We start from the raw sequence: 54,074 nt of genomic DNA, 5'->3' as shown, positions 1-54,074 counted from the left end.
ATCGTCACAGAGGAAGAGTTTCGGGTTTAAAGGAGAACGAGGTCATCAGTTATTAAAAAAAAACAAAAAAACATAAAACTACACTGTAAAAAAATGCAGCATTTCAGTTTATCGTATAGAATATGTTAACGAGGCTCTGATCAGCTGATCAGCTGACCTGTGATCAGCTGACCTGTGATCAGGTGACCAGTGATCAGCTGATCAGTGATCAGTGATCAGCTGATCACTGATCAGGTGATCAGGTTATCAGGTGACCAGTGATCAGGTGATCTGTGATCAGCTGACTAGTGATCAGCTGACCAGTGATCAGGTGACCAGTGATCAGTGATCAGGTGACCTGTGATCAGCTGACCAGTGATCAGGTGACCAGGTGATCAACCTGCTCACCTGGTCGACTGACATGCAGCAAATTAAAGGATCATACCTGTTTTTATTTTTTAACTACGGCTCATTAAACATTCTTCAGGTTTTTATTATTTTTAAGGAATATTTGAAAGACCAACGATCAATAACTAACCTGCTGTAATGAGCTCTGCAGCCTGTAGGAGGCGCTCCACACCTTCTTCTGTTTAATACGAGCAGGATTTACTCAGACTGATTCAGGGTGCTGACACATCATCTTCATCATCATTATTATTATTATTACTGTTATCATTGTGATGCCTTGACCCTGTTTCCAGCTGAGTGTGGATGACATGCAGCAGCAGCATCATGCAGGAACATCTGTTCTTAACGTGCGAGTGATTCAAGAGAAACTGCATTCATCACTTTTCTCTGAAGTACGAACAAAATTAAATCATCATCATCATCATCATCATCATCATCATCATGCTGCAGCTGTAATATTCTGTATATTTATCTGTAAGTAAAAAGACTTTTAGCTGAAGGAAACAAACAGCAGCAGGTTTTAAACGTGTTCATGAAGTTTATGTTTGACGTGTTTTTAATGTAGTAAAAGTTAAATTCAACTAAACTGCAGAAAATATGAATGAAGTTATGATGGTGAAGCTTTGATACTCTTCTGTCTTTAAGTATGAAGTCAGTGATTCAGTCTCTACATTCAGACTGTGCTGGTCAGTTTGTTCATTATTGCTCCATTCATCAGATGTGCAGCCGTACAGACTGATGTGTGACGGCTGATTTAACGCCGTCTGCAGTGACTGAAGCTCAACGTCTCATTCGTCTCATCAGGTTCGTTCACTTCAAAAGTTTCATCAGTAAAATAAAAGTTTCCATCTGAACTGTGACAGGAAGCTGCTGTCAGTCACATTAAAGCTTTTTATTAAAGTGGACTCATTGTTTCAGCTCCTTTTAATACAACTAATAGGGCTGTCAAGCGATTATTTTTTAAAATCGTGATTAATGGCGTTTTGAATTGCATGTTTAAAATCCTGTTATTTTCCATTTGAAGGCAGTTTTAAGCCCATAATGTAAAGCATTTCTTACCAGAGTGTCTTAACTGGGAATCAATCACGGCTCTGCTGCGACTCCCACACTCCAAAATGGTCCTTTGGTGGAGCTGAGGCTGACTTGGCTGCACCTGGGTGTTTAGCGTGGAGGTGCTAACTCAAACTCCACGTACTCCGGTGGTAGTTAAACTCCGTTTGACACAGGTTGCATTTTACTTTTGACTTGTCAACTGAAGCGTCTGGAAGTGTTTTAAAGTTAAACAAGCCGTTCAAAAGTCCAGTAGCTCTCTTACTTTCCATCAGCGCGGTAGGTTTACTGCAGGAGGCCACTTCAAAGCATAGCGCTACAGCTAGAGGAGCCGTCTACGGGGGAGTAGAAGGGACAAAAAGGCTTGCAACATTAAAATGCCATTAAAAAAAATTAACGCGTTATGGATTGCATTAATCTAATCACGATTAAAATGTTAACGCTGACAGCCCTAACAACTAATAATAATAATAAAGAATAAATGTGATTTGGGAGCTTTCCTGTGACTGAAGCTCAGAGCGAAGGCGTTGATGATGCTGATGATGAGCTGTAATCATTTACCTGTTAATGTGATTCAGGTGTTTAACTGGAAGATTCATCAATAACTGACTGAGATTATATGAAGTTGCATAGTGAATTAATTTGATGGATTATGATAAATTAAATTAACAGGTTTTGATGCATTATGTCAACCATTTAATAGGTTTTTAATTTAATTATTTAAGTCTTACAAAATCCTTAAACTACAGTGTTATTGTTATTTTTTAACAGGATTTTATCTAATGAATAATTCAATGATCTGTAATATTTAAAGGCATTTTCTAGAGTTTAAAGGGTTTTTTGTGGTGTAAAAAATCCCTTAAAAGTTGAAAATATTAAATAATATAATTAACCTTCACTACAGTTGTGACTTAATGGTTTATTTAAAAATTATAATAGATTAAGTGATTTTTAATTAAATATATGTTGTGAGTAAGTTATAATTTCTGGGCTTCTTCACGACTGTTTGATTCATTTTATGTTTTTCTCTTCAGGGACTACATTACCCATGAGCCTCTGCACCTGCTGAGCTGTGACATCAGATTCTAGAATGTTCTAATAATAACTGCCTGGCTCCAGTCTGCCCGGTGACAGAGAATGAAGCCCTCTGATTGGTCGATTTATTTTACAGGTCGCTTCATTTTATATTAATTTCCACAGAAAGTTTCGGAGTAACTTTTCACTTGTTTAACTTTTTTAATTATTTGACAGAGTTTCAGGACATATAAGAAACAACCTCACATGTTAATATGAGTTAAGTATTTTCTGTCAAAGAGCAAATTATCAACTCAGTCTGCACTTTAACACTTTATTCTGTTTTTTATTATTATTATTATTGCTGATCAGCCCTCGTGTAAATACCTGCAGTACACACAACACTTCCAGGAAATTCATATAAAATTAAAGGACCTGTAAAGTGGAGCCGATGTTTCTGACAGCAATGCCTTCTGGGAAATGTAGTTGACTTTTCTGCTAAATTTGAGCGATATTTGTTCCCTCGCAGCTCTTATATAGCTAATGTGATACGACCGGAATACAAACTGGATGTTATTTTAGTACTATTAATGATCTAAATGTGGATACGGTTCCAATATATTTTCATATAACTAACATACAGCTGTGTGTCCATTAACTAAACTAACTATTTCAACTTTTCACTTATTTTTGAACTATTTTGTGACGTATTCTCAGTTACAACCTGTTGATGTGAAGTCACAGTTTGTGTATTTTAGTTGTTAGCTGGTCTGTAACTGGTTTCTGAAGGCAGAACTGGGAGATTGTGACAGTCGCACCAGTTTAAATCATCAGACACTGTGGCAGTAAATCTGTTTCACAGCATTTTGACTCGTTAGGTCCCTTTAAACCATGACAGCGTGTGCTTTACCAGGACCGCGTAGCAGCTGACAACGTAATAAGGGCCGATAACGTAATAATTTTGCACGTTTTTAATGTAATAAGTTTCACACTTCCATCTTATTATGTTATCGGCTTATTACATTAAAAATGTCAAAATTATTACATTATCTGCCATTATTACGCTATCTGTCGTTATTACGTCATCGGTCGTTATTACGTGATCAGCTGCTACAGACCTGAAATTTTAACATCGTATTATTCTGTCAACACGTCTTATGTTTGTCTGGATGATGATTGGTCGATGGAGGTCTGAGCTGTCAGGTGTTTTTTGCAGCAGGTGTTCGTCGTCCTGTTGAACGCGGAGTTAGCGTCACTGAGCGACGGCTGTAACCATGACGACAGGTGAAGCTGACGTCACGGCGACAGGTTCAAACAGGTGGACAGGCGTCCGGCTCGTCGCTGGTGATGTGAAGGCGGCAGAATCAGCCGGTCGGACCAATCAGAGCCACAGACAGTTCAGCCAATCAGGCGCTCAGGTGGCTCCGGTGGTCCCGCCCCCGTCATTATGACGTGGCGGCCTGTTTGTTTCGGAAGGTCTCGAAGAACGCCATCATGCCCTTCCTCACGTTGCCGTTGCTTTTGGCGCTCCTGGACATCATGGAGGTGCTGCCGCTGCCAGGGAGACGGGAGGTGAGGGGGGGGAAGGTGGCGCCGTCCATCGAGTTGGCTCGCTTGACCTTCGTCGGGGTCGCGTGCCACGACTTGGTCCTCGGAGGAGGAGTCTGAGCCACTAAACACTTCTGATACTGAACCTGAGGACGGAAAAGATTAGAGAGAAAATCTGACTCACTGATGTATCTGCTCAACTTCAGAGGATTCATCAGTTAATTAGTAATGAATCAATTCATTCTGACTGTAAGATTTACTGGAGGATATTTATATATTTAACGGTTTATTTCAGTTTATTTTCTGATCCATGTTTAATATCCACTCAGTTTTCATTGCATTCTGTTTTATTATTATTTAATACTGACTTTTATATATTCCATTATAATAAATTATTTTATCCATTAATGACCTAAATATGAGTTAAAGTCCTGAGTAATGTATTTGTTGTGTTCTGAGTGAGCTCACCATACACGCAGCCTGGACCGCCTCAGACAGGTTTCCAGCGTCGGGTTCACACCAGAACACGTGACACTCGAAGCGCTGCGTACCGCCGTCTACGATCACAGCGAAGGTGTGATTGTCATGGCCGACGCCCAGAAAGGTGAGGAAACGCACCTGGCACTCCCAAAATGGCTCCTCGCCCTCCTGTCAGCGAGAGGTAGAACCGATGGAACAGGTAGAACAAGTAGAACAGGACAGGTGGAACAGGACAGGTGGAACCAATGAAACAGGTACAACAGGACAGGTAGAACCAATGAAACAGGTAGAACCAATGAAACAGGTAGAACATGTAGAACGGGACAGGTAGAACCAATGAAACAGGTAGAACAGGACAAGTGGAACCAATGAAACAGTTAGAACAGGACAGGTGGAACCAATGAAACAGGTACAACAGGACAGGTAGAACCAATGAAACAGGTAGAACCAATGAAACAGGTAGAACAGGACAAGTGGAACCAATGAAACAGGTAGAACAAGACAGGTGGAACCAATGAAACAGGTACAACAGGACAGGTAGAACCAATGAAACAGGTAGAACATGTAGAACGGGACAGGTAGAACCAATGAAACAGGTAGAACATGTAGAACGGGACAGGTAGAACCAATGAAACAGGTAGTACAGGACAGGTGGAACCAATGAAACAGGTACAACAGGACAGGTAGAACCAATGAAACAGGTAGAACATGTAGAACGGGACAGGTAGAACCAATGAAACAGGTAGAACATGTAGAACAGGACAGGTAGAACCAATGAAACAGGTGGAACAGGACAGGTAGAACCAATGGAACAGGTGGAACAGGACAGGTAGAACAGAACAGATAGAACAGGTATCAGTCTCACCTGTCCTTTCCACAGAGACAGGATGTTATCAGTCACGTGGATGACGATCGGCTCCCAGTCGTCTCTGTCTGTGGAGTTCATGATGCTCTCTATCGCTCTGTTCAACACCTCCATACCTGCTCTCACATACACACACACACACACACACACACGGTTTCTATGGCAACACTTACAATACAATTATTTTCATCATCATCTAACCTGATGATCATTTTTCTAATTAGCCAATTAATTGATAAAATAAAAGTTAGTTTCCAGATGCCCGTTCCAACTAATATAACAATAATAACATATTTATTAATAAGTATTGCTGATCAGCTGACACAGGTGTGTGTGTGTGTGTGTGTGTGTGTGTGTGTGTGTGTCCTACCCATGGCTCTGGACACTGGCAGGTTACCGATGTACTGGACCTCGAACTTCTGGACCTCCTTCCTCACCGCCTCCAGAAACTCCACTGAAACACAACGGAGAACCAATCAGAGAGCAGTGAGGGCTGAGTAGAGAACCAATCAGAGAGCAGAGAGGGGTGAGTAGAGAACCAAACAGAGAGCAGAGCAGGCGGGTCACCTTGTCTGGGCAGATCCTCAGGTGAGATACTCTCCATGGTCAGAGAGCGAGACGGCCTCACCAGCTTCTTCTCTGACATTATCTGCACACACAGATCAAAGTGTTTGGCTCAGAGTCTGTAAGATGAGCGTTCACACCATTATTCACACAAAGTAACACTCAACTTTATTTCTGACTTTATTTATTATCATCATTAGTCTGTTTCTAAATACGTTACCAATAAATAAAATACTGTGTCTGCACCTCTCAGCTCTGAGCACATTCGTTCCTACTGTAAACCTCATACAGACTAGGGTTGCACATCTCTCTGTGATAAACGATTCGATATGCATCTAGATTCACAAACGATATCTTTTTATTACAGTTCGATTCGATACAGTGTAAGAACGATACGATTCGATTCTACAGTTAATATTTGTTGTAGATATTTTATAAAGTAAAGAAGCCAATTCTATGAAAGTGACAGTACAATATTTTATTTTGCAAATATTGTAGAGGCAGTTACTGCATGTGTGTGTATCAGAAGAGGGAATGAGGAAAATACCAGTAGAGGCGAAAGGTCAGGTCAGTAGATTTCTCAACAGGCCTTACCATGTTTATTCCATCAAATCCTTGTAAGGAGTTGTTTTTCACCATGCCTAACATTCCCAGGGAGATCTGGTCACCATCACTTATGAATATAATTCCAGGAACTGAATATGAGCCTCAACATGCCAGGTCGGGCTGACATGCCAGGTCAACTTGACCTGGCACACGCACACAATGACGCACGACACCACACGCAATCAATGGTATAAAGGGTCTGTAAGGGCCTCGGGGGCCTCGGGGCTGTTTGCCGTTCGTTGGCCTATTCTTTGCAGTTTGTATTGATGCTGAATATCTGCAATAAAGATCCCAGTTGGCTGTTCGACAACTTCTGTTCTCCGTCTCATACTTTAAGATTACCGAAGTTAGGTGATCGGGCAAAGTTTCTATAATATGTAAAAGACCACATATCCCCCCAAGCACTGTGGCTTAATGGCAAAAAAAAAAAAACAACAGAACAACAAAATCACACAATGTAATTATTTTTAGACATGGACCAAAAAAAAGTCTGGCTGAAGTGTTGGACGGGAACTCCAGAGGTAAAAGTAGCAGAGAACATCGTGTTATATGATCAGCTCCATCACTCAGGCTGACGCTGTCGCTCTTCACCTCCTCCGTTTTCCGTGTTGACACTTGTTTATCACTCATGCTAATACCAGCGAGGCAGCTACGGAGCTACCGAGTAGCTTCAGCTCTCACGTTGTTTTAGAGACGCTGGCGCGTGTTTGATACCGCCAACCGACTCCAAGTCTCGCAATACCCGATCCCTGACTCCACAACCGATCCCCGACTCCACAACCGATCCCTGACTCTACAACCGTTCCATGACTCCACAACCGATCCCTGACTCTACAACCGATCCACGACTCTACAACCGATCCCTGACTCTACAACCGATCCATGACTCCACAACCGATCCACGACTCTACAACCGATCCACGACTCTACAACCGATCCCCGACTCTACAACCGATCCACGACTCTACAACCGATCCCCGACTCTACAACCGATCCCCGACTCTACAACCGATCCACGACTCTACAACCGATCCCCGACTCTACAACCGATCCCTGACTCTACAACCGATCCACGACTCTACAACCGATCCCTGACTCTACAACCGATCCACGACTCTACAACCGATTCATCCAGGAATTCGTGGCTAATTGGTATCGATTGAGGAGGCTGCTACCGATGCAGCCATATCTCTCACTTATTGAACCGAATATCCAGTCGCATCGGTTTATCATTCACAACCCTAATACAGACCATAATACTGTTAAACATTTTAATCTTTTGTCTGATCTTGCTCACATACACATATTGAATGTGAACAATTAAATCCTGAGAAAATATTATAAATCAATAACAGCGCCTCCTGCAGTTGGATGAGCAGCTCTACAGCACAAACTCATCAGTGTATAATAACAAATGTGTCAAATATAGTCATTTATATTCCTGAATGAAGAACATGAAACACAGACTGTTTTAATCAGAGCAGAGCAGGATGTGAAGGACATCTCCAAAAATAATATCAGAGTGAAATTTGAAGGTGTTATGTAATAAAATAACGTTCTGACCTTGGAGCACATCTCATGCAGCGCCGAGGCGATGGCCTTCGCTGGAGCGTCACAGCGAAACACGTGACACTTCAACATACAGCTGTCCTTATCTCCAGCCACGAAGGCAAAGTCCCTGAACGCACCACACACACACACACACACACACACAGACACACACAGTGGTTAGGATGGGCAGGTGATCATGTGACGAGCAGGTGGATGGAGAGCGCATGCAGGAGGATGTGAGGAGGTAACGGTAGAGGTTTACCTGTCCCTGGTGGAGGGGGGGTGAGCCATTAAAGAAACAGAGAGAGTGACTGTTAATGCAGAACAAACACAAAGGTGACAAACATTCAAACTGTGAGCGAGTGATGGAAAGTAACTGAGTACATTCACTACAGTACTAAAGTACAGTTTGAGGTACTGCTCTGTTGTTCAGATGAAACCTTTCACTGTGTGGTTAGCTCAGCTCCATCAGGTGTATAAATCAAACACACCTGTGTGTTGTTACTGAGCAGGTGTGAACAGAGCGTCATGCCTCATGCAGACTGTCCTATTAGAGAAAAGAAGCCTGATGACATCACAGAGTTGCACTGTGACATCACACAGCTATAAAGCTTCCTGATTGGCTCACCTGCCGTTGTTGCAGCCCACCCCCCACACACGGATGTTGATGATTGGCTGACAGTGGAGGGGGCTGTTGTCTAAAGGGTCCAATAAGGACAACGTGTCTTTCTTCAGAACCAGCATCATCTCCCGACCCTGCAGAGAGAGAGACAGGTAAACATAAACAGACCACCAACAATCATCACCTCATCATGTCCCTGGGACCCTGGAGCTGTGTTGTCAGGGGCAACAGGCCCAGGGAGGGTCTCCTAAGGCACACTGGTCCCAGATGGAGCAGCATGAAAGGGAGGTGAGAACCTCGCCCAGGAGAGGAAGACCAGGGACTCTCCTGGAGCCAGACCTGGTAGGGGAGCTCACCGGTTAGTGCCTGGTGGCCGGACCTTGATCCATGAGGCACAGCCCCAAAACACAAAGTGGAGTCGCCCTGTAGACCCCCCACCTGCAGGGATAGTCTGGGGTCGAGTGTGGATCAGGTGTGGGCCTAGACATGCTGATCCCCAACATCTTATATCAGCTCTAACGATGTGGAGCGTCACCTAGCTGGAATGGGAGGTGGAGCGGTACCAACTAGATATATTCGGGCTGACCTCTCTGGCCGATTGTTAAACCTCTAATTCAGGAGGAGCGATGTGGATTCTGTCTACTAGTCCTGAAGGTGAAGCTCTCAGTTCAGCAGTCAGTCTATGTCCCAACCCTCACCTCTGCTCACCAGCTTTGAGTAGTGACCCAAACAATGAGATGCTGGATCCAAGTACAGAGTGTCTGGGCTCAGCCTGAGAGATAGAGAGATGTCTTACCTCCCCCCAGGCCCCCATCCTGTCTCTCTGCTCGGGGCTGTTGCTGTGAGACAGCTGCTGGATGCAGTTACTGACAGCGAGACTGCTGCGGCCTGGAGACAGGTCCTCCTCTTCTACCTGCAGCCAGCCGAGAGAACGCACTGCAAAGCACTGAGAGACAGACAGACAGACAGACAGACAGACAGACAGACAGACAGACAGACAGACAGACAGACAGAGAGACAGGCAGACAGGCAGACAGACACACAGACAGACAGACAGACAGACAGACAGACAGAGAGACAGGCAGACAGGCAGACAGACACACAGACAGACAGACAGACAGACAGATAGACACACAGAGAGACAGACAGACAGACAGACAGACAGACAGGCAGACAGACAGACAGACAGAGAGACACACAGATAGATAGACAGACAGACAGACAGTCAGTGAGTCTCTGGGTGACAAACAGAAATCAGGACACAGAGAGTCGACTGAATCAGATTAAATGAGATTAAATGAGATTAAAGAGCAGCAGATGACTGTTTGTACTGAACATGTTAAACGGTGACATCACAGCTCATACTTTCATATTCTGGGACGGACTCTCAACAGTTCTGTCTCAACAATATTTTAGGGAGTTTCATCGAGAGGGGGCGACGTTACTCAACATGTAGAAGAATGAATCGGTGTAGTCATAAAATATGATTATAATATATAATATATAATATATCCACATGATGCAGCTCTGTGACCTCCAACCTCACACTGATATATAAATATATAAATATATAAATGTATCTGGGTCAGTGAGGTTTTATTGTGTCCATGTGATTTAGGTTAAAGGGGTTAAAACCTTTGAATCTGTTACTATGGAAACCTGACTGCTGTTTAACACACTGAACTTTAACACCTTGTGATAACTGAGCTGTGAATGTTCAGTAACAGCTCATCTTACCTTGGAGTCACGGTCGTGGTTGGTCAGATAATCTTCATGCCAGGAAGATCTGAGAGAGAAAACCACACTCATATATCTGTACTGACACGTGTGTGTGTGTGTGTGTGTGTGTGTGTGTGTGTGTGTGTGTGTGTGTGTGTGTGTGTGTGTGTGTGTGTGTGTGTGTGTCTTACCTGGCCTCAGGTGCTTCATCAGTCTGTCTGCTGGAGGTCTGTGGTCCAGCTTCCTCCTGCTAGAATAAAACACCACAGATGAAGACGAACTGAAGCTCAGCTGACCATGACTTCCTGTTCTACCTGCTGTGTTGGTTCTAAGCTGTTCTCTGGGTTCTACCTGTGTGTCCAGTATCTGTGGCGTCTTGCTGAGTGCAGGGTGCTGCCACTGGGTGGTGCCGGTGGGAACGTGCCAGTAGTAGGTTCCTGTGGAGTCTTTGATGGTTCTCCAGCCGGAGGGAAGGTCCGGGTCCAGCAGCAGGTTCTGGTCCGTCCAGATGTTGTCTGCAGAGACACAGGAAGTGTTAGCAGCTCCTGTTAGCGCCTCCTACAGGCTGTACAGCTCATTACAGCCTCAGCACAGCGCCTCCTACAGGCTGCACAGCTCATTACAGTCTCAGCGCCTCCTACAGGCTGCACAGCTCATTACAGCCTCAGCACAGCGCCTCCTACAGGCTGCACAGCTCATTACAGTCTCAGCGCCACCTACAGGCTGCACAGCTCATTACAGCCTCAGCGCCTCCTACAGGCTGCACAGCTCATTACAGTCTCAGCGCCACCTACAGGCTGCACAGCTCATTACAGTCTCAGCGCCACCTACAGGCTGCACAGCTCATTACAGCCTCAGCGCCTCCTACAGGCTGCACAGCTCATTACAGTCTCAGCGCCACCTACAGGCTGCACAGCTCATTACAGCCTCAGCGCCTCCTACAGGCTGCACAGCTCATTACAGTCTCAGCGCCACCTACAGGCTGCACAGCTCATTACAGTCTCAGCGCCACCTACAGGCTGCACAGCTCATTACAGTCTCAGCGCCACCTACAGGCTGCACAGCTCATTACAGCCTCAGCGCCTCCTACAGGCTGCACAGCTCATTACAGCCTCAGCACAGCGCCTCCTACAGGCTGCACAGCTCATTACAGCCTCAGCTCAGCGCCTCCTACAGGCTGCACAGCTCATTACAGACTCAGCGCCTCCTACAGGCTGCACAGCTCATTACAGACTCAGCGCCTCCTACAGGCTGCACAGCTCATTACAGCCTCAGCACAGCGCCTCCTACAGGCTGCACAGATCATTACAGCCTCAGCACAGCGCCTCCTACAGGCTGCACAGCTCATTACAGACTCAGCACAGCGCCTCCTACAGGTTGCACAGGTCATTACAGCCTCAGCTCAGCGCCTCCTACAGGCTGCACAGCTCATTACAGACTCAGCGCCTCCTACAGGCTGCACAGCTCATTACAGCCTCAGCTCAGCGCCTCCTACAGGCTGCACAGCTCATTACAGCCTCAGCACAGCGCCTCCTACAGGCTGCACAGCTAATTACAGCCTCAGCACAGCGCCTCCTACAGGCTGCACAGCTCATTACAGCCTCAGCACAGCGCCTCCTACAGGCTGCACAGCTCATTACAGCCTCAGCTCGTCCTACAGCTTCTCTTCCTGTCCTGATTCGTGTCACCTGGGTCTAATTATCACTTCCTTCCCTCGAGTATGTACTCTGCGTTCCTCTTTGTCTCTTCTCTGAGGTTCAGTCTTTTTCTGCTGAATCTGACCCACTTTAGTTTCTGACTCTGTGATACCTGACAGCCTGAACCTGCTGATCAGCTGATCATTAGACTGATCAGCTGATCATTAGACTGAGCGGACTGTTGTTAGAGTACGTAACTAACAGCAGATCAGCTGTTTACACTTTGACTCTTTTCTCTTGTTTACATTTCAGCTGTTTCCTGTTTGTTCGTCCTTCCTGTCTGCAGACAAACACAGTGACAGGTGAGCTGCTGTTCATCATCACCATCATCATCATCACCATCATCATCATCATCATCATCATCATCATCACTGTGACTCTGATTATTAAACATTTACACATTTAAACATCTGCTGAATAATTATTAAAAGGTTCTTAAACTTCTAAATATATATATCATATATCTAAATATATGAGAGTCAGACTGAAGCTAATAATAACTATAAACTATTGATCCATAAAACATGTCAGCTGTTCTGTTACTGCAGCACAAGGTGACTTTAACCTGCTCACACACACACACACACCATGAGGAACACACACACACCATGAGGAACACACACACACACACACACACACATACACCACGAGGAACACACACACACACACCACGAGGAACACACACACACACACACCATGAGGAACACACACACACACCATGAGGAACACACACACACACACACACCATGAGGAACACACACACACACCATGAGGAACACACACACACACCATGAGGAACACACACACACATACACACCATGAGGAACACACACACACATACACACCATGAGGAACACACACACACACCATGAGGAATACACACACACACACACACACCATGAGGAACACACACACATACACACACCACGAGGAACACACACACACACACACACACACACACACACACACACACACACACACACACACACACACACCATGAGGAACACACACACACACACACACTTCCTGTCCGAGGACCTGAACATGATGTTCTGATCGGAGGTCAAACTGAAACAAGACTCTGAATAATTAATGAAGCTTTAGAGACAAAACGCTGAATCAGCTGATCCAGAGACAACGATATGATGGGGGGGGGGGGTTAGGGTTGGCGGGGGGGGGGTTAGGGTTGGGGGGGGGGTGTAAACACAGTCAGCAGTAATCAAAACCTCTTATAATATGAAGCTTCAGAATGAGTCAAATCTTCATCTTCTATGTTTCAACGTTACAGTGTTTTTACTATCAAAGTCTTTTTGTTACTATACTTCCACCATAGAGACACAGGAAACACTAAGAGGAGATATGATAGGAAAGAAGGCAGAGAGAAAGGAAGGAAGGAAGGAAAGGAAGGAAGGAAAGGAAGGAAGGAAAGGAAGGAAGGAAGGAAGGAAGAAGGAAGGGAAACACTAAGAGGGAATCTGATGCTAAACAGACTGTAAATGTGTAGTTACTATGGTTACTATAATAACTCACACTGCTATAGTTACTATAGTTACTATGGTTACTATAGTTACTATGGTTACCATGGTTACTATAATAACTCACACTGATGAAGCTCAATAGAAGTCTGATTATTTTATGACTTTTCTAAAACGGACTCAGAATACACAGAAATATAAATATGATAACTTTAATATATTTTTATAAAGCTCAGACAGTGGATGACATCACAGTGTTTTAGGTGAGTGATGAACAAACATCAAACATCATAAAACCTAAAGAATAAACTCTGCTCTTCTTCTCTGCCTTTATCTTCTGCTGCTTCTATTTCTTCTTTTATTGATTCATCTTTTTTTAGCCTGGTCTTGTTTGTATTGTCTTTAAAGCACATAGAGTAGAGTTATATGAGTTATATGAGTTATATGAGTTATATGTTAAATATAATGATAGTAAAGCTTTCTATCCTCTGGAAGCTTCATTAAGCATCAACCAGCCCATTATGATTCCATTATAACCCATTATTAATGACTGCTGGTGTATTTATGAATGAATCATAGATCTGTGCTGCAGAGACTAATTATGAGTCAGAATATGAACCGAGTGTGAGAGTTACATGTTTAAATGACTGAAAGCACATATCCCAAAATACCCTTCATTCCTTCCTTCCTTCCTTCCTTCTTTCCTTCCTTCCTTCCTTCCTTCTTTCCTTCCTTCCTTCCTCCCTGCCTTCTTTCTTTCCTTCCTTCCTTCCTTCCTTCCTCCCTTTAACCCTTTATTGGGCAAATAATTATATTTGGTAACTTCTGTAAATATCCCAAAATATCCTTCCTTCCTTTCCTTCCTTTCCTTCCTTTCCTTCCTCCCTTCCTTCTTTCTTCCCTTCCTCTTTTCCTTTCTCCCTCCCTCGTTCCTTATTTCCTCCGTCCTTCTTTCCTTCCTTTCCTTCCTTCCATCTGTTCTTCCTCCCTCCCTCCTTCTCTCCTCCCTTTCTTCTTTCCTTCCTCCATCCCCCTTTCTTCTTCCTTTCCTTCCTTCCATCTGTCCTTCCTCTGTCCCTCCTTCTCTCCTCCCTTCCTTCTTTCCTTCCTCCATCCCCCTTTCTTCTTCCTTTCCTTCCTTCCATCTGTTCTTCCTCCCTCCCTCCCTCCTTCTCTCTTTCTTTCCTCCCCCCTACCTTCCTTCCTTCCTTGTTTCCTCCCCCCTACCTTCCTTCCTTCCTTCTTTCCTCCGTCCTTCCTTCCTTTCCTTCCTCCCATCGTTCCTCCCTTCCTTTCGATGAGTGTCCTATAAAGGGTTAATAGTAAACTCTGCTGCTTTGAACATGAAGCTAAATATAAAGCTTCACTTCTTAGTTTCAGTCTCTTTAAAACTTCCTCAGAGATTAAACTGCTGAATACAGGTCACATAAACTACATCTGTGTGTGTGTGTGTGTGTGTGTGTGTGTGTGTGTGTGTGTGTGTGTGTGTGTGTGTGTGTGTGTGTGTGTGTGTGTGTGTGTGTGTGTGTGTGTGTGTCTTACCATCATAGTTGACTATGATGATGGCCAACATGTAATCCTTGCCCATCATGGCTCCGCCCCACCGACGTGTGTGCTCCAATCAGCTGATCCCCCCCCCCCTCCAACACCAACACACACACACACACACACACACACACACACACACACACACACACACACACACACACACACACACAGGCCCAGATGACAGATTAAATCCTCCTCCTGCTCGTCTCTGTCTGTGTCTCTGTGTCTCTCGTCCTTCTCTCAGATGACACCATCAGTCTTCTTCTTCTTCTTCTTCTTCTCTTTTTTGTTGTTCTTCTTCTTCTGTATTTTCAGTCCGTCCGGCCGTCTCCTCTCCTTCGTCCCTCCTCTCTCTCTCTCTCTCTTTCTCTCTCTCTCTCGCTCTCTCTCCTCTGTGTGTGATGAAGGATGCTGCTTTCCTCCTCCTCTCTCTCTCTCTCTCTCAGTGATGGAGGCAGTACCACTCCCTCCTCCTGATGACATCATAACTCCCCTCCCTCCTCCCTCCCTCCTGATGACATCATCACTCCCCTCCCTCCTCCCTCCTCCTGGTGACATCATCACTCTCCTCCCTCTCCGTCTCCATAGCAACCACACACACACACACACACAGAAGCATCTTTAAACATCAACACAAATATTCTTCACATTCACAGCAGGAAGAAGTTTAAATGTGATGTCATCATTCATCAGTTTTAACAGATTTTATATTTTAATGTGATTTTTATTTATATTTATTTATCAATCAAATAAACATTTAACCCTTTATAGGTCACCCCAACACAGTGCTATTTAAACAATCATTCCTTTGCTTTTACTCTTTGTTGCCATGACAACATAAATCTACAGTCATCTACAGACTCATTCACACGACCTGTATCTGTAGCAACCATAACACAACCTGTATCTATAGCAACCATAGCACAACCTGTATCTATAGCAACCATTGCACAACCTGTATCTATAGCAACCATAACACAACCTGTATCTATAGTAACCATAGCACAACCTGTATCTATAGCAACCATAGCACAACCTGTATCTATAGCAACCATAGCACAACCTGTATCTATAGCAACCATAACACAACCTGTATCTATAGCAACCATAGAACAACCTGTATCTATAGCAACCATAACACAACCTGTATCTATAGCAACCATAGCACAACCTGATGGTCTGTCTGTGCGTTACATTCCTCATTCAAGTGATAAACCAAATGGTTAGAGGTACTAGTACTTGACTGTAGTATTTCCAGGAAACAGCCGATACTGAAGGCACCAGGAAGTCTTATTCTGACCAGGTTTTTAACACTCTGCTAAAAACAGGAACATCAGACCAAACCACAGCAGCCTGAACTGATGAAAACTTTCAGCAGCTTTAAAACAGTCAGTCAGTCAGTTAGTCATCATGATGACGGTCAGACGCTTCAACTCTCTGCTGCTGCTCGCTCTGCTCACAGGTATCTGCTCTTTATATTCACTTTACATCATCAACACTTTACACAGGAAATAATACAATAAGTCATAATGTTAATAAACTTTATTTAGACAGTTTTGCATGTTTCATTCACAAAGTGCAGCTCAGAATAATCAGCAAGTTAAAAAGAAAACAGACAATTGAAACAGTTCAAATATTAAGAGTCTCTTCAGGATGTGATGAAAACCAACATGATCTGTTCATCATCAGATCTTTAAGTGAAGACGCAGAATTTAGATTTGAGTTGCTGACTGGAAGGATCTGAAACACAAAGTTGAAGCTGTTTAAGTCATTAACAGACTCTGTTTGTCTTTCTGTCTTCAGTCAGTGGATCCAGCAGCACGAAGGTTGTTGGTCGAGCAGGTGAGGACGTCACTCTGCCCTGTAAATATGACATCACGAGTAACGGACCAACGGAAGTTTTTTGGAATCGAGTATCAGAATCACTTCTAGGCTTCAACCACCAGATCATCTACTCAGACGGATATAAAGTGATAGAAACAACCAGAGCTTCCAGCAGGTATCACTTACTGGGACGACTGGAGGATGGAGATGTTTCTCTGACGATCCTGAACACCACAGAGGAAGATGCTGGACGGTACGGATGCAGAGTGGAGACATCTGGTTGGTTGTTCAATGATGAAAAACATCTCATCGATCTGACCATTGAGAAAGGTAAGAAATGGTTTTATAGAATAATAAAGTTTGTGCAGGAAGTTACTTGAAGGATGAAGGTGAAGCTTCTTATTCTACTTATGTTCAGTGTTCAGAGGTTTGATGAAGTGAAGGTCCTGAACATCATAATATCCGTGTTATTTTTCAGTACCTTGAAGTAGCATCGTAGTTACATCATCAAATAAATACAGTAGGATTCATTTATTAGTATTTACACTGAACGTGTGAGATTCAAATAAATAATAAAATGAATTAAATAAAAATGATTTCTTATATCAAATAAAGAAATAAAGCTTTTGATTGTGCTTCTTAAATAAAGTGCTGAGTTAATTTTACTTTTAAACTTAAAGCATAAACTTAATTTCACATATAATAACTTCTCCGTGTCTCACTGACAGTCGGATTTGTTTGGCTGATTAGCGTCACGTGAGCAGATTGATGAACATTGGTCTGTGAGTTTCTGAGGGCCGTTCCTCTTTTACCGTAATAGTTGGAGAGGCTGCGACCGAATATTTCATCAGTTACAGGTCCGCCTATTAGTGACCTCTGATTTTCAGCATTATCAATTAATCTACCAATCAATAACTTGATTAATTGATTTTTAATCTGATTTGTTAAGCATATTTCAAAAGGTTCCTTGTGTTTTTTACCAACAGTCCAAACCTCAAAGATAATCACTTTATTATCATAGAAGATAAAAACTAGAAAAGATGGAATCAGTGAATTTATTCCATTTATGATTTAAACATTACTGAACTGATTATTTGACGACTATAATTTGAGCTTCTTATACCTAAAGGATCAAATATGTGTTTTCTGATCTGCCTCTTTCATTAAATGTGATGTTAGAGAGAAGCTGGATGAAACCTGTCAGAGTGAAGATTTGAGCTGCTAACAGCCCTGAAAGTGTTGTAGACTCTGTTTGTCTTTCTGTCTTCAGTCAGTGGATCCAGCAGCACGAAGGTTGTTGGTCGAGCAGGTGAGGACGTCACTCTGCCCTGTAAATATGATATCAAGTATTACGGACCAAGGGCAGTTTGTTGGGGTCGAGGATCAATATCAACTTATGGCTGCAACAACCAGATCATCTCCACAGACGGATCTAAAGTGACAACCGGAGCTTCCAGCAGGTATCAGTTACTGGGACGACTGAAGGATGGAGATGTTTCTCTGACGATCCTGAACACCATAGAGGAAGATGCTGGACTGTACGGATGCAGAGTGGAGATACCTGGGTTGGGGAATGATGAAATACATCACATCGATCTGACCATTAAGAAAGGTAAGAAATCATAAAAAAAGACTGAATTGTTTTCCTGACAGAATATTTATGTGAGATCCATAAACTCCAGGACCAACCACGACTTGAGACCCGTTACCATAGTTACTGTAATCTGATAACAGCCTCATGTTTAATCTAGTGTCACTAACGTCGTCATGGAGATCGTAGTTTTCATTGAACTTCCTTATTGATATTTTGCTCTTTAACTTTAGTCAACTTGTAAAGTCCTTGTTTAATGTGTTTAATTAGTTTTGCTGACTGAAGCTTAAATTGAAAAGGACTCTTCAGTTTGTGTTGAAGGACACTCAGAAGTGTTGAATGAGCTTCTATAAATGAGCCTGAAGACTGTTTTAATGCTGTCCTTCATCATCTGTGATGTTAAAACTTCACATTTCCACAGTCAGAGAAATAAAAAGTGTGCGTCCTGGTTTTAGTTCAGTTGTAAAGTCAGAGCGTCTCTCCTGATTGGCTGAAGAGTGGATGACATCAGACAGTAGAGACGCTGGTACTCGTCTGTTTAAACTTCACTGCATTTAACACCTGAGCTGAGAGCATCAGAGTCACAAACACAGTGGCTCTGTCCTCTGTTTCCACCACAGTTAATACAGACATTACTGATGTTACTGATGTTAATGAGTTCTGTTAATGTGACTCTGATTTCTGTTTCAGCTCCGTCGACCTCGTCAACACCAACCACAGAAACGACTGAACAGACTCCACAGACAGAACAGACGACAAACACATCAGGTACGACTCCAACACACACTAAACATGCTCTCTGAGTGGAAAATAAAATGTCTTCATCATTAACCTTTAAACCAGAATCTCTGGTAAAACATCCAGACCTTTTTTTTCTTGACATCATCTGCTGCTCTAAAAAACAGCCATTTTAATTTCTTCATCCTGCAGGTCAGGTCACCATTACAACTTCCTCAAATAGCATCAACTCTGAGGTGAGATATAAAGATTTCCTGTGTTAAAGGACAAGATGAAGCTGTGAAAACATTTCTGTGGTTTATTCACTTCTGTCATAAAGTGATAAAGGAGATGTGTTTTGTGGAGTCATGATGTGTTAAAACATGTCTTAGTAGAAAGAGACTTTATAGTTTACCTGATATGTAGCCCATCTATTGAAGAGGTTAATGCCAGTTCTTAACACAGTGTGTATATATATATATATATATATACACATCTGTTAATCATTGAATTCAGGTGTTTTATAGTCCCAGGTGTATAAAATCAAGCAGCTAGCCATGCAGTCTGCATTTACAGACATTAGTGACAGAATGAGTCGTTGTGAAGAGCTCAGTGAATTCAGACTTGGTGTCAGAGGATGAATTCTTTACAATAAGTCAGTTCATTACATTTCTTCCTGCTAGATATTCTACAGTCAGCTGTTAGTGGTATTATTGAAGAGTGGAAGTGTTCAGGAACAACAGACCACCAGTTCAAACTTCCTCTGACATTAACATCAGCACAGAAACTGAGCTGAGAGCTTCATGGAATGAGTTTCTATAACCGAGCACAGCTGCATGAAAACCTCACATCACCAAACACAATGCAGAGTGATGAATAGAATAATAAATGTAACTTGTACTTTTAATGCCTAAAATATGAATTTCTCACAGATTTCAGTTGTATTTAAAGCTGTTTCTGACAGTTTGTGTGTTTTTGTTTTACAGCAGCAGGAGGCAGGCGGTGGCGTTCTCGTGTTCATGGTGCGTGTTCTGCTCGCGGTGATCGCTTTGGTCACAGCAGGCGTCGCCACCGTTATCGGTAAGTTTTGTTTTAACAACCAACGGAAACAGAGAGGGAAGTTCAACACTGACTCTGCTGTGAGAAAATGTTTTTTTGGTTAAATATAGGTAAAGGGTAACTTTAATGATCAGCTGTGGTGTTATACAGTCTGATGGCTGGATGAGTCTGTGGCTCCTGAGCTGCTTCAGCTCTGTCTAGAGACGATGAGAGAGATTGTCCATGATCGCTTCCAGCTTTCCTCTCATCCTCCTCTCTGATCACTTCCATCCTCACTACAGAGCTGCTTTCCTAACCAGCTGATTCAGTTTATTTACACCACAGCTGTTGATGCCTCCTCACCAGCACACTGCTGTCAGGGCCCGGTAGTTTTGTGATGTATTTTGGTTGAGTTAGTTTTTTGTCTTGTCTACTTCCTGTTTTATTTTGGTATGTCTTGTCTAACTTCCTCCCCTCCTGTTTGCCTCCCTTCCCCTAATGGGTTTCACCTGTGCCTCGTTATCCAGTGTATATATGTGGTGTGCTTTTCCCTTCTGTGCCAGATTGTCTTGTCACTTTCCTGTCAGAGTTCCAGCGTTATTCCAGTTTTGATTATTAGTGTTATTGACCAGTTTTTGCCTTTTGGATTCTGAGTTTTTGACTAGTGATTTTGTACTTCTGCCCTGTGATTTTGGACTTCCTGGTTTCTGACTTTTGGACTAAATTGAACAACTTGAGAACTCTTCATCCCTGTGTCCTGTCTCTGCATTTGAGTCCACTTGGTCTGTGCCTGATAACTGCAGCAGAGAAGATGACTCTAATCACCACAGACTGGTAGAACATAGCAGACACATTAAAGGACCTGAGCCTGCTGTGTCCTTTCCTGTAGAGCTCCTCAGTGTTGACTGATCAGTCTAGCTTGTTGTTCACTTTCACCCTGAAGGGCTTGTAGGTGTCCACTGTCTCCTTCCCTCCCTGCTCATGAAAACAGGTGTTGGGGGTATTTTCTGTGCTGGAAGTCCATCACCAGCTCTTTGGTTTCCTGTATGTTGAGCTGTAGGTGCTTCCTGTCACACCATCCTATAAACTTCTCTACTAGGTCTCTGAACTCCTCCTTAGAAGTCAAACAGCTGCTCCTCACACACCTTGAGCCTCCTCGGGTTAATGTTGGTTAGCTGTGGTCAGTCGGCCATGATGGAGGTCATGTGATCCTCATGTGATGGAAGAATGAGATGCATCACAGCAAACACTTCAGGGTGTCGGGTGACACTGACTTTGATTATTCAGGTGACAGTTTGTGGAAAAAAGAGACACAGAGTCCATGTAAAGATCTGACTGTTTATCTAGTTAGTCATGTGTGTTTCTGCAACAATACAGATTAATTAATAATGATTAATAATTACAAACCTAACAAAGACATCAAGACAAACTTCAACCATAATTACACACATGTAACAGCTAACATCAGATCTGAAAGCTATTAATACGAGTATAAAAGATAAGATTAGCAAACATTTGAACACCAAAGTCTCTGAGTAGTTCTGTGTAAGGCAGACGCTACTGAGCATGTGCAGGAACTCTCCAGTTTAATCCAGTATATCAGTGTTTAACTTGATTCTTTATTCATGTTTTTATTCCTGATGTTTTTCTGTCTCTGCAGGGAGAAGATGGAACCAACATAAAATGTAAGTTTCATTTATGACTCATCTGATTGGCTAACTTCGACTTCGACTGCGAAGTGTTCAAACTGAAACTCAGCGATGAAAAGAACCACAAACCACACAACTTATTTCTGTTCAGTGACCAAAATTTCATATTTAAACATTTTCTCGTAAGTTTCCACCCATCCCCCAATATTAATAAACCAAATGTACAAGTGAGGAAGTATTCAGATCCTTTACTTCAGTAAAAATACAAATATAGCAAAGTAAAACTACTCTGAGCTTGATGTAGTTAAAGTACAACAGTAAAAGTAGTGGTTTGGTCCCTGGAGAGCTGGAGAGTTTTTTTCTTTCAGCAGAAACAGAAACTGATGGACGGAGACTAAAACGTTGAGAGGAAACCTCTGAGGTTTCTCTGCTGACTGATAACACTCACTGAGCGCGCTCATGATGTTAGGACTCGTCCTGCAGCTGACGTGACACACACGGCTTTTTAATGTCACATGGTAAATGTTAAATGCAGAAGTGAGGGGAGCTCAGGGTGTGTTAGTGTGAGCTCAAACCACAGTGTGTTCATAACCAACCAGCATAAAGCAACAAGACCAGTAAGTGACAGAAAAACTCATGAATACAACAGCACAGGATGTTTGTATCCTTCCAGTGATTCATGGATCATTACAGGAAATACTGACACCAAACAAAGAATAACTGAACAGGTGATGAATCATGTGACTCTGTTTGTCTCTCAGCCCTCAGCAGCAGCAGTCCAGCACTTCGGTCCGGTTCAGCTCCAATTCGTCGGCTGTGGAGCTCCAGCTTCTGCAGATCGATGCTGGCGGTAACAGCGACTGCGTGTACGAGGTCTGACTCTGAAGCTTCAAGACTGCAGAGAAACCAACTACGAGTCCCAGAGGGCTTTGCTGCAAGAAACATCCAATCAGAGAGCTTCAGACGGCGTCCACGTCATGTGATGATGGAGGATGTTGATGACCTGCAGGCGTTCAGGTCATGTGATGATGGAGGATGCTGATGACCTGCAGGCGTTCAGGTCATGAAGACGACTGCTTGTTTTTATATTTCATTTAATATCACATCAAACTACTTTTTATGTGTTTGTGTTAATATTTAAAGAAAATGAGCTGTTGCTTTTTATTGTATCAGCTCAGCATTTAAATCTTTCTGTGTGTAATATTTGTTAAACATTAATGTATCAACTCTTTTATAAATCTGTAAATAATGAATAAAAGTTGAGAATGTGTTCTTATCTCTCATGTCTTCATGTTAACAGTGACGAGTTATTTTCTGCTATCAATATTAAAGCAGCTGCTGTTTGTCTCCATCTAGTGGCAGAAACACCACAACACAGCTCTGCTCATTTAAACATTTAAACAGCTCTGTGCTCCTCTTCTACACATCAAAACATAATCATTATAAACTTTATCTATGTACAACTTTTCAATACAAATGAAACTGTAGTTTTGTCGGGTCACAGCTATCTTTGGATGTTAACTTGTTAGATGAAGAAGCTCTAATACTGAGAGGAGCTTTCTGCGCAGACTGCTGGGTCCCAAAGTTCAGCACTGTGCAGCGTGGAGCCCTCACCATCCACACATGATCTGTGTTTCACTGCGTTATATTCAGTTAGAGATGCTGGAAATCTGAATAAAGGTTCCCTATCAGACTGAATATCACTGACAGTGATTGGAGTTTCCAAGATGGCGCCAGCGTGTGCGGCCTGCCGTCTGCCGACTCTGCTATGTTTGATGTTTGCTGCTGTATTACTCTGTGTTTTCTGCCAAGATTCCTTTGCCCTGCTGGTATATGATCGCCAAACACTTCTTGACATTAGAGCATCCCAAAAAACACTGCCAAACTTTGATTTGGGTGATCAAACCTCGGGTCTTCCTCCTCCACTGGCGTCTGTGCCAGCTTACCTGCTGCACTCACCGGCTGTCATCCCTCGGAGGAAGCGATCCAGAAGACGCGGAAAGAGAGCAGGTGTCTTGGTGAAACTCAAGATCCTCAGACGATCCACCTGTTGGACCGATCCTCGCCTTCCTGTCAGAGGATCCCAGGTGCGGCCGCTGTGTCTTCGTTGGATCCAGCCTGTCGTCCCTTCCCGCCAAGCCGCTGGAGGCCTTCACCTGCCAGCGGAGGTCCCCCCTCCCAGATGTCGGGTCCGCAACGGCGGTGTGGATCTTAGGAATCTTCGGCCTCTGTGCCGCGTTTCCACCCAGGCCCGCAAGGAGATTACTCTCAGCCTGGCTCTCTTGAATGCTAGATCGCTAGCAAACAAGACTTTTATCTTGAATAACTTCTTCACTTCACGTGATCTGGATTTTATGTTTCTGATAGAGACGTGGAGTCAAGTCGGTGAGTCTATCCAGTTCTCCGAGTTGCTACCCCCTAACTGTCTCTTCTTTAACTCTCCCCGTACCACTGGTCGAGGTGGAGGGGTTGCATCTGTATTTAAATCCAGTTTTCAATGTCGACTGTCACCGTCGATCTCCTTCTCCAGCTTTGAGCTGCAGACATTCATTGTAGACTTTACTACACCTGTCCTGTGCGCTGTAGTCTATCGTCCGCCTCAGTTCAATAAGGATTTTATTAAGGACTTCACAGACTTTGTGGCAGGAGTGTCAGTGAACTATGATCGGTTTTTAATTGTTGGGGATTTTAATATCCATGTCTGCTGTGAATCCTGTCCTCTGGTGAAAGACTTTCTGAATCTCATTGACTCTTTTAATCTTACTCAGTCCGTGTCTGATCCAACACATGAGGAGGGACACACACTGGACCTTATATTATCCTTTGGTCTGCAGTTAAATGTCAGTGAGATTTGTGACACACGTATGTCCGATCACTTCGCTGTTGTATTTAATATCACGCTGCCTCTCTCCCATGTGAAACTGTGCGCCACAAACCGCTGTGTGCGCACAATTAACCCTTCAACTGCTTCTGAGTTCTGCAGTATTTAATCACTCTGTGCTACATACTCAGGATCATTATGGTACTCTTACTCTTGATGAGTTTTTAGACACTTTTAATTGTACTTGTACTGACATATTAGATTTGGTGGCTCCTTTTAGGTGCAAACGTCCTAAGCCTGTAACAGAGCCATGGCTTAATGACACCACACGCACTTTAAGGCGTGCATGTAGACGCACTGAGAGGAAGTGGAAGAAAGATCATCTACATGTTTCTTTGGACATTTTAAATAACAGCCTATTGCAGTATCAGAAAGCTGTTAAAGCTGCCAAGAGTCAGTTTTTCTCCAATCTTGTGTCAGTTAATAGTCATAAACCTCAGTTCCTGTTCAATACTTTAAATACTCTTTTAAACCCTTGTGACCACAATGGTGTTGTTCCTTCACTTAAATTATGTGAAGACTTTCTAAGGTTTTTTATTGGCAAGATCTCCGATATTAGGTCCTCTCTTTCGCTGTCTGCATTGGATCCTGCCGTCCCTCCTGTTTGCCCTGCTGTTTTTGACATATTTGAGCAAGTGTCTCTTTCAGCTTTAACTGATATTGTCCAGCACCTCAGACCTTCTCACTGTCCTCTTGACAGCATCCCACCTCGTCTTTTTAAGGATGTTTTCCATATTATCGGGCCCTGTGTTATGGATCTGATAAATTCATGTTTGATGTCTGGATGTGTCCCAGCTGCCTTTAAACATGCTGTGGTCCAGCCCCTCATCAAAAAACACAATCTTGACCCCACAGTCTTATCCAACTTTAGGCCTATCTCCAAGCTTCCCTTTCTTTCTAAGGTGTTGGAGAAGGTGATTAACAAACAGCTGCAGTCTTTTATTGACCTAAATGGCATTTCTGAGAAGTTCCAGTCTGGTTTTAAGTCACGCCATAGCACTGAAACTGCACTTTTAAGGATTTTAAATGACCTTCTTTTATCTGTTGACTCTGGGAACTCTGCTGTCCTGGTCCTTCTGGATCTGACAGCTGCCTTTGACACAGTGGATCACAACATCCTCCTGTCTCGCTTAAACACCTGTGTGGGCATTAAGGGTACTGTTCTTAAGTGGTTTCAGTCATATCTCTCTGACAGAAGCTTTTCTGTCCAGATGGGCCAGTATACTTCGGCCACTTCCCCCCTGAGCTGTGGGGTGCCTCAGGGTTCTATTTTGGGCCCCCTCCTCTTTTCGATATATATGTTGCCATTGGGATCCATATTTAGAAAGCACAATGTCTCATTTCATTGCTTTGCAGATGACATGCAAATCTATCTGCCCTTAAAAGCAAATGACCAAGCCTCTGTCCAGGTCTTATTAGACTGCCTCAAGGGCATTCAATCTTGGATGGAAGTGAACTTTCTCTCCATGAACAAAAATAAAACGGAGATTATTTTATTCGGGAAACAAAATCTCTTAGATGGCTATGACAGCGCCATTGGCACCCTGAAGCCTCACTGTCACCCATCTGCAAAGAACCTTGATGTTATTTTGGACAGTGACTTTAGGTTTGAGAAGCAGATAAGCTCAATCGTGAAAACAAGCTTCTTCCAGCTAAGACTAATAGCAAAAGCAAAGGCTTATCTCCCCAGGAATGATCTGGAGAAAGTCATTCACAGCTTTGTTACCTCACGGTTAGACTACTGTAACTCCTTGTTTGTTGGTCTCGACCAGTCAGCACTGCGCCGTTTACAGGTGGTCCAAAATGCAGCCGCCCGCCTGCTGACTGGAAAGAAACAGCGCGACCACATCAGTCCTGTCCTAACCCAGACCCTGACCCTGACCCTAACCCTGACCCTGACCCTGACCCAGACCCAGACCCAGACCCTAACCCTGAACCTGACCCTGACCCCATCCTTGCATCCTTGCACTGGCTGCCTGTTCACTTTAGGATCCAGTTCAAGGTTTTATTAATTGTTTTTAAGTGTTTTAATGGTCTGGCATCATCTTATTTATCAGAGCTTGTACAGCCTCACAGTACATCCAGAGCACTTAGGTCAACAAACCAGCTGCTCTTGGCTGTACCTCGGTCCAGACTCTCTACTCGGGGGGACAGAGCCTTCTCAGTAGCGGCCCCCAAGCTGTGGAACAGCCTACCTTTCCACGTTAGAGCTGCACAGTCTGTAGAGCATTTTAAAACACTATTAAAAACATATCTTTTTTCCTTGGCGTTCAGTCCCAGCTAGGAGAGAATCCTTGGCTTCCTACTTTTTATTTATTTTATTTTTATTTACTTTTTTATTTGTTTTTATTCTAATTTTAGTTTTTAAATTGAGCTCTTACTATTCATTTATTGTTTTTATTTATTATTATATTGTGTGTGATTATATTGTATTTTAATATCTGTACAGCACTTTGGTTCAACTGAGGTTGTTTTTAAATGTGCTTTATAAATAGACTTGACTTGACTTAGTAGGCTGTAGTAGGCTGAGAGAGAGAGAGAGAGAGAGAGAGAGAGAGAGAGAGAGAGAGAGAGCTCAGGTACAGCATCAAGCAGCCTTTCCTACCTGTTATAAAGACAGATATGCTTTCGTCCAATCAGCAATGATCCTTGTCATAGCAGGTTCCGTTAGGAGTTAATGTCGTTGCTATTTGTCCTTCAGGGCCACCGTGATTTTAGCATCATTACAAGTCTCCAAAAAGTAGCTTTATGGCTTAACAAATCATAGTAAGTGCTCAAAACAGTTAGCACAAATCTCAATTAATACATTACACATTAAAATATGAAATATGAACATCTGAAACCTTTAACAAAATCATTAATTATCCCGGACGATGTAAGAGGACATCTGACCGCAGTGAAGTCCTCTTTTCTCTGTGCAGTTCCCACGGCAACCACTGCGCTAATAGATGGCAGTGTTGCACCTGTTTTGCCATAATTTACCAAGCACAAATCTACTCCGTTACATATGTACACCAGAAACTTTTTTTTTTTTTACAGAATTTGTTGACAGACAGAAAACATGGGAGGGGAGGGGAGGGGGCTGACAGGAAGCAAAGGACCTCCAATCAGGATTTGAACCGGAGTCGGCTGCTATATATGGCTCCAATCACTCGTACACCTGCGCGTCCTAAACTTATTGAAGTTGATACTACAATTATTACACACACAGAAACATTTAAATGCTGATACAAATAAAAGCAGCAGATCATTTTCATTATTGCATAGCCAACCTAACTTGAACTGAGTTCTCATTTACATCGTCTTTTATTTGTTTTGTTTCTTATTGTTTTGTTTATTTATTGTACAGCGTCCTCGAGTGCCCAGAGAGGCTCCTTAAAATAAAATGTATTATTATTGTTATTATTATTAAATATTAACACACAAACACATAAAAAGTAGTTTAATGTGATACTAAATTAAACCCAATGTTAGTAATAAATAAATGATTTATTTCTACATGTCATGTGTTGCTGTAGTTCTGCTCTCTGACCAGCAGGTGGCGACACTGACTGCAGGATTACACTGTTGTAGAGCAGTTTGGTTTGTATTGATCAGTGATTTTAACACATTAACAGGGATGAAAAGTAACTAAGTACATTTACTCAAGTACTGCATTAAAGTACAGTTAGAGGTACTAGTACTTCACTGTAGTACAGTTAGAGGTACTTGTACTTTATTGTAGTATAGTTAGAGGTACTAGTACTTTACTGTAGTACAGTTTGAGGTACTAGTACTTTACTGTAGTACAGTTAGAGGTACTTGTACTTTACTGTAGTATAGTTAGAGGTACTAGTACTTTACTGTAGTACAGTTTGAGGTACTAGTATTTTCCTGTAGTACAGTTAGAGCTACTAGTACTTTACTGTAGTACAGTTAGAGGTACTAGTTCTTTACTGTAGTATTTCCATTAAAGTACTGCAGCAGTGTTACCAAACTTAGTTTCCCCGTCTGTTACGTTGGGGCCAGCCAATGAAATGTAAGTTCTGTATGTATGAAGGTTTAATTCCCTCTATGTTTATCTCCTCTACTGTCTGACAGTTCATCAGTTTCATGTTTGTTTGTAATTTCAGACAAAATTTAACCAAGAAACAGCCAAGATTACTGGTTTACTGATTATTGATTATTTACTTTTGTCCACATAGATTTGTTATAAATTCATATATATTCAGTCTGATGTTCAGATACAGGAAACAGGTGATACTGAAGGCAGCCAACAGGAAGTCTTATTCTGACCAGGTTTTTAACACTCTGCTGAAAACAGGAACCAAACCACAGCAGCCTCTCCTTCATAGATTGATATTTAAGATAAATAACTGCAAATATTAAAGAAAACAGTCAGTTAGTCAGTTAGTCATCATGATGACGGTCAGACGCTTCAACTCTCTGCTGCTGCTCGCTCTGCTCACAGGTATCTGCTCTTTATATTCACTTTACATCATCAACACTTTACACAGGAAATAATACAATAAGTCATAATGTTAATAAACTTTATTTAGACAGTTTTGCATGTTTCATTCACAAAGTGCAGCTCAGAATAATCAGCAAGTTAAAAAGAAAACAGACAATTGAAACAGTTCAAATATTAAGAGTCTCTTCAGGATGTGATGAAAACCAACATGATCTGTTTATCATCAGATCTTTAAGTGAAGACGCAGAATTTAGATTTGAGTTGCTGACTGGAAGGATCTGAAACACAAAGTTGAAGCTGTTTAAGTCATTAACAAACTGTTTGTCTTTCTGTCTTCAGTCAGTGGATCCAGCAGCAGGGAGGTTGTTGGTCGAGCAGGTGAGGACGTCACTCTGCCCTGTAAATATGACTTCAAGTATAACGGACCAACAGCAGTTTGTTGGGGTCGAGGATCAATACCACGTTCAGGCTGCAACAACCAGATCATCTACTCAGATGGACATAAAGTGACAACCAGAGCTTCCAGCAGGTATCAGTTACTGAGACGACTGGAGGATGGAGATGTTTCTCTGACGATCCTGAACACCACAGAGGAAGATGCTGGACTGTACGGATGCAGAGTGCAGATATATGGGTTGGGGAATGATGAAAAACATCACATCGATCTGACCATTGAGAAAGGTAAGGAATCATTAAAATGATCAGGTTGTTTCTGACAGAATATTTGTGTGAGATAAACTCATAAACATAAACTTGAGGACTGTGGATGACCCGTTACCATAGTTACAGTAAACTGATAACAGCTGCATGAGTCTCATGTTTTATCTGTAGGCTGATTTATGAAAAGTTGCTCAACACTCAACACTTTACTTTCATGTTGCACTTGATGAATTTTGTCATGTTTTATTGTGCAATGTGATTGGACAGTGTCACTATCGTCGTCATGGAGATCGTAGTTTTCACTGAACTTCCTTATTGATATTTTGCTCTTTAACTTTAGTCAACTTGTAAAGTCCTTGTTTAATGTGTGTAATTAGTTTTGCTGACTGAAGCTTAAATTGAAAAGGACTCTTCAGTTTGTGTTGAAGGACACTCAGAAGTGTTGAATGAGCTTCTATAAATGAGCCTGAAGACTCTGTTTTAATGCTGTCCTTCATCATCTGTGATGTTAAAACTTCACATTTCCACAGTCAGAGGAATAAAAAGTGTGCGTCCTGGTTTTAGTTCAGTTGTAAAGTCAGAGCGTCTCTCCTGATTGGCTGAAGAGTGGATGACATCAGACAGTAGAGACGCTGGTACTCGTCTGTTTAAACTTCACTGCATTTAACACCTGAGCTGAGAGCATCAGAGTCACAAACACAGTCCTCTGTCCTCTGTTTCCACCACAGTTAATACAGACATTACTGATGTTACTGATGTTAATGAGTTCTGTTAATGTGACTCTGATTTCTGTTTCATCTCCGTCGACCTCGTCAACACCAACCACAGAAACGACTGAACAGACTCCACAGACAGAACAGACGATAAACACATCAGATACGACTCCAACACACACTAAACATGCTCTCTGAGTGGAAAATAAAATGTCTTCATCATTAACCTTTAAACCAGAATCTCTAGTAAAACATCTAGACCTTTCTTTTCTTGAGCTTCATGATGACATCATATGTTACCCTAAAAACAGCTGCTTTCATTTCGTTCTGCAGGTCAGATGACCGTTACAGAGAGCGTCCCAGCTTCCTCGGACAGCATCGACTCTGAGGTGAGAGATAAAGATTTCCTGTGTGAAAGGACAAGATGAAGCTGTGAAAACATTTCTGTGGTTTATTCACTTCTGTCACAAAGTTCACACACATTTCTACAATAATAAGTATTTAAAATGTGAGAAGTGACAACTGCAGATCATTACACATACATGGACAGAAGTATTGGGACACGCCTGTTAATCATTGAATTCAGGTGTTTTATAGTCACAGGTGTATAAAATCAAGCATCTAGCCATGCAGTCTGCATTTACAGACATTAGTGAAAGAATGAGTCGTTGTGAAGAGCTCAGTGAATTCAGACTTGGTGTCAGAGGATGAATCCTTTACAATAAGTCAGTTCATTACATTTCTTCCTGCTAGATATTCTACAGTCAGCTGTTAGTGGTATTATTGAAGAGTGGAAGTGATCAGGAACAACAGACCACCAGTTCAAACTTCCTCTGACATTAACATCAGCACAGAAACTGAGCTGAGAGCTTCATGGATGAGTTTCTATAACCGAGCAGCTGCATGAAAGCCTCACATCACCAAACACAATGCGGAGTGATGAATAGAATAATAAATGTAACTTGTACTTTTGATGCCTAAAATATGAATTTCACAGATTTCAGTTAGATTTAAAGCTGTTTCTGACAGTTTGTGTGTTTTTGTTTTACAGCAGCAGGAGGCAGGCGGTGGCGTTCTCGTGTTCATGGTGCGTGTTCTGCTCGCGGTGATCGCTTTGGCCACAGCCGGCGTCGCCACCGTTATCGGTAAGTTTTGTTTTAACAACCAACGGAAACAGAGAGGGAAGTTCAACACTGACTCTGCTGTGAGAAAATGTTTTTTAGTTTAAATATAGTTAAAGGGTAACTTTAATGATCAGCTGTGGTGTTATACAGTCTGATGGCTGGATGAGTCTGTGGCTCCAGAGGGGTATTGCACGAAACCAAGATAAGGGATTAAGCCGGGATATGTTAGTTATCCTGGCTGAATTTAGCCTCAAGTCGGTTGCATGAAAGCAGGTTAAATTGAACCCGGCCCAGTTACTATGGTGATTTATTCTCTGCAGCTAGCCTGCTCCAGACCAGGCTAACAACCAGGCTAAGATTATTCTCAGGGATTTATCTGGCAATTCTGTCAATCTTCTCAATCTTGAGCATTTCCATGGTCTTTCTAAATATGTTGATATAATAGATTTAGATTAGATAGGTTTCCTGTATGTTGAGCTGTAGGTGCTTCCTGTCACACCATCCTATAAACTTCTCCACTAGGTCTCTGAACTGCTCCTCCTTAGAAGTCAAACAGCTGCTCCTCACACACCTTGAGCCTCCTCGCGTTAATGTTGGTTAGCTGTGGTCAGTCGGCCATGATGGAGGTCATGTGATCTGTTGGCAGGGAGGGTTTATGGAAGAATGAGATGCATCACAGCAAACACGTCAGGGTGTCGGGTTAGGACACTGACTTTGATTATTCAGGTGACAGTTTGTGGTAAAAAGAGACACAGAGTCCATGTAAAGATCTGACTGTTTATCTAGTTAGTCATGTGTGTTTCTGCAACAATACAGATTAATTAATAATGATTAATAATTACAAACCTAACAAACACATCAAGACAAACTTCAACCATAATTACACACATATAACAGCTAACATCAGATCTGAAAGCTATTAATATGAGTATAAAAGATAAGATGAGCAAACACTTGAACACCAAAGTCTCTGAGAGTAGTTCTGTGTAAGGCAGACGCTACTGAGCATGTGCAGAAACTCTCCAGTTTAATCCAGTATATCAGTGTTTAACTTGATTCTTTATTCATGTTTTTATTCCTGATGTTTTTCTGTCTCTGCAGGGAGAAGATGGAACCAACATAAAATGTAAGTTTCATGTAAGACTCATCTGATTCTTCTATGTTTTATTTTTTAAAAGATTTTGTTGGCATAGATGCCTTTCATTTAACAGTAAACCGACAAAGGGCCGCCGATTGGGATTCGAACCAGGGTTGACTACGTGTATGGCATGCAGTCTAACCACTCGACCACCTTCTTCTATTTTTTAATACGACTATTTTTTTTTGAATATCCAGTAAATTGACGCCGGATCTCTAAAAATATTGCATCATAAACCTGGATTAGAGTCCAGTAAAAGATCTGATGTGATGTGTTGTGTAGGAGTTTGTGGTAAATAAAAACTCGTTATGTTTCTCTGATGATAAATCACGACTCAGCAGAGACTTCATTAGTCAGCAGGGAGTCTCGGAGTCTCTGAGGCCTCATGAAGTCTCATCTGGAAACATCTGACACCTTCACATCATCACTGTGTTATCACCTTCATCACATTCACACGACTCAGTGAAGCTGTGAATTGTTCAAACTGAAACTCAGTGATGACAAAAAGAAAGAACCGCAAACCACACAATTTCTTTCTTTTTCATTAGTTCCCACCCATCCCCCGATATTAATAATACAAATTGTCAGGTTCAAGCAATCTAAAACATTCAAAATATCAGACAAAGGAAGACAAGACACAGCGTTAGAGTTTTTACTTGCAAGGAGAGCGGAGAGATATGCTCAATTCACATCTCCTTCCGCTCTGAGCATATCCTGCCGAAAACCTTTCTATTTATTTCATTTAGGAGGTCCCTAGTTACACAACCGTTGTTGCTCTAAAGCAGTGGTCTCCAACCTTTTTTAGCCCAAGATCCCTGAACTCCACCTTGGTGAAAGGCAAGATCCACCTATTGAAGTGTTGAAAGAAAAAGACAGCCCAGATTGTACTTCCAACTTGATGCCTTTTTATTTAGGCTAATTGTATTTGAATTACATGAAATGGTCCAACATTTAAATGAATGCAACCAAGAAAACATTGTAACAAGCATATCAAACTGGCCATAGCTGTCTTGCTTTGAGACAAGTTGAAGCTTCATTCAAGTCACATTAATATCAGCATTTTAGAAAATAGATCTGTAATGCTAACACAATTTTTCAAATACAGCTTTATGTCCAACACAAAAAATAAAGGTGTGACCCACTTCCTTTAATATGAGGTAATTATTTTGTTCATAGAAGGCACACACACACACACACACACACACACACACACACACACACACACACAAAACACACTAGCAGTGAGCAGATCACATGCAGTGTTATGCTTATCCACTCAAGCTTCATGCAAGTTACATAACATCAGCATTTTAGAAAATAAAACTAATTGTGTGTTAACAAAATTCAACATTTTATTCATCAGCACTTTTCACATTGCCATTAGATGTCAAAACTGTCATTTTACTCAGGTTAGTGAGATGGCTGTGACTGAATACTGTGGCATCGAGCTCATCCAATAACACCTTGAATAAGCGGTGCTGAAGCGCTTTTGCTCGAATCGAGTTGATCAGTTTGACCACCAGAGTCATAACATGAGAAAAGTTCACGACCTTCCCTGCCAAGGCCTGCTGGTGAATGACACAGTGGTAATTCACAAAGTCAGGAAAATCATGGTCATTGCGGCACAGCGCGATAAATCCAGCGCGCACACCGCACATCGCTGGGGCTCCATCAGTAGTAATTGCCACTAGTTTGTAAATGGGGATGTCATTATCGCGGACATATTTTTAAAACTCATTGTAAATATCCTCACCTCTCGTTCTCTCTTTTAACTGCAAAAAAGTGAGGAGATCCTCTTTTGTTGTAGAGTCCGGGAACACCATCCTGACAAATACAACAAGCTGAGCTGTTCCATTACATCCAGGGATTCATCAAACTGATGTGAAAAATATTCACAGTGTGATAAGTCTTTTAGCACTTGTCGATCCACGTCCCCTGACATTTCCTCGACTCTCCTGGCCACTCTATTGGGGCCAAGCTGGACACTGCGGAGCGCGGCTTGGATGTCGTCTTTGTTTTTGAAGTCGTTGAAACTGTCTCTGCAGTGATGGCCATCGCTTCCTTGAATAAATCGCCATCTGTAAAAGGCTTCTTGTGTTTAGCCAAAAGGTGACTTACACGAAATGAAGCTTCAGTCACAGCCTTATTTTGAGCAGCAGGTTTTGTGAAAAGCGACTGCTGGGCCTTCAATCCCGCTTTCAGCTCAGCAACTTTCCTAGCACTGATTGCGCTCTTGGCGGGGAAGCTGTCTTTGAATTTGTCGTGGTTGGTGTTGTGGTGACGCTCCAGATTTCCTCTTTTAGACAGGGTTAGAGTTTGGTGGCACAGCATACACACACACTTGTCTTTCACCATGGTGAAAAGAAATTCCTCTTCCCATTCTGGATGGAAGTTTTCGACTTCTTTCTTGGAGCCTCTGCTATGCCAGCTAACGACATTGCAGTCTATCAGCTATCACCTGCTAGTGCCGTATATTGTCATTTTGTGACAATTAATGTGCCAGTGATGTGCCTGTGATCTTATTGGTCAATTTAATGCAGCCTGTTACGCTGAAAATATACAATGACTGGATCGAGAGAGATAGAGATAGAGTGAAAGAGAGGAGCTTGCAAAACTGAACATAAATCAACTATGATGTATTTGTGTGATTATTCTTCTATTATTTTCGGGATCTACAGGGAATGTTTCAAAGATCTACCAGTCGATGGCGATCGACGGGTTGGCGACCACTGCTCTAAAGGATGGGGTCACACAGCAACAACATGATCAAGACTTATCATCTATGCATAAAAACATACCAGCTTCTTGGCACATATTGTCTTCCTTTCGTAAGACTGGTTCCACTTTCTCTTGAAGTCGAGCACGGCTCCTGTTTCACAACGGCAGCTCAAGTTTCTGCAAGTCATCAGCCTCCAGTCACGTACGCACTTATAGAACTTCCTGAAAAACAGCTCAAGCATACAGCACACTTGTACATTCTAATAGAAAAGATTAGTTGCAATATAAAAGAAGTATTCAGATCCTTTACTTCAGTAAAAGTACAAATACAGCAAAGTAAAACTACTCTGAGCTTGATGAAGTTAAAGTACAACAGTAAAAGTAGTGGCACCATGTCACATGGTAAATGTTAAATGCAGAAGTGAGGGGAGCTCAGGGTGTGTTAGTGTGAGCTCAAACCACAGTGTGTTCATAACCAACCAGCATAAAGCAACAAGACCAGTAAGTGACAGAAAAACTCATGAATACAACAGCACAGGATGTTTGTATCCTTCCAGTGATTCATGGATCATTACAGGAAATACTGACACCAAACAAAGAAGAACTGAACAGGTGATGAATCATGTGACTCTGTTTGTCTCTCAGCCCTCAGCAGCAGCAGGAGCAGCAGGAGGAGCCGGAGCAGATGTACAGTGTGATCCAGTTCACTTCTGACCCGCCGGCTGTGGAGCTCCAAAACCAAGGTCCTGCGATAGAGAACATCTACCAGATCGATGCCGATGGCGATGCTGGCAGCAACAGCGGTGGTGTGTACGAGGTCTCTCCCTGAGGCCTGAGAGGACGACGACAGACGGCGTCCACGTCATGTGATGATGGAGGATGTTGATGACCTGCAGGCGTTCAGGTCATGAAGACGACTGCTTGTTTTTATATTTAATTTAATATAAACATCAAACTACTTTTTATGTGTTTGTGTTAATATTTAAAGAAAATGAGCTGCTGCTTTTTATTGTATCAGCTCAGCATTTAAATCTTTCTGTGTGTAATATTTGTTAAACATTAATGTATCAACTCTTTTATAAATCTGTAAATAATGAATAAAAGTTGAGAATGTGTTCTTATCTCTCATGTCTTCATGTTAACAGTGATGAGTTATTTTCTGCTATAAATATTAAAGCAGCTGCTGTTTGTCTCCATCTAGTGGCAGAAACATCACAACACAGCTCTGCTCATTTAAACATTTAAACAGCTCTGTGCTCTTCTACACATCAAAACATCATCATTATAAACTTTATCTATGTATGTATGTATCTCTGACCAGCAGGTGGCGACACTGACTGCAGGATTACACTGTTGTAGAGCAGTTTGGTTTGTATTGATCAGTGATTTTAACACATTAACAGGGATGAAAAGTAACTAAGTACATTTACTCAAGTACTGCATTAAAGTACTGTTTGAGGTACTTGTACTTTACTGTAGTACAGTTAGAGGTACTTGTACTTTACTATAGTACAGTTAGAGGTACTAGTACTTTACTGTAGTGCAGTTAGAGGTACTTGTACTTTACTGTAGTACAGTTTGAGGTACTTGTACTTTACTATAGTACAGTTAGAGGTACTAGTACTTTACTGTAGTGCAGTTAGAGGTACTTGTACTTTACTGTAGTACAGTTAGAGGTACTAGTACTTTACTGTAGTACAGTTAGAGGTACTAGTACTTTACTGTAGTACAGTTTGAGGTACTAGTACTTTACTGTAGTACAGTTTGAGGTACTTGTACTTTACTGTAGTACAGTTTGAGGTACTAGTACTTTACTGTAGTATTTCCATTAAAGTACTGCAGCAGTGTTACCAAACTTAGTTTCCCCATCTGTCACGTTGGGGCCAGCCAATGAAATGTAAGTTCTGTATGTATGAAGGTTTAATTCCCTCTATGTTTATCTCCTCTACTGTCTGACAGTTCATCAGTTTCATGTTTGTTTGTAATTTCAAACAAAATTTAACCAAGAAACAGCCAAGATTACTGTTTTACTGATTATTGATTATTTACTTTTGTCCACATAGATTTGTTATAAATTCATATATATTCAGTCTGATGTTCAGATACAGGAAACAGCCGATACTGAAGGCAGCCAACAGGAAGTCTTATTCTGACCAGGTTTTTAACACTCTGCTGAAAACAGGAACATCAGATCAAACCACAGCAGCCTGTCGTTCATAGATTGATAATTAAGATAAATAACTGCAAATATTAAAGAAAACAGTCAGTCAGTCAGTTAGTCATCATGATGACGGTCAGACGCTTCAACTCTCTGCTGCTGCTCGCTCTGCTCACAGGTATCTGCTCTTTATATTCACTTTACATCATCAACACTTTACACAGGAAATAATACAATAAGTCATAATGTTAATAAACTTTATTTAGACAGTTTTGCATGTTTCATTCACAAAGTGCAGCACAGAATAATCAGCAAGTTCAAAAGAAAACAGACAATTGAAACAGTTCAAATATTAAGAGTCTCTTCAGGATGTGATGAAAACCAACATGATCTGTTTATCATCAGATCTTTAAGTGAAGATGCAGAATTTAGAATTGAGTTGCTGACTGGAAGGATCTGAAACACAAAGTTGAAGCTGTTTAAGTCATTAACAGACTCTGTTTGTCTTTCTATCTTCAGTCAGTGGATCCAGCAGCACGAAGGTTGTTGGTCAAGCAGGTGAGGACGTCACTCTGCCCTGTAAATATAACATCAAGTATAACGGACCAACAGCAGTCTGTTGGGGTCGATCACTATCAACTTTTGGCTGCAACAACCAGATCATTTCCACAGACGGATCTAAAGTGATAGAAACAACCAGAGCTTCCAGCAGGTATCAGTTACTGGGACGACTGGAGGATGGAGATGTTTCTCTGACGATCCTGAAGACCACAGAGGAAGATGCTGGACGGTACGGATGCAGAGTGGACATATCTGGGCCGTTCAATGATCAATTACATCACATCGATCTGACCATTGAGAAAGGTAAGAAATCATTAAAATGATCAGATTGTTTCTGACAGAATATTTGTGTGAGATAAACTCATAAACATAAACTTGAGTATCGTCCACGACCTGACACCCGTTACCATAGTTACAGTAAACTGAGAACAGCTGCATGAGTCTCATGTTTTATCTGTAGGCTGATTTATGGAAGGTTGCTCAACACTCAACACTTTACTTTCATGTTGCTCCTGATGAATTTTGTCATATTGTGGCTCTGTCCTCTGTTTCCACCACAGTTAATACAGACATTACTGATGTTACTGATGTTAATGAGTTCTGTTAATGTGACTCTGATTTCTGTTTCATCTCCGTCGACCTCGTCAACACCAACCACAGAAACGACTGAACAGACTCCACAGACAGAACAGACGATAAACACATCAGATACAACTCCAACACACACTAAACATGCTCTCTGAGTGGAAAATAAAATGTCTTCATCATTAACCTTTAAACCAGAATCTCTGGTAAAACATCCAGACCTTTCTTTTCTTGACATCATCTGCTGCCCTAAAAACAGCTGCTTTCATTTCCTCGTCCTGCAGGTCAGGTCACCGTTACAACTTCCTCAAACAGCATCGACCCCGAGGTGAGAGATAAAGATTTCCTGTGTGAAAGGGCAAGATGTAGCTGTGAAAACATTTCTGTAGTTTATTCACTTCTGTCACAAAGTTCACACACATTTCTACAATAATAAGTATTTAAAATGTGAGAAGTGACAACTGCAGATCATTACACATACATGGACAGAAGTATTGGGACCATCCTGTTAATCATTGAATTCAGGTGTTTTATAGTCACAGGTGTATAAAATCAAGCAGCTAGCCATGCAGTCTGCATTTACAGACATTAGTGACAGAATGAGTCGTTGTGAAGAGCTCAGTGAATTCAGACTTGGTGTCAGAGGGATGAATCCTTTACAATAAGTCAGTTCATTACATTTCTTCTTGCTAGATATTCTACAGTCAGCTGTTAGTGGTATTATTGAAGAGTGGAAGTGTTCAGGAACAACAGACCACCAGTTCAAACTTCCTCTGACATTAACATCAGAACAGAAACTGGATGAGTTTCTATAACCAAGCAGCTGCATGAAAGCCTCACATCACCAAACACAATGCAGAGTGATGGATGGAGAGGTATAAAGCTCGCTGCCACTGGACGAATCACGCTTCTCTGTCTGCAATCTGATGGAGTCAGAACGTTACTGACTGACTGTAGAGTTTGGTGGAGGAGGGATAATGGTATGAGGATGTTTTAGGTCCTTTTCTGTTCCAGCATGACTGTTCTCAGTGCACAAAGCAGCTCCATTAAGGGCGTAATCACACGAGGTGATCCGAACAGGGTCCGAGCATGTTTTACCCCTAAAGTCCGGTGCGTTTGACTAGTGATCACTCTGTTCCTGCTTGAAGAGTTGTGCTCTGGCTCAGTTCAGTTGGACTCAGACAATGTGTGTGATCGGTAACCTTGACGTCAGCGATGTGACTGTCCCATTAAACCGCTGCATGGCATAATTGATAAGGCTCTATAAGGCACATGCTGCGTGAGAGCGCTTTCTTCAACACAAAAACATTACACTGTGATGACGTAAGCGTGCTCAGGTCCAGATCGTTAAAGGCCAGCAGGGTAGAGGTGACGATCATGCTCAGGCCCAGTATAAAGCAGCTGATCCTAGTGTGAGTAAACCCTAATACATGACTGGCTGAGTTTGGTGTAGAAGAACTTGAACCCTGACATCAACCTCATCCAACAGCTTTGGGATGAACTAGAACAGAGATTATGATCCAGACCTTCTCATCCATCATCAGTGTCTGACTTCACAAACACTCTTCAGACACTCCAACATGTTGTAGAAAGCTTCCCAGAAGAGTGGAAGCTGTTATAGCTGCAGAGAGGAAACAGCTCCATATTAATACCTGTAGATTTAGAACGAGAGGTGATAAAAGCTCCTGTAGGTGTAATAAACAGCTGTCCTGATGATTCAGCAGATGTTGAAATAAACATATAAAAATAACGGTGATGGCCCGGCTTATCGAGACATCTTGATTGACTGCAATGTCATCCCAGCCTTACTGGCCCGCATCACCCCAGAAACACCAGTTGGATATTTGCGTAACCTAACATGGACATTGCCCAATTTGTGCTGAAACAAAAACCCCTTTCCCAAGTGGGAATTAGTAGATTTAATCAAAGAAGCAGATTTTTAATCTTTTATACTGATTTAATTTAATATCTACTAGAATAATAAATGTAACTTGTACTTTTAATGCCTAAAATATGAATTTCTTACAGATTTCAGTTGCATTTAAAGTTGTTTCTGACAGTTTGTGTGTTTTTATTTTACAGCAGCAGGAGGCAGGCGGTGGCGTTCTCGTGTTCATGGTGCGTGTTCTGCTCGCGGTGATCGCTTTGGCCACAGCCGGCGTCGCCACCGTTATCGGTAAGTTTTGTTTTAACAACCAACGGAAACAGAGAGGGAAGTTCAACACTGACTCTGCTGTGAGAAAATTTTGGTTAAATATAGGTAAAGGGTAACTTTAATGATCAGCTGTGGTGTTATACAGTCTGATGGCTGGATGAGTCTGTGGCTCCTGAGCTACTTCAGAGAGATCGTCCATGATCGCTTCCAGCTTTCCTCTCATCCTCCTCTCTGTTCACTTCCATCCTCCATAAGATTAGCAAACACTTGAACACCAAAGTCTCTGAGAGTAGTTCTGTGTAAGGCAGACGCTACTGAGCATGTGCAGGAACTCTCCAGTTTAATCCAGTATATCAGTGTTTAACTTGATTCTTTATTCATGTTTTTATTCCTGATGTTTTTCTGTCTCTGCAGGGAGAAGATGGAACCAACATAAAATGTAAGTTTCATTTATGACTCATCTGATTGGCTAACTTCAACGTATTCTATGTTTTAATATGTCAACTTTTTTTCATCGTAATGTTTCTCTGATGATAAATCATGACTCAGCAGAGACTTCATTAGTCAGCAGGGAGTCTCAGAGTCTCTGAGGCCTCGTGAAGTCTCACCTGGAAACATCTGACACCTTCACATCATCACTGTGTTATCACCTTCATCACATTCACACGACTCAGTGAAGCTGTGAAGTGTTCAAAATGAAACTCAGTGAGGACAAAAAGAAAGAACCACAAACCACTTAATTTCTTTCTTTCTCGTTAGTTTTAGTATTCAGATACTTTACTTTAGTAAAAATACAAATACAGCAAAGTAAAACTACTCTGAGCTTGATGAAGTTAAAGTTCAAAAGTAAAAGTAGTGGTACCATGTCACATGGTAAATGTTAAATGCAGAAGTGAGGGGATCTCAGGGTGTGTTAGTGTGAGCTCAAACCACAGTGTGTTCATAACCAACCAGCATAAAGCAACAAGACCAGTAAGTGACAGAAAAACTCATGAATACAACAGCACAGGATGTTTGTATCCTTCCAGTGATTCATGGATCATTACAGGAAATACTGACACCAAACAAAGAAGAACTGAACAGGTGATGAATCATGTGACTCTGTTTGTCTCTCAGCCCTCAGCAGCAGCAGCAGCAGCAGCAGGAGGAGCCGGAGCAGATGTACAGTGTGATCCAGTTCAGGTCTGACCCACCAGCTGTGGAGCTCCAAAACCAAGGTCCTGCGATAGAGAACATCTACCAGAGCGATGCCGATGGCGACGGTGACGCTGGCGGCGATGGCGGCACTGTGTACGAGATCTCTCCCTGAGGCCTGAGAGGATGACGACAGATGGCGTCCACGTCATGTGATGATGGAGGATGTTGATGACCTGCAGGCGTTCAGGTCATGAAGACGACTGCTTGTTTTTATATTTAATTTAATATTACCATCAAACTACTTTTTATGTGTTTGTGTTAATATTTAAAGAAAATGAGCTGCTGCTTTTTATTGTATCAGCTCAGCATTTAAATCTTTCTGTGTGTAATATTTGTTAAACATTAATGTATCAACTCTTTTATAAATCTGTAAATAATGAATAAAAGTTGAGAATGTGTTCTTATCTCTCATGTCTTCATGTTAACAGTGACCAGTTATTTTCTGCTATCAATATTAAAGCAGCTGCTGTTTGTCTCCATCTAGTGGCAGAAACACCACAACACAGCTCTGCTCATTTAAACATTTAAACAGCTCTGTGCTCCTCTTCTACACATCAAAACATCATCATTATAAACTTTATCTATGTAGAACTTTTCAACATAAATGAAACTGTATGTACACCAGAAACTATTTAAAGTTGATACATTAATGTTTAACAAATATTACACACAGAAAGATTTAAATGCTGAGCTGATACAATAAAAAGCAGCAGCTCATTTTCTTTAAATATTAACACACAAACACATAAAAAGTAGTTTGATGTGATATTAAATTAAACCCAATGTTAGTAATAAATAAATGATTTATTTCTACGTGTCATGTGTTGCTGTAGTTCTGCTCTCTGTCCAGCAGGTGGCGACACTGACTGCAGGATTACACTGTTGTAGAGCAGTTTGGTTTGTATTGATCAGTGATTTTAACACATTAACAGGGATGAAAAGTAATTAAGTACATTTACTCGAGTACTTTAATGAAGTATAGTTTGAGGTATTAGTACTTTATTGTAGTACAGTTAGAGGTACTAGTACTTGACTGTAGTACAGTTAGATGTACTAGTACTTTACTGTAGTAAAATACTAGTACTGCAGCAGCGTTACCAAACTTAGTTTCCCCGTCTGTCACGTTTGGGCCAGCCAATGAAATGTTAGGTTAGGTTACTTTATTGGTCTCCCTAGGAGAGACCAATGGGTTGAGTTGGAGACAGGGACACATACAATAAAAAACTGTTGGAGCCATAATATCATTTTTTGTTTCTTTATTATACTGAGGGTCATATCTGACGTTTCTTGTATTTGAGTGGTTGGTGCAGCACCGGAATTGCATATAGGTAACCCCAGGTATTGAGCACGGTGTGTGAAGGGGAGGGCCGTGTCAGTGTGGCAGCTTGACGTCTCTTTTCCTGTTAAATGAATGAATGAATGACGAAGGAAACGATGAATGGAAACTTACCTGTGATGTCATGGATTCAAATGTTATACCTGTACTCAGAGAGAAAATTAATTGAATGAAATTAAATGGGTCACAGCACTCAAAAGATAGTCACCGTATTGGACATGGTTTTTATTTGTTGCCCAGAACACGCGTCTGAACAAGTTCTCCCTGTTCACCCCTCAGAGGCCAAATGTAGTCTAGATTGAAAGACTCTACATTTAAGTCAAAAACTACCTTTAAAGAACTCGCCAGGATCGACGTGTGGAACAGCTGACTGATTGGACGTCATCGCTGGATTTCTGGATTTCAAATTGGATCGTTTAGACTTTGTGGGATAATCTCTGCTGCGCCTGCCCTGATAACGGAGCGACCGGGACCACGAACTGAACCGGGACCACGGACTACCACCGGGACACTTTTTTCGACCTGCACATGAATGGACCGGAGGTATGTGTAGCGCTACCAACAACTATATGGCCATTTAAACATTGTGTGCATACATAATGACTGAAAATCCAATGCATTGGTTCAAACTGGTATTTAAATGAACTATGGTCTATGGGGTTTCTGTGAGTCTATTGGTCTATCTGTGAAAGGTATTTGGTGAACGAAGTGTTTCTGATTGTGTTGATTATGGATTCTGATACAAAGATGATAAATGAGGGTATTAATGTTGATGAGCCTGCCGCTGCTGACACGCAGCCCAGTGGTAATATTGAAACGCACTAAACGTCCCGTTAATGTTAATGTTAACAGTGACGAGTTATTTTCTGCTATAAATATTAAAGCAGCTGCTGTTTGTCTCCATCTAGTGGCCGAAACACCACAACACAGCTCTGCTCATTTAAACATTTAAACAGCTCTGTGCTCCTCTTCTACACATCAAAACATCATCATTATAAACTTTATCTATGTACAACTTTTCAACACAAATGAAACTGTATGTACACCAGAAACTATTTAAAGCTGATACATTAATGTTTAACAAATATTACACACAGAAAGATTTAAATGCTGAGCTGATACAATAAAAAGCAGCAGCTCATTTTCTTTAAATATTAACACACAAACACATAAAAAGTAGTTTGATGTGATATTAAATTAAACCCAATGTTAGTAATAAATAAATGATTTATTTCTACATGTCATGTGTTGCTGTATTTCTGCTCTCTGACCAGCAGGTGGCGACACTGACTGCAGGATTACACTGTTGTAGAGCAGTTTGGTTTCTATTGATCAGTGATTTTAACACATTAACAGGGATGAAAAGTAACTAAGTACATTTACTCAAGTACTTTACTGTAGTACAGTTAGAGGTACTTGTACTTTACTGTAGTACAGTTAGAGGTACTAGTACTTCACTGTTGTACAGTTTGAGGTACTAGTACTTTACTGTAGTAGAGTATGTGGTACTAGTACTTTACTGTAGTACAGTTAGAGGTACTAGTACTTTACTGTAGTACAGTTAGAGGTACTTGTACTTTACTGTAGTACAGTTTGAGGTACTAGTACTTTACTGTAGTACAGTTAGAGGTACTAGTACTTTACTGTAGTATTTCCATTAAAGTACTGCAGCAGTGTTACCAAACTTAGTTTCCCCGTCTGTCACGTTGGAGCCAGCCAATGAAATGTAAGTTCTGTATGTATGAAGGTTTAATTCCCTCTATGTTTATCTCCTCTACTGTCTGACAGTTCATCATTTTCATGTTTGTTTGTAATTTCAGACAAAATTTAACCAAGAAACAGTCAAGATTACTGTTTTAATGATTATTGATTATTTACTTTTGTCCACATAGATTTGTTATAAATTCATATATATTCAGTCTGATGTTCAGATACAGGAAACAGCCGATACTGAAGGCAGCCAACAGGAAGTCTTATTTTTTGGGCAGAGACACTTTTTATTAACAGTGGTGAGACAGGAAATCATGGGAGAGAAGGGGAGTTTTTAACACACTGCTAAAAACAGGAACATCAGACCAAACCACAGCAACCTGAACTGATGAAAACTTTTAGTAGCTTTAAAACAGTCAGTTAGTCAGTTAGTTATCATGATGACGGTCAGACGCTTCAACTCTCTGCTGCTGCTCGCTCTGCTCACAGGTATCTGCTCTTTATATTCACTTTACATCATCAACACTTTACACAGGAAATAATACAATAAGTCATAATGTTCATAAACTTTATTTAGACGGTTTTGCATGTTTCATTCACAAAGTGCAGCTCAGAATAATCAGCAAGTTCAAAAGAAAACAGACAATTGAAACAGTTTAAATATTAAGAGTCTCTTCAGGATGTGATGAAAACCAACATGATCTGTTTATCATCAGATCTTTAAGTGAAGACGCAGAATTTAGATTTGAGTTGCTGACTGGAAGGATCTGAAACACAAAGTTGAAGCTGTTTAAGTCATTAACAGACTCTGTTTGTCTTTCTGTCTTCAGTCAGTGGATCCAGCAGCACGAAAGTTGTTGGTCGGGCAGGTGAGGACGTCACTCTGCCCTGTAAATATGACATCAAGGAACACGGACCAAGGCCAGTTTTTTGGGGTCGAGGATTACTATCACTTACAAGCTGGCGCGAAGAGATCATCTCCACAAACGGATCTAAAGTGACAACCAGAGCTTCCAGCAGGTATCAGTTACTGGGACGACTGGAGGATGGAGATGTTTCTCTGACGATCCTGAACACCACAGAGGAAGATGCTGGACTGTACAAATGCAGAGTGCAGACAGGTGGTTGGTTTTCCAATGATGATGAAAAACATCACATCGATCTGACCATTGAGAAATGTAAGAAATGGTTTTATAAAATAATAAAGTTTGTGCAGGAAGTTACTTGAAGGACGAAGGTGAAGCTTCTTATTCTACTTATGTTCAGTGTTTGAAGGTCCTGAACATCATAATGTCCGTGTTATTTTTCAGTACCTTGAAGTAGCATTGTAGTTACATCATCAAATAAATACAGCAGAATTCATTTATTAGTATTTACACTGAACGTGTGAGATTCAAATTAATAATAAAATAAGTAAAATAAAAATGATTTTCTTATATCAAATAAAGAAATCAAGCTTTTGATTGTGCTTCTTAAATAAAGTGCTGAGTTAATTTTACTTTTAAATTTAAAGCATAAACCTTTTAATCTGATTTGTTAAGCATCAATTAATTGTGAAAAATGTTCAAACCTCAAAGATAATCACTTTATTATCATAGAAGATTTGTGATTTAAACATTACTGAACTGATTATTTGATGTTCTCATATATAAATGACCAAATATGTGTTTTCTGATCTGCCTCTTTCATTAAATGTGATGTTAGAGAGAAGCTGGATGAAACCTGTCAGAGTGAAGATTTTAGCTGCTAACAGCCCTGAAAGTGTTGTAGACTCTGTTTGTCTTTCTGTCTTCAGTCAATGGATCCAGCAGCACGGAGGTTGTTGGTCGAGCAGGTGAGGACGTCACTCTGCCCTGTAAATATGATATCAAGGAACACGGACCAAGGCCAGTTTTTTGGAATCGAGTATCAGAATCACTTACAATTTCAGACGAAGAGATCATCTCCACAGACGGATCTAAAGTGACAACCAGAGCTTCCAGCAGGTATCAGTTACTGGGACGACTGGAGGATGGAGATGTTTCTCTGACGATCCTGAAGACCACAGAGGAAGATGCTGGACTGTACGGATGCAGAGTGGAGATAGATGGTTCGTTGATAAATGATGAAACAGATTACATCGATCTGACCATTGAGAAAGGTAAGAAATGGTTTTATAGAATAATAAAGTTTGTGCAGGAAGTTACTTGAAGGACGAAGGTGAAGCTTCTTATTCCACTTATGTTCAGTGTTCAGAGGTTTGATGAAGTGAAGGTCCTGAACATCATAATGTCCGTGTTATTTTTCAGTACCTTGAAGTAGCATTGTAGTTACATCATCAAATAAATACAGTAGGATTCATTTAGGCTGCGTTCAAACTGCAGGCAAATCGGATTCAAATCTGATTAAAATCTGATTCCTTCTCAAATCCAGTTTTTAGGCCTGACTGTCCACACTGTTTTTAGATTTGGCTCTGTTCAGACTGGGCCACATTAATGACCAACCTGACAGGTAGCCGTGGCAACGTCTGCGGAGCGGAGGCGTCATCTAACGTGTAACCCTCGAGCTTTGCTTGAACCGAGCCATCTCCCCAAAGATTAAGATTTTGGTTTGGTCTTCTGTCCATGGACTGATGTTTACGTCCTAGCAACAACAACTGGAATAAGCGGGTCTGGTGTCATATAGAGTGATGTCACGGACAGTCTGTTCAGGCTCAGACACATCTGTCCAAACTTCCTCCCAAAGGTGGTTCCAATCTAGATTAGCTAAAAATCGGATTTTGGCTCGCAGTGTGAACGCAGCCTTATTAGTATTTAAAAGATATTATGATTTATTTCATATAAAGATGGCATTTAAAAACAAAGCTTTTGATTGTTCTTCCTAAATAAAGTGTTTAGTGAATTAATTTGAAAAAATCCTTTTAAAGTTAAACCATAAACTTAATTTCACATATAATAACTTCTCCGTGTCTCACTGACAGTCGGATTTGTTTGGCTGATTAGCGTCACGTGAGCAGATTGATGAACATTGGTCTGTGAGTTTCTGAGGGTCGTTCCTCTTTTACCGTAATAGTTGGAGAGGCTGCGACCGAATATTTCATCAGTTACAGGTCCGCCTATTAGTGACCTCTGATTTTCAGCATTATCAATTAATCTACCAATCAATAACTTGATTAATTGATTTTTAATCTGATTTGTTAAGCATCATTTTCAACAGTCCAAACCTCAAAGATAATCACTTTATTATCATAGAAGATAAAAACTAGAAAAGATGGAATCAGTGAATGTATTCTATTTTTGATTTAAACATTACTGAACTGATTATTTGACGATTATAATTTGATGTTCTTATATCTAAATGATCAAATATGTGTTTTCTGATCTGCCTCTTTCATTAAATGTGATGTTAGAGAGAAGCTGGATGAAACCTGTCAGAGTGAAGATTTTAGCTGCTAACAGCCCTGAAAGTGTTGTAGACTCTGTTTGTCTTTCTGTCTTCAGTCAGTGGATCCAGCAGCAGGAAGGTTGTTGGTCGAGCAGGTGAGGACGTCACTCTGTCCTGTAAATATGACATCAGGTATCACGGACCAACAGCAGTCTGTTGGGGTCGAGGACCAATACCGATCTTCGGCTGCATCAACCAGATCATCTCCACAGACGGATATAAAGTGATAGAAACAACCAGAGATTCCAGCAGGTATCAGTTATTGGGACGACTGAAGGATGGAGATGTTTCTCTGATGATCCTGAACACCACAGAGGAAGATGCTGGACTGTACGGATGCAGAGTGAAGACAGATGATTGGTTGGTCAATGATGAAAAACATCACATCTATCTGACCATTGAGAAAGGTAAGAAATCATAAAAAAAGACTGAATTGTTTTCCTGACAGAATATTTATGTGAGATCCATAAACTCCAGGACTGACCATGACTTGAGACCCGTTACCATAGTTACTGTAATCTGATAACAGCCTCATATTTAATCTAGAGTCATTAATGTTGTCATGGAGATGGTAGTTTTCATTGAACTTCCTTATTGATATTTTGCTCTTTAACTTTAGTCAACTTGTAAAGTCCTTGTTTAATGTGTGTAATTAGTTTTGCTGACTGAAGCTTAAATTGAAAAGGACTCTTCAGTTTGTGTTGAAGGACACTCAGAAGTGTTGAATGAGCTTCTATAAATGAGCCTGAAGACTCTGTTTTAATGCTGTCCTTCATCATCTGTGATAAACTTCACATTTCCACAGTCAGAGAAATAAAAAGTGTGCGTCCTGGTTTTAGTTCAGTTGTAAAGTCAGAGCGTCTCTCCTGATTGGCTGAAGAGTGGATGACATCAGACAGTAGAGACGCTGGTACTCGTCTGTTTAAACTTCACTGCATTTAACACCTGAGCTGAGAGCATCAGAGTCACAAACACAGTGGCTCTGTCCTCTGTTTCCACCACAGTTAATACAGACATTACTGATGTTACTGATGTTAATGAGTTCTGTTAATGTGACTCTGATTTCTGTTTCAGCTCCGTCGACCTCGTCAACACCAACCACAGAAACGACTGAACAGACTCCACAGACAGAACAGACGATAAACACATCAGGTACGACTCCAACACACACTAAACATGCTCTCTGAGTGGAAAATAAAATGTCTTCATCATTAACCTTTAAACCAGAATCTCTGGTAAAACATCCAGACCTTTTCTTTCTTGAGTTTCATGATGACATCATATGTTACCCTAAAAACAGCTGCTTTCATTTCGTCCTGCAGGTCAGGTCACTGCTACAACTTCCTCAACCAGCATCGACTCTGAGGTGAGAGATAAGGATTTCCTGTGTTAAAGGGCAAGATGAAGCTGTGAAAACATTTCTGTGGTTTATTCACTTCTGTCACAAAGTTCACACACATTTCTACAATAATAAGTATTTAAAATGTGAGAAGTGATAACTGCAGATTATTACATATATATAGACAGAAGTATTGGGACAAACCTGTTAATCATTGAATTCAGGTGTTTCATAGTCCCAGGTGTATAAAATCAAGCAGCTAGCCATGCAGTCTGCATTTACAGACATTAGTGACAGAATGAGTCGTTGTGAAGAGCTCAGTGAATTCAGACTTGGTGTCAGAGGATGAATCCTTTACAATAAGTCAGTTCATTACATTTCTTCCTGCTAGATATTCTACAGTCAGTTGTTAGTGGTATTCATGGAATGAGTTTCTATAACCGAGCAGCTGCAATGAAAGCCTCACATCACCAAACACAATGCAGAGTGATGGATGGAGAGGTGTAAAGCTCGCTGCCACTGGACGAATCACGCTTCTCTGTCTGCAGTCTGATGGAGTCAGAACGTTACTGACTGACTGTAGAGTTTGGTGGAGGAGGGATAATGGTATGAGGATCTTTTTCAGGGTTCGGCCTCTTAGTTCCAGTGAAGGGAAATCTTAATGCTTCAGCATACTAAGACTTTATGGACAATTCTTTGCTTGCAGCTTTGTGGAAACAGTTTGGGGAGGAACTTTTCTGTTCCAGCATGACTGTTCCCCAGTGCACAAAGAAGCTCCTTTAAGACATGACTGAACCCTGACCTCAACATCATCCAACAGCTTTAGGATGAACTAGAACAGAGATTATGATCCAGACCTTCTCATCCATCATCAGTGTCTGACTTCACAAACACTCTTCAGACACTCCAACATGTTGTAGAAAGCTTCCCAGAAGAGTGGAAGCTGTTATAGCTGCAGAGAGGAAACAGCTCCATATTAATACCTGTAGATTTAGAATGAGAGATGATAAAAGCTCCTGTAGGTGTAATGAACAGCTGTCCTGATGATTCAGCAGGTGTTGAAATAATCATATAAAAATAACGGTGATGGCCCCGCTTATCGACACATCTTTATTAACTGCAATGTCATCCCAGCCTTACTGACCCACATCGCCCCAGAAACACTAGTTGGATATTTGCATAACCTAACTTTTATACTGATTTAATTTAATATCTACTAGAATAATAAATGTAACTTGTACTTTTGATGCCTAAAATATGAATTTCTCACAGATTTCAGTTGCATTTAAAGCTGTTTCTGACAGTTTGTGTGTTTTTGTTTTGCAGCAGCAGGAGGCAGGCGGTGGCGTTCTCGTGTTCATGGTGCGTGTTCTGCTCGCGGTGATCGCTTTGGCCACAGCCGGCGTCGCCACCGTTATCGGTAAGTTTTGTTTTAACAACCAACGGAAACAGAGAGGGAAGTTCAACACTGACTCTGCTGTGAGAAAAGGTTTTTTAGTTTAAATATAGTTAAAGGGTAACTTTAATGATCAGCTGTGGTGTTATACAGTCTGATGGCTGGATGAGTCTGTGGCTCCTGAGCTGCTTCAGAGAGATCGTCCATGATCGCTTCCAACTTTCCTCTCATCCTCCTCTCTGTTCACTTTCATCCTCACGACAGAGCTGCTTTCCTCACCAGCTGATTCAGTTTATTTACACCACAGCTGTTGTTGTAACAGCTAACATCAGATCTGAAAGCTATTAATATGAGTATAAAAGATAAGATTAGCAAACACTTGAACACCAAAGTCTCTGAGAGTAGTTCTGTATAAGGCAGACGCTACTGAGCATGTGCAGGAACTCTCCAGTTTAATCCAGTATATCAGTGTTTAACTTGATTCTTTATTCATGTTTTTATTCCTGATGTTTTTCTGTCTCTGCAGGGAGAAGATGGAACCAACATAAAATGTAAGTTTCATTTATGACTCATCTGATCGGCTAACTTCAACGTATTCTATGTTTTAATACGTCAACTTTTTTTCATCGTTATGTTTCTCTGATGATAAATCATGACTCAGCAGAGACTTCATTGGTCATCAGGGAGTCTCAGAGTCTCTGAGGCCTCATGAAGTCTCACCTGGAAACATCTGACACCTTCACATCATCACTGTGTTATCACCTTCATCACATTCATACGACTCAGTGAAGCTGTGAAGTGTTCAAACTGAAACTCAGTAATGAAAAGAACCACAAACCACACAACTTATTGCTGTTCATTGACCAAAACTTCATAATTAAATATTTTCTCATTATTTCCCACCCATCCCATGATATTAATAAACCAAATGTACAAGTGGAGGAAGTATTCAGATCCTTTACTTCAGTAAAAATACAAATATAACAAAGTAAAACTACTCTGAACTTGATGGAGTTAAAGTATTACAGTAAAAGTAGTGGAACCATGTCACATGGTAAATGTTAAATGCAGAAGTGAGGGGAGCTCAGGGTGTGTTAGTGTGACCTCAAACCACAGTGTGTTCATAACCAACCAGCATAAAGCAACAAGACCAGTAAGTGAAAGAAAAACTCATGAATACAACAGCACAGGATGTTTGTATCCTTCCAGTGATTCATGGATCATTACAGGAAATACTGACACCAAACAAAGAAGAACTGAACAGGTGATGAATCATGTGACTCTGTTTGTGTCTCAGCCCTCAGCAGCAGTCGGTCCAGTTGGTCCAGTTTAGCTCCAATTCGTCGGCTATGGAGCTCCAGGTTGTGCAGATCGATGCTGGTGGTAACAGCGACTGCGTGTACGAGGTCAGACTCTGAAGCTTCAAGACTGCAGGGAAACCAACTACGAGTCCCAGAGGGCTTTGCTGCAAGAAACATCCAATCAGAGAGCTTCAGACGGCGTCCACGTCATGTGATGATGGAGGATGTTGATGACCTGCAGGCGTTCAGGTCATGAAGACGACTGCTTGTTTTTATATTTAATTTAATATTACATCAAACTACTTTTTATGTGTTTGTGTGTTAATATTTAAAGAAAATGAGCTGCTGCTTTTTATTGTATCAGCTCAGCATTTAAATCTTTCTGTGTGTAATATTTGTTAAACATTAATGTATCAACTCTAAATAGCAGCTCATTTTCTTTAAATATTAACACACAAACACATAAAAAGTAGTTTGATGTGATATTAAATTAAACCCAATGTTAGTAATAAATAAATTATTTATTTCTACATGTCATGTGTTGCTGTAGTTCTGCTCTCTGACCAGCAGGTGGCGACACTGACTGCGGGATTACACTGTTGTAGAGCAGTTTGGTTTGTATTGATCAGTGATTTTAACACATTAACAGGGATGAAAAGTAACTAAGTACATTTACTCAAGTACTGTAATGTAGTACAGTTAGAGGTACTTGTACTTTACTGTCGTACAGTGTTCTTATCTCTCATGTCTTCATGTTAACAGTGACGAGTTATTTTCTGCTATAAATATTAAAGCAGCTGCTGTTTGTCTCCATCTAGTGGCAGAAACACCACAACACAGCTCTGCTCATTTAAACATTTAAACTCATCGCGTCCCTGCTGGGCGGAAGTGAGGAGACACGTCAGCAAAATAAAAATACTAAACAATAAAAAAATATATCTTATTTTGAAGTTGTATTTAACTGTGTTATAAAGCGAACTTCTCTGAGTTCACAGCAGCAGCTTAACGTCTGTTTTTATTAGTTTAATTAAATCAAAATAACTCTTTTAAAACCTTTAACGGCTTCCGGGTAGCCTGGCTTCCGGTTAGCCGTTAGCTTGTCTGCCAACATGGATGACAAGTACGTGAAACCAGGTGAGTCACAACTGCACTGATACAGGTAATAAACCTTATAAACTTAATAAAGATGATAAAGGTAATTAATAAAGTTAATAAAGCCGTGAACACGAGCTGTGAACTAGCGGCTAACAGCTAGCACCAGACTAGCTTCACTAATCTAACAAA

General features: G+C 41.3%; 4 protein-coding genes across 6 annotated transcripts in view; 3 read left to right on the top strand and 1 right to left on the bottom strand.

Annotated features, from left to right (window-relative positions):
• Positions 1-3,896: 3,896 nt before the first annotated feature.
• apbb3 (amyloid beta (A4) precursor protein-binding, family B, member 3) lies at positions 3,897-15,169 on the bottom strand. Its single transcript, XM_053332222.1, has 13 exons — positions 15,121-15,169; positions 10,758-10,921; positions 10,598-10,656; positions 10,425-10,473; positions 9,484-9,633; positions 8,694-8,821; positions 8,328-8,333; positions 8,078-8,192; positions 5,912-5,993; positions 5,715-5,798; positions 5,345-5,460; positions 4,468-4,647; positions 3,897-4,145 (listed from the first exon to the last, which is right to left on the bottom strand). The coding sequence occupies exons 1-13, from the start codon at positions 15,167-15,169 to the stop codon at positions 3,897-3,899; spliced, it is 1,431 nt and encodes a 476-aa protein (XP_053188197.1).
• Positions 15,170-16,539: 1,370 nt separating this feature from the next.
• LOC128371694 (T-cell immunoglobulin and mucin domain-containing protein 4-like) lies at positions 16,540-22,824 on the top strand. The gene is made up of 8 exons (XM_053332072.1): positions 16,540-16,588; positions 16,930-17,280; positions 18,221-18,562; positions 19,232-19,309; positions 19,472-19,515; positions 20,245-20,338; positions 21,957-21,981; positions 22,707-22,824. The coding sequence occupies exons 1-8, from the start codon at positions 16,540-16,542 to the stop codon at positions 22,822-22,824; spliced, it is 1,101 nt and encodes a 366-aa protein (XP_053188047.1).
• A 15,092-nt stretch (positions 22,825-37,916) lies between these two features.
• LOC128371693 (hepatitis A virus cellular receptor 1 homolog) lies at positions 37,917-52,907 on the top strand. The gene is made up of 7 exons (XM_053332071.1): positions 37,917-37,965; positions 38,307-38,651; positions 49,829-49,906; positions 50,077-50,120; positions 51,420-51,513; positions 52,016-52,040; positions 52,787-52,907. Exons 1-7 carry the CDS (start codon positions 37,917-37,919, stop codon positions 52,905-52,907), a joined length of 756 nt encoding a protein of 251 aa, XP_053188046.1.
• A 769-nt stretch (positions 52,908-53,676) lies between these two features.
• Positions 53,677-54,074, top strand: part of sra1 (steroid receptor RNA activator 1) — a 5,854-nt gene continuing 5,456 nt past the window's right edge. For 2 of the 3 annotated variants that reach the window (XM_053332232.1, XM_053332231.1), the window contains exon 1: positions 53,677-53,924. In XM_053332232.1, the coding sequence (XP_053188207.1) occupies positions 53,900-53,924 (25 nt within the window). In that variant the 5' untranslated portion in view covers positions 53,677-53,899. The remainder of the gene's footprint in view (positions 53,925-54,074) is intronic. The other variant, XM_053332233.1, reaches the window with a different exon arrangement.

The sequence above is a fragment of the Scomber japonicus genome, chromosome 13, assembly GCF_027409825.1.
Source record: "Scomber japonicus isolate fScoJap1 chromosome 13, fScoJap1.pri, whole genome shotgun sequence".
NCBI classification, from domain to species: Eukaryota; Metazoa; Chordata; class Actinopteri; order Scombriformes; family Scombridae; genus Scomber; species Scomber japonicus.
This window is presented reverse-complemented; position numbering and strand designations above follow the sequence as displayed.

Excerpts from the sequence above, each read along its gene's own strand:
- apbb3 (XM_053332222.1), bottom strand. The coding sequence starts at position 15,169 with ATGATGGGCAAGGATTACATGTTGGCCATCATCATAGTCAACTATGAT. Across the intron at positions 10,922-15,120 it reads CATCATAGTCAACTATGATG|ACAACATCTGGACGGACCAG; the intron begins GTAAGACACACA and ends GTGTCTCTGCAG. Across the intron at positions 10,474-10,597 it reads GATGAAGCACCTGAGGCCAG|ATCTTCCTGGCATGAAGATT; the intron begins GTAAGACACACA and ends TTTCTCTCTCAG.
- LOC128371694 (XM_053332072.1), top strand. The coding sequence starts at position 16,540 with ATGACGGTCAGACGCTTCAACTCTCTGCTGCTGCTCGCTCTGCTCACA. Across the intron at positions 18,563-19,231 it reads CGATCTGACCATTAAGAAAG|CTCCGTCGACCTCGTCAACA; the intron begins GTAAGAAATCAT and ends TTTCTGTTTCAG. Across the intron at positions 19,310-19,471 it reads ACAGACGACAAACACATCAG|GTCAGGTCACCATTACAACT; the intron begins GTACGACTCCAA and ends TTCATCCTGCAG.
- LOC128371693 (XM_053332071.1), top strand. The coding sequence starts at position 37,917 with ATGACGGTCAGACGCTTCAACTCTCTGCTGCTGCTCGCTCTGCTCACA. Across the intron at positions 38,652-49,828 it reads CGATCTGACCATTGAGAAAG|CTCCGTCGACCTCGTCAACA; the intron begins GTAAGAAATCAT and ends TTTCTGTTTCAG. Across the intron at positions 50,121-51,419 it reads CAACCAGCATCGACTCTGAG|CAGCAGGAGGCAGGCGGTGG; the intron begins GTGAGAGATAAG and ends TTTGTTTTGCAG.